Genomic DNA, 72,089 nt, shown 5'->3' on the forward strand with positions numbered 1-72,089 from the left:
AATCCTTGAAATTTGCATTCCCGAAATCTGAAAAAATTGATCAGCCAATTGGTGAATAGTTGCATTCTAACCTCTGCTTCTATTTTTTTTTTTTTTTTTTTTTTTTAACTGAAACTTCTTTCACATTAAGAAAAAAAAATACTCAGATGAAAATTTGGAACACAGTTATATTAAGGGACATCAATTAAATGAACTGTGATGTTTTGTGAACAAAGCTCATTGCTTCTAAAGAAATGTCAGTAACATCTGCTGTGTATCTGCATTTTCAATTTAAAATTTGAAGGGACATTTTTCTTACCCAATTCTATTTATGAAAATACCTAAAGCCTGTTTTGAACTCCTAAGCTATGTTAATGCTGAGGATACATGGCAAAGCTTTCTGAAAAATGCTTTTCACTGACCATCATTATTAGCTGAAAAAGACTGAGCACAAGGGTTTTTAGAGAATAAATATCTGACAGGAATAAAAATAAATATTTTATTTTAAGATGCAACTGCATAGCTCCCAGAGGAGTTTTTAGGCACTAAGTTCTCCAAAGTACCTAGCTGGAGCCCTGAATTTAGTACTTCGATACTGCAGAAAATTTGAGAAAAAGATCTCTTTTTCTGGGCGCTCCTCATTGGCCTGTTCAACATAAGTGACTTTGAGAATTGCAGGTCTGAAGCTTTGAGTGGCTGAATGCCTACTGGATGCTTTGCTGCAGCCTTAAGTACCTATAAGGCAGTTAGGTAAGATAAGTGTACTTAGATTTCCAAGTAATTGCAGAAAAAAAAAAATAAAAGCTCATTACATGGTATCTGCTAAATATTTTTCATAGTAAATTTTATTAACAACACTGTCATTTTGTCTTTATATCTCCCTAGATCTTCTTCAAGAAAGAAGTAAACAACTTTCGCATATTTTTGATTTTGACTTTCATCTATTTGCATATTTTATATTATTGCTCTCAAGTCTAAGGAGATATATTGCATAGTACGTAAAAATGACTAGAGCCTGATCTCTGATACATCTGAATAATAAATAACACATGACTGCCTTACAATGCAAGCAGCAGCACAAGCACAAGATGTAAAAATGATCGAGAACTCGAGTTTATGGGAACACACAACTAAGGGGAATAGAAGTAAAGAAAAATTAATCAAACATGTTTGTGAGAAAGCACAGAATAAATCTACATGGGTTACTTTTCTCCATCATGCATGTATAATTGCATTGTTTCAAAACTTGTTTGCTGGCTCAGTTCACAAATTTGTTCAGGGTTTGGAGGCTTGCTGTTTGCATTTGTGAGACCTCTCCAAAAACTTGCACAGTGCAGTCATTTAGAATGTTGCTTAAACACATTCTCTAAATCCAGCTCCACTTCTACTGCTTGTAATACACAGTGTAAAGCTGATAGTGTCTCAATGTCAGTTAAATAGGGAAGGGAAGGGAAGGGAAGGGAAGGGAAGGGAAGGGAAGGGAAGGGAAGGGAAGGGAAGGGAAGGGAAGGGAAGGGAAGGATCCTTAAGAATTTTACCTTTATAGCAAAAATTTTGTAATCCCAATTTCTTTTTATATCTCTGTATTATGGGTATCTGGTAAAACTGTTTATTTTTCCATACAGAGTATGAGAACTATTCTTTGTTGGTGAAGTTTTTTGAAATTCCTTTCTAAAAGAAGTCAGATGAACAGGTTGCCTTACAGGAAGAAATAGTAGTTGTCTGGGCAAGCCTTGGGAGGGTAATTGTTGTATAACACTTCTCAGTTTACCACTGGCTGCAGTTTCAGATAGAAAATGCTGAGTATACCAAGGGAGAACATATTGTAAATTCATGTCTTATCTCCATCAGCTGCTTTTGCTGATCATGGACAGTCAGCTAACATCTATAAACCCTCTTCAGTCACAGAGCTGGAAAGGGTAGATCTGAAGAATGAAAAATATGCTGGCAATGTGACAGATCTTCCTGCCGGCCAGCCCATCAAAAATGGTGCTGAATGTATCTGAAGAAGGCAGATGATGAATCAGTGAGTCAGGCTAACAGAAGGACATAAAGAAATTGGCAGTTCTGTCAACTAGCTCTTGGTGGGAAGCAATTAGGTTATGATGAATAAGAGAAATAAATCATGCAGAAATGGTAGACAATTAATTAGAAGAAACCTCCCCCCAAAGTACAGAATTGCTGTAAACTTTCAAAGAGGAAATACAGATTGCAGTGTTTCCACTGCAAAATTAAAATGAATAGACAGAACAAATAGGCACAAACATTTAGTGAAAAATAATAATTTATTTAAAATTATTTAATTCACTTTTTCTTCCTATTTGCCCCATTCTTTCCCTCTCTTACCCTCCCTCCCTCCCCATCTTAATTTGAATTTTGTTGCAGAATAGCTATCATGACCACTCACTCAGAATAGAAGTGGAGAGAAGTACTCATGTAAGAGCAGAAGTTCAGGAATATCAAGGCCCCCACAACTGGGGAGACAAAGAGAAAAAAAATAATGAAAATGTGATTGGAAATCAGTATTGGCCCAAAGACACAGGATAGTAACTGGGAGTGCAGAATGTTACCCCTGTGGCTTTTGAGAAACCTGATGAGTAGGTCATGAGAATTTTAGCATTCCTCTAAAGCACCAGACAGATTTCTCTCAGCACCATTTTTATCTCAGAAATGAAATCTCTCTTTTTCTCAGAAACAGCTTGAGTAGTTACAATGGATTACACTGGTCAGATCTCCAGTAAGACAGACTGATTTTTTTAATTGCTTTTTGTTTTCTTTCTTCAATGACTAAACAGAATCATGACTTCTATTTTTCATTCTCCTAACCACAACAAAGATGGTTAGCTGAAAATGAAACTGTCTGTAGTTTTGTATTTTCAGTATTACAATAAGGTGGACCAAAGCTGGTGTCAACAACTGATAATTTTCTACTATGCAAACCCACTTCCTTTTCTTCATTTAATTTAGAGAAACAAGATTTACAGTATCATAAAATATTAGTCATATCATAAAATATACAGGAACCATCTCTCTGACTGTTAAGAAAGAAGTGTTACAACAGAGAGGTTAAATTTCAAATGTCCCATTCTTTCCTAAGATTAGGTCATAGTGCTTTTAATTTTAACTTCTTCAGACTCCCATATGTTTTTCTTCAAAAACCTATATCGGTCAAGTCAGCATACCTAAAGTGTATGAGTTGTGTATGTAAAGGCTTGTTAATAAAGAATCTTAAAGTAATTTCTCTTTTGGAAGATGCATTTTATCAGTCATTTTCAGATTACATTATGTTTACTTAATGTTTGGCTTTTATTGCACAGAGAGCATTTTTGTAACTTATGTGTTCTTAAAAATCTTGTTTTCTTAATATTTCCTATTAAAATAATAATTTTATTTGGTATTAAGCATATTAAGATGTGTTTGGCTGCGGAATTTATTATATTTTTTGTTTGGTTTTGAAGGTCTTTTTTAATTTTTAAATCCCCTCCATTCATCATCCATCTAACACTTAAAAGCACTAATCAACTCCTGGTACCATAGACAAAAAAAGCCCAAAAAACAAAACACAAACAAAATACACAAAACAAACAACAAAAAACCCCCAAAACAAACAAACAAACAAAAAAAACCCCCTCCAAACCAAACCAAAGAACAAAACCAAACTATTGCTGTATCATACAAAGGTAAACATGTAAAACAAAGTAGATGCAGATACCTTGTCTTTAGAAAACATTGAAGCTACAACTAAACAAATCTTAAAAATTAGATTCTAAACCAGACCCAGTCAAAACTGGTCTAGACAAAAGAAGTCTGACAAAGCGCAGCGCTGTGGTTTTGCAAAATTATTGCAAAACTTTAGGAATTTTGCCAGCAGTGGCAAGAATGGGTGGCTGTGAGTTGCTTTCAGGTTTGTTCAATTTCTATATTTTGGGCTTGGGCTTTATTGGTTTGTTTTGTGGGGCTTGGCTTTTTAATTTTTTTTTTTATTTACTGTGATTGAAGGCCCTTGCAATCCTTGGAAAAAAGATAACAAAAAAACCCATACAAAAACCTACCTAAACCTTTACATCTGAAAGAATAAGTAATCTCTATATGTTTGACTTTTTAACCAGATAATGATTAAAAGATCAGATAAGGGCAGGACAGGTCATTTTTGTTCCTCATTTGTTTCTCATATTTTAATTTCTGACCCTGAGCAAGTGTCTTCCTTTTACAGTGTCTGTATTTCTTGCCTGTAGTTTTAAGGTGACTTACCTGCCTTTCTATGCATTCCTTCTCCCTTACTAACCATAATGTGATCTAGAAATCAGAATCAGAAAATTCTCCATTTAAAATTAAATCCTCGTATGCTTTTCCTGTCAGTAACTTTTGTGTGTCTGTGAGTGTCTGTGTTAACTCTGCGATACTTTCTCTAGTTCTTTCTTCCAAGTGGAATTCCCCAGGGTAACAAGAATTAGGTACCACTGAGATCTGCATCAATTGATAAAGACTGCAATTATGCACAAATATATGTCTCCCTATCAAAATCTGTCATTACTGCCTGTCTCCTCTTGGCAGTAAATTGGGCTACACTCTGGTTAAAAATCCTGTTTCCATCCTAACTATGGTGGCAATGGTTTATCTTCTTTTAGTGCCATGCAAACCTTCATCTGGGCAAATGAAGTAACAATGTACTATACTGAACAAGCATTTAACAACTTAACCTCAAATAGAAATTGGCTACTTACAATTTAATCCAAAACTAATAAACTTCGCTTATGTAAATGCAATCACTATTATAACATATGTAATTTGTACGGGACACTGGTACTGACCACATTTCAAATGGAAACTGGAAAAACTCTCTGTATCTAACAGTGAAAATCACTTGTATAATTTCTTTTACATATCCTTTTTTCTTGCCTAATATATGTAAAGTGCCATAGGCTGATTAGATCAATGTTTACTAGCAGAGAGCTTCCAACAGATAGAAGCATACGACAGAGACAGAGAGCAGCACGAGGGAAGTCTACGTCTATAAAGTGGGTTTGAAGGACCTGAACTTGGAGAATTAATGTTTCCCAGACATTTCATGTTTTCATTATCTTGCTTCTGCCATAGAATTTCTCAAGATTTTTATTTTAGATTGAAGTGTTAACTCAATAATTTTTAGAGAGCTAATACGTATATAGCTTGAGTGAGGCACGATGTATTCATGGACATTAAAGCCAGAAAAAAATGGATTTCAAGGGCATTAATCATCCTGATTTCTCATCAAGACATTAGTAGGTTGTACTCAATAGTGTACCTTTTTTTCAGGGAAGATAGTGGTAGCAGAAGCAATTGTCAGAAACTGATAATAGTTCAAATTGTGCTTTCATAAAACGAAAAGAGTCCAGTAAAAAAGTCATGTTCTTACTGTGGCAAAAATTGAACCAGCTTAACAAGCCTGCCATACTCTTACTTATATTTTTGATTTCTCATAGGTATTGATATTCTTCCCTTTCTAAAATAAACATAGCTGATACATATATCAATAGCTACATGTCTTTGGAATATACATCTGTTTTTCCCACTGGATGCCACTGTTTGATTAAATTCAGGCAAGCAAAATCCTGGAATAATCGTGAAAATTTGTAGCTGAAAAAAATGTTGAGACATAGGGTCTTTAGGAAACATTTGAAGCATGTTTTATTAAAATGCCTGGAGCACAATTACTTTGGTTTTAGTAAGGATTATACAAAATTAAAGATTCCATGAGGAAATAAAAAAGAACTTACAGGGCATGATAAAACAATAGAAAAATTTAGTGATATATATAAAACAGAACTTATTTGCCAAAAAACAGATAACTGTTTAAACATCATATTCATTTTGAATATGAGTTTTTAATTTGACATTGACCGATAAGCGACTTGCCACTAACATTAAAATATTTCACAGGTGAAAGATCAAGTATGTTTTTCTTTATTATAATAGAATTAGCTTAGTATGAGCAGTTTCTGTTATTTTCTGAGAGTCAATATTCAAATTTTATTGCCACTGGAACAAATGGCACTTCACCATTCACTTTCAGAGGACATCATCAGACCAATATGAATATTAAGAACATACTGGCTTCATCTAACTCCTTGACGAAGTGTTGTTCAAGTGACAATAACGGTATTCAAGCAAAGGTAAATGGTCTAGTACAAAATAAGAAGTGGCCTCTAAAATGTAGGTTAACAAAATGCAATGCACCCAGAAAAAAACTATTGTAAGAACATACCAGTGATAGCAGTAGGATATGAAAAAAAAATCAAAGACTGCAAGTAAAATTAATTCAGTTTCTCAAGATTAATTCAAATGACAAGGAATTATCAGAAATTTATAATGAAACATGCAAGGAAAAGATGATGATAATATTGTAAATCTTCCATTTTATCTAGATTACCAGCCAATACTAATTTTTACAACATTTGAAACTCTGCTTTTGCTTTTTTTTAATATAATTTGAGGTATTACACAAATTATGATGCCAAGACATTGGTTTAAGTATCTTATATGAACCCTTGACTTTTTTAAGTACTTTCCAAAAATGTTCTAGAGATAAGTAATTACACTTATCTTATAGCAGAGACATTGTATGGGGATTTTTTGTGATAAAGTAATCTTTCCCATTACTCTTCAGCCTCATAGACATTGTGTATTATTTTCTGAGCTCCTTACATTATAATACTCCTAGAATGCTGAAAATACATCATTCACTGCTCAAATACATTCCTAAGGCTTGCTTTACCATGGAAAGGAGCAGTTGATTCTCCTAAACTTGATGTATTTCTTGAAGACAAGAATAACAAAAGCATCCCTATTTCAAAGACATGTATATGACAAGTCCAGCCTTTATTCAGCATTGCAATTCACTGAGTCAAGACTTGTTTTTCCAGATTACTTTAAAGGAAGACTGCACTGTAAACCCTGAAATAATTGTAAATTCTGGCTAGCATAGTTTCATGGTATTTTTTGACAGTGTCTTCTAGAATTCTAAAACAGAAAAGTTTTGATATGTTTCTTGGAAGCTGATACAGCATGGCTGTCTCAAGCCTTTGATCAGCAGAGGAAATTCTGGCACAGGACAGTCAGTTTCATGGGCATGTGGAACAGCAGAAGTTAAGAATCAGTAACAGAAGGAAAATGACATGGGACAAAAAAAAGTGGAAGACAAACTCAAAAACAAGAAAAAGTGAAATGTTTGGTAGAAATTGAAAAATAAATATAAAGAGGAGCAAAGAAAGAAAAAAATGAGGAACAAAATATTAAGTGCTTTATATATCAGTGGTTTTGTGCGTTTGTTTGTTTGTTTTTAAAATAACTATTCTTCCCTGCATTTATTCTGTGGGTGGATTTTTGGAGAGGATAAATCATCTCAGGGAAAACTAGTGAGTATGCTCTGTGTTTTTATCTATATATACACTTATGTGTGTCTATCTGTGTATCTATAAGCATGTGTGTGTATCTAACTATTCTTTTTATGGAATACTCTTTCACCTTCCATAAGAAGCTGTCCCTACTCTGATTTATATTTATATTTAATTAAAATTTTGCATAACTAAATAAAGGGGGAAAAAAAGACGTAGGAAACTTTGGGCATTGTATCACAAAGAGGAAAAAACAAAAAAAAAAGGAGTCATACATCTGTTAGCATCTCCTACATGCGATTGTGAGGTTAAAATAAAAGTCTTCCAGGCATTCATCTAAAGTACATAAAAATAATTGTCACCGGTCATTTAAGGATGCCATAAATATTCAGTTTCAGTTAGAAACTTAAAATATGGTTACAGCCTGGAAGAGATAAGACAATGTAGAAATCCCATCTGCCCCAGCTATGACCCAGTCAGTTAAAAGCCAACCTTGAATGCTAAGATAAGTGCCACCTTGAGTCAAAGTGGCAAAGTTAAAAGACCCTGCAGGAAGCAGGCACAAATCTCAGGCGAGAGCTCATTTGTGTCAGGAGTGCTTAAAGCAGGCAGAGCAAGCTCCTGTGCTCCTGGAACTGGAAGTGCACACATGTCTAGACCCCGTGTCCCAGGTCTCTAGCAGTGTGTGCCAGCAGTGAGCTGTTCAAGCATTGCAGGAGGCATGTGACAAAGAGCACAGCCCGGGTGAATAAGCCGCAGCAGGGCCTGAGAATTATGCTCAGGGCAATCGGTGCTGCCTGCTGCTGCCAGAGCAGGCAATGAGGAGACAGCAGTAAGGGTACAGGAATAGGGGAAGAAAGAAAGACAATGTGGGCTTAAATCAGAAAATATTACTGTAGATTAAACAGAGTAACAGGTAAGAATGTGGTTGAAATTAAAGCATTTCATTTGAAAGCAAAGCTTCCCTTTGTTCTTAAAATCTCAAATAAATTAAAGAATAAAAAAAAAGGACCTGATTCTGAAAATGTGCTTGCGAACAATATCAGTTACATGAGTATATGACTATACACAATTATATATATGATATAAGGTTGGCAGTTCTGCAAATGGCCAAACATAGTGTGTGAATTATCAATGTAACAGTTGAAAAGCACTTCTGTATGTCTGAAATGTTTAAGGAAACTCCTTTTTTATTCCCCTTTTTTATGGTTCATAAAATATCCTTCCTAAAATGATGCCAGTTGTGAAATAGTGTTATGCAATCTGACTTACTTTGTTTATGTACAAAATAATAATAGCTCCTGTATTGTTATTATTTGACAAAATTTTCCCTTTATGTTTTCATGTTTCTTTTTCCTTTTATTAGAGATACTTAAAGCAAAGTCCTCACTGGCACATCTTTCCATTTAAACATGTTCTAGGCCCACAGTTTCTCATCTTAAACCACACTCTACTTTTTCTGCTTTTATTTCTGTGGATTGTTCTGGGTTATTTTAATCTCTTACTTAAAAGACTTACTTAGAATCTTCACCTCTAACCTCTAATGGATATTGTAAACAAAGAGCACTCCCTAGATGATGAAGTGCAATATTTCAGATTTATCTGTTCTTTAATGTTTTATGTAATTGTTAGATTGAGTGTAAATGAATATGGTGCATATGAGGATGGTAGAAAACAGAATAGTTTCCATCTTAAGCAAATATATCCTTCTGTGGTTTTTCTGACCTAACTAGAAATAAATTGCATTTCCATATCCTTCCTATGACATTCCATATGGTTTTATTGATGAATTCTAGTTCATAATTTGTGATGATGAGAAAATACAAGTGTATATCATTATTTTCTTTTTAAATAATACGTTTTCTTGAAAAGTTTGCCTTTTGACTTAAATACTATTAAAAAGTTATACTTAGGATGGATTTCTGAATTTAGTACTGATTTACTCCATCTGAGCTGCAGTTTACTTTAAGTATTCTTGTGGTGGTGCTTAAATTCAATTCCAATTGGGTTTTCACTGCTCCGGTTTGGTTTTATAATTTGTGTTTTATAATTTTGTATTTATTTCTATTGTTTAAGATGGCCTCTCCTTCCCTCTCCTTCTCTCCTTCCCTCAGACTTTCCTTCCCCCCGCCCTCAAACCTTCCCGCCAAAATCTTGGTTGTCCTGGTAACCCCATCCCATAATAGTTGTTTACCACTTTTCGGTTACCTGTCAATCTTTAAGTTATATAACTTCCCCACCCCCTCATCATGTATTCCTCCTCCCCAAGTTACTTGTTATTGGTTCAAAAGTTGTGCACTGCCTCATTATACGATGGCAAAAGGTTGTAATTGGTCCCACGCAATCCCACCCCTGTAACCCACTCAATAAAAAGCCGTGCCATTTCGAGGCCAGCGTCTCTCCTCGGAGCGCTGCTTTGGGACCACGCATCCCTTGGTTGCACACCCTGAGAGTCCCGCCTTTCTATTCTGCGCACTATCCGCACCGTGGTCGAGTTTGCCCACGCCTCTGGCAAAGTGGCCCCTGGATGTAGTGGCGGCAGGGCTGGCCGGAACTGCACCCATTGGAAAGCCGATCCACTGCATATTTTAAAAAGCAATTTTTTTCATAATACTATTGATGTCATTGGACTAACTTTGATTTTTGTCTGAGTTCATAGCAATTACTGGAAGATAGAAACTATCATTTTATGGGACAATTATAAACAAGTTACATTTTTCCTAGTATTTTTTAACACATGATGAACAAAGCTTAGGGCACAGTGAAGTTCAGGTTATTATATCAAGGCTTTAAGAAGTCTTCTTTCTTTGAAGTCTCTACAAAAATATACTTCTATCATGGTTAAAATTAAAATCTATTGCTGGTATTCAATATGAGAAAGTAGATATTTATAGAAAAGGTTAGAGAGAACATATCTTAAGAACTTTAAAATAAATTCTACTCTGTGACCTTCAAATACCAAACAAAGTAGGAGATCCGTCATTACATTGTGGTGACAAAACAGCAGCTCTCTTTCTGACCAAACACACTATAAAAACAGCAATATTTTGCAAACTTTATTTTCCTACCTTAAACTGCCTTGTCTACCCTAGGGTACTGTTGTTCAATCTGTCATTATTCTGAGATATTATACAAGCACATAAATTGGCTATAATCCCTGCCTCTGAAGAGTTTTTTTACACATAAGTGCAATCATATGAGAGAAGGTAAAACAAAAGAAAGAATTAGGAAGGAATAAGGGGAGAGAAGGAAGGAAATCAGTTATGAAAACCTCAGTTCTGATGGTGCTTTGGATAGCTTTTTATTAAATTGATTTTTATCTTTCATGAATGAATAATACAATTAAAAAAATTGAGAGTGGTGGAACAGAGGAAAAACCTACGAATGTGAGGAGGAAAAAACAGTGTGTAGCCAACAAATAGGGACAATGGAGGGAAGGATGTAAAATGAAATGTCTTTGAGTTTTGCAAAAAAACCAGTTGCAGTCATTGGTAAAGAGAGGTGAATAATACACAAAGTTGATCCTAGCTCCAGAGCAGGAGACCCTCATTTCTGTTGGGAGAGGTAGCTTGAAAAAACAGAGCAAAGAAAGCAAAACACCAGTAAGAAGAAATAAAATTAACTTGCCCTGCCTGTTTTTCTGAATCTCTTCATGTTGATAGAAGTCAGCCTGTCTGAGAGTGCTGTTCTCTTTCTTGCAACACATATCTCTCAACTCCAAGGTAATTTTGCATTAATTTACATTTCCTTTTTTGCTATTTTTGCCTCTGTGTTCACAGTCATGAGAGGATTTTACTCACATATCAAAGCTGTTGGTTCCCCCAGCAGGTATTTATATACATGAGTAAAATACCTCTTAAGCCTTTTTGTCTCCAGGCTAAACAGATCCAGTTGTTTCAGCCTCTCCTCATACTACAGGTGATCCAGTCTTTTGATAGTGATCAGCAAAGATTATTATCTTTGTGGTCCTTCATTAGACTCTCTCCAGTCCATGTCTTGAACTGGCAAAACCAGGACTGAGAACTGTACTCCAAAAGTATTTCAGAAGTCCTGAACAGAGGGAGGGTCACCTTCCTCAGCCTGTAAGAAACATTTTTCCTTATGCAGCCCAGGAGGATGTTGGCCTGCAGACATTCAAAGTCAGACATTCAACTGCCCACCAGGATCACTAGGCCTGTTTTTCCAAAGCCCTTACCAGATGCTGCTATCTCAAGATATACTTGACATTTCTTTTTGTTGAAGTTTGTGAGATTCTCCTCTGCCTGTTGAGATCCCTTTGAATGGCAGCACAATGATCTGATCTAACCAACATTCCTACTTTTGTTTCTCCTAGAAACTCATTTTGGGTACAGTATATCCCATCATTCACATCATTAATTAAGTGATAAAGTATTGGTCTAGTCTTGACCCCTAGGGCACACCATTAGTGACTGCCCTCCAGCTGAACTTCGCTCCAGTAATGGATCCACTTTTGATCCTGGCAGTTCAGGCAGCTTACAAATAATTTCAGTGTCCTTTTAATGAGTGTGGAATTCAACAGTTTGTCAAGGAAATAATGTGACATTGTGGAAAACCTTGCTGAAGTCAAGTTATACAACATCTACCACTCTGCCCTCATCCACCTTGCCAGCCATTTCATCATAGAAGGTGATTATCAGGTTGATTAGACATGTTTTCCCCTTCATAAATCCATACTGACAACACCCAAGAGCCACCGTCTTATTCATATTTTAGTGAAGGTTTCCAGGATTATTTGCTTCATCACCTTCCTGGGGAATGAGGTGAGACTCATTAGTTCAGTAGAGGATCACCAGATCCTCCTTCATACCCTAGCTGAAGATGACAACGATCATTACTTTCCTCCAAGCCTCAAGAGCCTCCTCCACTTGCCATGACCTTTAATAAATAGCTGAGAGAGGCTTTACAGTGCCAGGCCCCTCAGCAGGCATGGTTGTGTCACATTTGCTCCCACAGATTGTGCCTGTCCAATTTTAGTTTTTTACAAAGTTGCTCAGCATTTGACAGGAAGCCATGATTTTTGACAAGTCACAACCCCAAATATTTTCATACAACCTCATGCTTGTTGCACAGTGTGACTGTGACCAGCCACAATTCCCACTTTATCAAGAATGACAGAAAAGGAACCCATAAACAGCAGCTGACACCTTTGTCAGTATCGTACTCCACACATTTTCATATAATTTTTCAGTTGGTAAGTTTCCATTTGTTGAAACCTTCATGTCCATTTGCTCCCTGAGCAGTCTCTGATTGTTCGCATGTTTGCCTTCAGATCAGTAAGTGCTCACATCTGAAAATATAAAGAATTTTCCGTACACATATAAATGTAAATGAGAACAAATATTTATAAAATTTAATATTTACACATAGATAAACTTTAGATATGTTTATAAATAACTTTTCATTTGTATATACTTATATATAGATATAAAAGGTAATTATATGGATTCATGAAGGTGCATGTACAGAGCATTCTGAAGCAAATGTTAATGGGAAAAAAACTCTAAAGCTTAAACATAAATAAAAAGTAATTAAACAAAATCAAAAATTTTGGGCACTCCCATGTTACAAGGCTAATGAGGTATTCCAGATGATTCCTGTTGGATCGTACTCCTTACTGAAATCAGCTTCCTGATGAATTACTCCCAATAATCCTTGAACCCAAGTGGGTTAACTTTATAGATGTTCTAAATCTTGCATTTAGTTTCTTGTGTGCACCATTGCTATGTTTCTACCCCAGCCAGCAACTATTGTACAGCTGCTCACTTATTCACTCCCTGACCAGTAGGGAGGAGAATCAGAAAAAATCTCCAACCTCTTGGTTTGAGATAAGAGCAGTTTAATAATTGAAACAAAGTGAAGTATTATTATTATCAATAATAATAATAATAATGAAAAGAATACAGAAAGAGAGGAATAAACCCCAAGAAACAAGATGACATCTACAAGAAAATTGCTCACCATCCACTGACCTATGCCAGCCCACCTCTGAACTGTGACCAGCAGCTCTTCCTGGCCAACTCTCTGTTTATATACTGGGCCTGACATGCTATGGTATGGAGTATTCCTTTGGCCAGGTGTTTTTTTGGTCACTTTTCCTAGTAATGCTCTCTCAGCTTATTTTGCACTTGCTGACTGCCAGATGATGTGTTACTGAAAAATCCTTGACATAAGGTAAGCACTACTCAGCAACAAGCAGAACACCAGTGTGTTATCATCATTATTCTCATGCCACCTTCTAAACACAGCACTATACCAGCTGCTAAGAAGAAAATTAACTCTATTCCAGCTAAAAAGAGAGCAATCATATACCTGTATGCATGTTATATCAGCCCAGCTTCTGAGCGGCTGAAAGGAGGAATTCCCTAAACTGAAAATGTCCCAGAGTCATAAGCAGATTCAGAAGTGACTGCTGGTGTGTGTCTAGGGGCTGTGTCGAAGGCATTGTGAGCTCACCCTGCTTCAAAGCACACTCTAAACCCTGATAAGGGTGACAGGCTCTGTTGAAGGCTTCTGTCATCCCTTCTGATGGTGTAGGATGAAAAGCAGACAGTCTCTAATGAAACCTTAACAACAGGAGACCAAAAACTCTCTGTGAAAAATGATTAGTGAGTTTTATCTGAATCGAACATTTATATTAATCTCTAAAAAAATTAGATCTTTAAAATGTTCTTTAAACTGAAAAAAAAACCACTGCCACCAAAAAACCCAAACAATCAATCAAAACAAAACCTGGAACTAACAATGAATTTTCCATATAGAGAGAAATTTCAACTAAATCTCTAGTAGTTACAGAGCACCAACTGCCCAAAGCACAATTTTCAAAGGAGTTGCAAGCATGCTTTCAGTTTGACAATCATCATAATTTTTAAAGTATTTATAAGCACATTCTTATATGCTTTTTGAAAAATACAGCACAATTTGTGTTTCCCAAGGGTTTCTTCCACTGTATTTCAACAAATACTGATGTTTAGAAAGCTATTTTTTTTTTAAAGTTTATTCTATTACAAACCTCATACTGTGGTTTCAAACATGTTTTTTGCATTAGATAGATTTATCATTGCAGTTATTTAGTTTTTCTGTGAATCAGACCCACAAAATAAAACAAGATCTAAAGTAGACATTTCACATTCATATGGTAGCTATAGTGTGCGAGAAGCCCATGCTGTGTCAATGAGAGATAATACCCCTACACACTGCGCACAAAGATGAATCCCCTGAAGTCTGAGCTCTTAGGTTTACGTGGGACAGCAATATGATGTTCTGGAATATTAACAAGATAAAATGGCAATTGGACATTTGATTCCCCCAAAGTAGGAAACCTAAACAGAAGCAGTAGGAAATGAGCTAGAAGAGAAGAAGGGTATGTGTCCTTTGTTCCCATATGGCAGAGAACAGATCTCACAGCCCAGAGTAATAAGTGACTTGTAAAATACTCTCATTTGTTCTTTCGTTTGTCTGGTGCTAAAATTTCTACCCAACTGTTAAAATCATTGATGTTTTAAAAAATGTGAAAACTGAGTCAGGTCATTGGTGAACACAATTATATCACAAACAAAATTTAAATATATAAGTGCAATGCTTTCCAGAATGCAAACTAAAGGTATAAAAATTACTATTGTAAGATAATTTAATTTTTACCCATATTACTTTTAAAATTTACTCTGTGTATTTCATCTTCCTTATTTATCTAAAAGTTATCATCTAACTGTAGAGGAATAAAGACATTTATGTAAAATTATTTCTCTTGGTTCATACTGAAAGAAAAAATAAATGCGTATATATATATATATATATATATATATATATATATACATGCTGAAGAAGAAAAAAGAAAAAATATTCTATGATTAGAAGTTCAATATTGGTATGGTTCCAAAAATATTCTTCAAGATAAACAACCTATAAAAACAGATAAATATTTATAAAATTGCATATTTAAGAACTCTACACATCTGCAACATAGTAACAACTAACAATTTGGAAAAATAAATATATTGCCTTGTGTCCTCCCTGCCCTCTTTCCAAAACCTGCTATAAATACCTCTGTCTAAAAATAGAAAAAAAAAAAAAGAAAAAAAAGAAAAAAAAAGAAAAAAAAAAAAAAAAAAGTAGGATCAGTGAATCCTCATTTCTTGAGATAATTTAAAAAAATCTTTTTTCAGGTAAAGCAGATTTGGTGGCAGGGTTTTTTTGTTTGTTTTATTTTATTGGGGTGTTTTGTTTGTTTGTTTTATTAAAAACCAAACCCAAACCAAACCAAACCACAAAATACCCAAACAATAAATAAATAAGAAAGCTATTAGCTTAAGATTAGATTAACACGTTAGCACTTTTGAATAGAGAACCAGTTGCTCACTGTCTGCATGTTGGTTTCAGTATTCTTAAAAAATACTTTCCATAAAGGTAAACTGCTAGCGGAATATAAGCATGATAAAAATTAAATATTTCCAGAGCTGATTTTCTTGCTCTATAGTTTAGGTAAGTGCAGCAGCAACTATAGACGGGCTGAGATCCAGTCACCACAATAACCATGGTTTTATTGCTCCTGTGGGGTGCTGTGCATGCACAGGGCACAGGCCTGGAGACAAGGCAGTAGAAGTAGAATGAATGTTCAGTAGTCTTCAGTCCAGGGAAGGAATGCAATTATTAATACTGTTAATATTCAAGGTCTGCTCTCTGTCAGGTCTGAAGTAAGCTATAAATACCTATGTATCAATACAGTGTGGATATTGTGTAAGGTGCTGGAAGGATGAAGTGCCCTTCATCAATATATTTATCTATGCTGTGACAGAAGAATATGCATGTTAATAAATTGTTGCTTTTCATGTTTATCTTCTCCTAAATATTGATAATTCAAGCACAATGAAGCAAGCCTAACTGCAGGTGTGCCTAGTAATAAATCACATACACACTTTCCCAAAGAAATACTGAATCACTTGGAAAACACTATCCAAAGTCACTTTATTTCATCATGTTAAGGGGGTAGGCTTTCTTTATCACTTTAAATAAATGAATAAATTAAAATAAAAAAAGTTATAAAATAATAGAAGTTTCCTCAGTTGCCTTTGTCTTTCTTCTAGATTCAAGGATTTGAGGGGTTATATGTCCCAAGAGTTTGCATTTTGTTGTCTAGGCCTTGAGTCTGCCTGCTGTTATACCTGCAACATAATGCTTTTCTGAGTGCTAGCACCTTCTAATCCTTCATCTGATTTCCCCAAGATTATGTTGCTCTTTGTGGGGGAAAAAAAAAAGCCAACCCCAAACTATTTATGAATACTTTCTAGGAAAAATAAAATCAGCCTTAACGTGCAGATTTGAAGTGTTTTGAATAGTGTAAACTGTTACTCATGATTGTGTTTCTGAGTCACTGACCCATGCTGGATACTGCATGTTGGGATATGATTTTATTGTACATGCCACACAGAAAAGCATGACCTTTAAACTCCTTCCTTTATACATTATTAACTGACAAATGAGCTTCTGGACTGCTGCTACAAAGTGAGTTTTAGGACAAGAAAGGATTAGAATGGCATCATTGTCTGCTAGCATTGTCTGCTGCTGTCCTTGGAGAGAAGCTGTCACCCTGAGAGAAGAAAGCCCTACTGATACAAAGCTTACTTGTTCTCTACAGTCAACACCCTAGTAGCTAGTCACAGTAATCAACTCAGAAATACAAGTCAAACAATAAATTCCCATAGAACACAAAAGCTTATTATTTATTCCAAGAGGTTTATGTAAAAAAAAAAAAAAAGGTGAATACTAATATTCTTTTTTTTTTTTTTTTTTTAACTTTCAACAATACTCAAGACAGAAAATTATCTACACATCCTGTCCCCATTATTGTTGGTTTCAGTCCCCAACAATAATTTATAATCTGGCTGGAGGAGAAGTATTAGTCAAACACGCATCTATATTTTACATCATGAGGGTGCAGGGAGTGCTCTCCTTACCTGCCTTTACAGACTCCATGACTGATATGCTTGAGACACGTACACTTGGTAACTGGGTTTCTGAACATCTACAAGATACCTTTTAAATCTCTGACCCAAGGGCAGAAATTTGTTTTAAAATTACTCTAGTGAACAATAATTATCAAACTAGCCAAAAGCCCAGGACAAGAAAGCAACAGAAAAAAGTAATTTGAGTATTTTCTAGTAAAATTCATCATGTGACCAAGATGTTTTGTGAGGAGATGGTATCTTCTGTCAAACTGATGAAAAAGGACCAAATAATACTACAAAATCTTTAGCTGGTGAGAGTAGACCTCCTTGAAAAATGTTATTTTCAATGATTAGCAAATCAATATATAGAAAAAACCCCTACATACACCCATAATATTGCAGGTTTTCTGTTTATTTTTAACTGGAAAAGTGAAGCATGAGAAGGCTTTTATTTTAATTCTGGTATATAGGTGGTGTACTACCAAGATTTGTCTATTAGTATCACTTTCTAAGTGAAAGTAACAACACAATTTGATTGTGAAAACCTAAACTCAAGCCTTTTTTTCTAATTTTGTACAATGCATTCTTTATTCAGTGGGCGGTTTCTTAGTAAAAGCTGAAGAACAGTTAGTCTGATTTTAACAACTAGGTGTTTGGCTGGAGTAAATATTTGTCTTTGATGACTATATTGAAATGTATTGATTCACTCTGGATTTATGGATAAATAAGTTAGATCTCACTACAAACTAAAAAAAATGTATTCTAAAAAGTTTATTTACACAGTCAGGAATAAGGCGGGTGCAGACAATGTAATTAATCTTAATTAACTTTGGGTATAAGACTAATCATGCTATAGGTTCTCTAGAATGGTAAGACTAGTGTAAGCTCTGCACCAGCCTTAGAAAGCATCTGTTTTTCTTCAAAGACTATTCATAAAGTCCAAAATGAAAAGTATCATGATGTAAGCATCTTAGATGCCTAAATTTAAATGATACATATTTTTGACGTAATAAAAACTGTTGACTGAAGGAATACTTTGATGCTGTCACTCAGTCTTCCATCTGGATATTTACTGGATGTTTATAAGTACAGATACTCATCTCTGAATCTGTCACTTTATTCTTTATATATGTTAACATTGTAGTTCAAGCTCTGAAATAAAAGCTATTCACTGTAGAAATCATCCACTCAAAATAATGTAGGTTAAGCAATGAGGCAATTATTTGACAATGTAAAAAGAGCTCTGACTTTGAGAATAACCCTGTAAATGTACAAAAAAAACCCCAAAAAAACCCCCCAAAAAAACCAAAACAAACAAACAAACAAACAAAAAAAAAAAAAAAAAAAAAAAACAAACCCCAACAAAAAAAAAAAAAAAAAAAAAAAAAAAAAAAAAAAAAAAAAAAACACACAAACCAAAAAAACAGCATTTCTAATGGAATACACTTGTTATATCATTTAGATACTCTTCTAAGTTAAATAACGTTCCCAGTGAGTCGAACTGTACGCAGTTTTAAATATCTTATGCAGACATTGCAGCAATCCAAACATTTGAATGTTATTGGTATTTTGGGAAGATCATCTCTGCTAATCACATACTATCATTATCCTAGACAGAATTTACAGAACTGTAGCTGGAAAAAATAAGTTTTTTTTTTCTTTTCAGGTATTTTTTGCCACTGAGGAGCAGATATATGTTGTGCTTCCTCTGAATGTCATTAAATTACACACACATAGTCCTTAGAACCATGACCAAGGGAAAACACCTCATCTGCATTCTGAAGTCATGGAAAAATTTAATTACTTTGCTTCTCTTAATATATTTTTATTACTTTCATAAGGATCAAAGAGCATCCTCTGTTGGCTAATACAACACCTGATCCTGTTGTGCTTCTTGCTTATTATTGCCTTGTGAATAGGGTAATTGACAGCGTTATGAAAGGGTGTGGATTCAATTCCTGTAGAGGATTTGCTTTCTTTAAAATTTCTTTTATTAACATCTACCTACTTCTTACTGGGATGTGACTAAATTAATTTTTAAATTTAAATTATTTTTTCTCATATTTCTAATTGATTCTAATGCAGGAGCCTGGGAGCATGAAACAGGAAGGAAGACATTAGAATAACAAAAGAAATATCTGGGCAATTTTTTCTAGTTTTATAAAAGATATAGTCCTATTATTTTGAAAGAGAGCTGCTTAAATTCTGACTTAAACTTCTAAAGGAAGATTATAATTTGATCTGCAGTTTGAGCTGAACAAGATTTGGGTTCTGTCTTATGATTAAGGATGGTTTTATTAATGGCAAATAGAGCATCTGTAAAAGAATAACTTTCTTATTTGAGACAGAGTATGCCTTGTACTGCATAACAGAGATCAGCACTTTTCTGTGAGTTCAAGATAAAATGTAGGAAAGGATTACTTTAAGCCATTGTGAATTAGTTCTGGATGATCAAGGTCAGTCATGACTATTTGGTAGGTTTCATTATGATTATTCTTTTTCTACATAGGTCTGGCTATTATTGATTTCAATGCTTTTTCTTCTAGGCCAAGAGTTAAAATCTTGAAAAGGCCTCTCAGGTGGGTAAGAAGCAGCCCTTGCTCACTCTTACAAGAGTAAATATTTTGTATCACCTCTCACACAAGACAGAGTACCAACATTTTAAAATCAAAGTATTATTCGAACTGCTTCACCTCAAAAATGATATTATAGAATCAAAAAGATTCAGAGAAAAGGTGACAAAATTTATTGAAATACTTTCATTCACTTAAAAAACAGTCAAACTGAAAAACTTCTTACCATAAGATGGTTTAGATGTCTAAAATAAATTATATATATATATATATATATATAATATATATATATATAAATATTTAAAGAGACTTAGAATACATTAATAGAGGGTAAGGTCAAAAAAATTTACCAAACTTATGGGAACCTACAAGACCTGGGGATCCAGCTGTATGTGAGTCAAGGTTTTTGGTATTTGATATAATTTTGATACAGTCCAATTCCATAACCTTGACTCAAACATGAAAACTGCCAAGTTGTGAAAAAGGGCTGTGAAAAAGTACATAGCACACAGCTATGTTAGATGAGACAGCTAGGACTGCTGATACAGGGATAGTTAGCAGTTCAAGGGTTGGAGAGGAAAAACACTGAAAGGAAAATATATAAAATCTTAAGAAAAAAAAACCCTAACAGTGAGTGAGAAGAAAGCAGCTCAGCAACAATGTGTATTAGTCCATTCAATGGGGAAATGGAGGCCGATCTCCCTGACCTCCCCAACAGCTGAGAAGCCTGAAAAGAGCCTCTGACTACTTTATCTGGGATGTTGAACACGTTGTTCAGCTGAGTAACTCCTTTGACCTAAGTATCTATCATGTGTGTTACTCTTTGATATTGACCTTATACTTCCAACTTGTGTCTAATGAAACTTTGTGAAATCTCTATGAAGCGAAGGTGCCCAGAAAAGATGATTAAGATGGGGAAGGCTACATTATCTTTGGAAGGATGCATTCTGTAGGGAAATACATCTTATTTGATCCTTTGGATGTTAACTTTCCTCATGTGCTGATTAATTCATGGCAATTGCTGTCTTAATGCAAAAAAAAGAAAAACAAGTAAACAACACACTTCCATTAATTTTAAATTTCACTTATCTAGACTGTTATAGGACTTGTTTCATGTCCACCTCAGTTGTAATAGAAAATTTTTCCTGATTCTTAATTAACATAATTAGTCTTCTCTCAATCCTGATAAATGCCATGAGTTCAGAATTCGACATGTTCCAATACATATTAATGTTAATTTTCACCTCATTGCCTACAATAGGATGCAATTACTTTGCAATTGCAAATACAGTTTGAAAAAGCAATGACTATTGAATTTTTGAACCCTAACTCTAAAGTAATTTCATAGCCTGTCTTTTTTTAATGACAGGAACTGTTCTTATCAGTAAAATATTTTAAGATACTTTCTTTCTTTTATTTTAGCTTCTACTTTTGCTCATCACATACAGTATTACAGAATCCTTCTACAAACGTAGCAAATATCTTTTTTCTGAGAAGTCTCATTTCATGTGTAGATCAATATTCATTTGATTATGTTCTTTTTTTTTCTATTTAGACATTACAACTGGGAGATATTCTGAGAAAAGGCAGTTTGTACTGTCACATGTGTATTGTATTTTAAATATATTGGCAATTTTGATGATACTTAGAGCAATATTTTAGCATGAGATATTGATGAGTGCATATATTAGCATTTTCTCTTCATGCATAATTTCATACTAGCACAATTATTCAGAACATCTTCACTAATATGTGTTAGCTAATTATGATATTTGGCAGGTGATTATTACTCTGTTACCTATTGCTTCTTTTTTAAAAATAGAAGTACATAAAATAATTCTACGAGCAAGTATTGGCTGTTCAACTCTGTCATGTTCATCCTTAGAGTTGGTTCAAAAAGAGTTCTGAAAGGTTAGATGAGCTTATCTATCTGTGTTTTAACCTTGATGAACCATGCACCATACTATAGTTTTGCACATATCAATACAGTTATTGATTCTGATTATCACTGATGGTTTTATAATGGTTATTCAGAAAATCTCTTTGGCCTTTGGCACAGCAATGCAAATCAACTCCTACTTCACTGTTCTCAATCAAAGTTACATTGCTTCAGGACAGGATGCTCCACTGTAGCCAGCAGTAAATCATTGAGGTTTGAGAATCTGCTAGTCCCAAGATTCCCTGCCAATCAGAAAAACACTAAAGGCTCACTAATGAGTTTGGTAAGAAGACAGTACTGATCTGTGTGAGATCCTCAATTATTTCTTAGATTTCCAGATTCAGAAATGAGAGATGAATTCTCCTTTTCTTAGTTCAATTTTCTTTCTACTCACAAGATTTTATTTTTTGTATAGAATATAGAGTTTCAATTAACCACAGTTGTAGCTTTAGGCTTTATCTCTACAACAGTCTAAATAATTAAAGATTTAGTAACTCTCCTTGGAGAGTTTCAGCTGGGATAGAGTTAATTTTTTACTTAGTAGCTGCTACAGTTTTGGATTTAGTATGATAATATTTAACACACTGATGTGTTTGTTGTTCCTAAGCTGTGCTCAAGGGCTTAAGTCAAGGGCTTTTCAGTTTTCTATGCTCTGCTGGTGAGCAGCTGCACAAGAAGTTGTGAGAGAGCATTACCTGGACAAGTGACCTGAACTGGCCAAATGGATATTCTGTACCATGAATGCCCAGTATATAAACCAGAGGGAAGCTGACCAGAAAGCATCAATCATTGCTTGGGGATGGGTTAAGCATTAGTCTCAGCAGGTGAGGAGCAAATACACTGTACATCAGTTCTTTTTCCTGGGGGTTATATTCCTCCACTCTGCTCTTCATTTTAATACTATTACTACTACTACTATTACTACCAGCACCACCAATGATAATAACATTTTTATTATTATACTTATTATTACCTTTATTTCAATTATTAAGCTCTTCTTGCCTCAACACATTCCACCAGAGGCCCAGTGAGCAAGCATCTGCATGGTATTTAGTTATGTCTGGGGTTAAACCATTACACAAATTCAGAAGTATGACTGTATATTTCATGGTCTTCTGCATTCCATATCAGTTAAATTGGAAAGACTTTATCATTTTTTTCTGAGGAATGAAAAACAGTGGATCTGAAGCCAGTAGAGCCCAGTCAAGAGTTAATAAACTGAATCGTAATACACTTATTTAGAACGCAATTTACTGCTTTTCACAAGCAAGTTTGTCATAGAAATGCACTGATTTACAAGACGAGAACTAAGATATTCAATGACACCCCTTCTGTTGATTATTTTTTAATATTTTTAGTTGACCTATCTTGTGATTCTCTAACTTACATGTTTAATATGAAAGTGGACTCCTCCCATTTAAAATTTTCTGAGCTTTGACTCCTAATTTATCTTTAGGTTTACTCATCCCTTCTTTTACTTTATTTTGGCTTTGTCAGATCTTTGGTTCTTTAGTCTCCTTATGTGTTTAAACTTCTGAATATTTTAGCACAAGGGAATTTAATTTCTGAGTTCGTTAGAAGAGCTCCTAAATCATCCCTGTTTTCTTTTTTTTTTTTTTTTCTTTTCCATTTTATATTCTTAATCCTCTAGAGCTTTCTCGAAAGAATGTTCTGTGTGAACTGGATTTTCAAGGTGCTATTTTTCTTTTCCATTATCAATGAAGCTCAGAATTGCTTTGCATCCAGGGCTCTCACCTGGGGTATGGATGATCCACTTGTAATTCAACTCTACCTGATTAGAGAGTATTCAGTATTAATCACATAGCTATGTATCATCTCTCAGATTTTTAGTATCTCTTATCTTGAGACAGTTGAATTTTCTCTAAACAAGTGTTTGATGATTTCAAAAAAGTAGTTAATTTAACAGCCAGCTTGGAAGAATCATATTAAAACCTTCAACAACATTGCAATGAGTGGGCTGCTGACAATATAAAAATATCGACATAAAATCATCCTTTCAAAATATTACATACTTCATATATTTTAATATTATGCCTAGTTTAAGAATGCAGGGATTATTATTAACATTAATGTAATTAATAATATTGACATTGCTACTAATAATATCAATATTATTCAGTATTCTGAATTTTCTTAAGGAATTCTGAGATGAAACAGGTTACAAAATGGATTCTGCCATTTTAGAGCTCCAGAAATAAAAAGAAGATAAAGAAGGTCTAGAAAGCATGAAAATAAGATTGTAGGATTGCTGATAATGGACTTCTGATGAAGGTCTGAGTTTCATGGGTGAGTTATAACACAAAGTTAAAAGTTGGCAAGCTGAGAAATGAAGATATGGCTCAGACTCACATATATTCATGGATCATATACTCATATTTTGAGATGACACAGAATAGTAGAGGGATACAGTACTGAGATTTACATTAGATAATCATGATATGTCACATTAAGGATTAAATAAAAAGTAATTCTATCTTTTGATACAGCTGTAAACACAGAATAACATTTGATATATTGACATTGGAGGTGTTTTCACTACATAAATATTGGACATATTTAGGGAGAACATTTTATTTTAAGTCAGATATTACAACACAGAAGCTGAGAAAATTGCACTTTAAGAATATAATACTCTATAATATATAATTCCCCGTGGTTTTCAGTGGAAAGTACTTATCGTATCTGAAAAGTAATAAAAAGTTGAACTTCTTTTACCTACTAGTATATGATTACTTCTAAAATGTTTAAATGATCACAATGCTGATTGACATTGTCCAGAAAGAATGTTTAATGGTTAAATCATAATCTGAAATGAATAAAACAATCGGATCAAAATTGTAGAATACAAAATTTGAAATAGGATATTGTCTCCTATAACAAATCATATTTTAAAATTGCATGATAAATATTTCAATACAGTGTATTTATCTCACATTTTTTTCATTTTCAGTGATTAGAATTACTATCTGTTGTCATTTGCACTAATGAAATGATATAGAGTTACTTGAGCATTGGGAATTGCTGGAGAGTCAACTCGGCTATCTCATGAGAGGAGTAACATACCAAAAGGAAAATATGAAAATGAGCACTCACATGTCATGCTACTAAATAGCCAACCCCATTTTGTTACAGCTGCATAATAGCGTTTTGGACACAGTCCACTCATTTCCCCCTGTAACTGACTGAGAGATGCAGCTGCTGTCCAACATGTTTTCTGCTGGGACTATTTGTATATCAGGCCACACAGTAAAAAAATTAAGTAAATAACTGTTATAGGAATGGGGACATTTTTAATTTGGTTTTGCTAAAATCTTTATTTGCTTTGTTAGTGTTTCTTTATATATACTTTTACTTTGTAACTTTTGCTGTTAACATATTTTTAACAACCTCTTCTGGCCAGGACAACAGAATTCTAACCAAGCAGTAACCATATACCACTATATGTGGTATATGTCCTCCTCCCTTGCCTGTCCTTATTTCCAGTGTCCATATAGTTTCCTTTTCCACCTAAGTTGTTCAGGAGGATCCTTGCTCAGCAAAGCTGGGCTTCTGACCCTTTGCATTGACCTCTGAGACTCTGAGATTGCCTTCTCCGGCACTCCTACCAGATGTCTCTTAAAAAGTAACCACATTTATAGACATCAATAACTTCAAAGGTGGATTACCAGGGACTTTACTAACTAGTTCCTTTAGCAGCCCAAAGCCTTCTGTGTCCATCCCTAGGGCAAAAGTTTTGCTGACAGCTTTTATCCTCTCACCCATGGTTTCAAACTCAACAATTTCATGATTGTTGTGACCAAGGTATCCACCCATCTTAGCCCAGAAGTCTCTCTCTGTTTGCAATCAATAAATCTAGGACAAATCCTTTCCAGCTGGCTCTCTTAGTGACTGCACCAAAAAGGTGTTTTCAACGTATTTCAGGAATTTCCTAGACCTGCTTGTAACCCCTGTATGATATTCCTAGTTGACATCTGGGACATAAAAGTCACCCATAAGGGCAAGGATTGGGTAGATATTATTTTCTTTCCCCTTTACCATTACACCAAGTCTCTCACTGTCATCACCAGTTGCAAGCCCCACACAATCCAATCCCTTCCTTAAATACTGTACCACCTCCCTGGTTTGTTTGCCCCCCCCTTATCTCTTCTGAAGAGCCTGGAACTGTCCATCACAGCACACCAGTTGCAGAATTCATCCCACTTGGTTTTGCTTATTTCAGCAGTGTCATAGCTCTGAGAGTGGATCAAAGTTTCTAGTTCCTCCTGTACATTAATTCATAATATTTAATATAGAAGGATCTGGTATAACATATATAATGTGAGCACATAAAAATAGAATTATATTTAAGAAAATAATATATATATTTTATATAGTAAATTGTTTTATCAAGTTGCTAATTATTTTATATTAGCATAGAATAAATACAAATAAAAACCCCCAGTTGATTAATTAATAAAATATATTAAAAAACATGTAATATATCAGTATATTACTAGAATCCGCCCCCTCCCCATGACAGGGGTTTTGGAACTAGATAATTTTAAGTTCCCTTTGAACTCCACTTTATGTTACTATGATTAATAATAATTACTTAATGATTGATATAATGTATTATACATTATTTTATGTAATAGATAATGGATACTATATATTATTCTATTCTTTTATAATTTTTTTTTCTGAAGTCAAAATGTTTTAAGCTTTGTGCTTTCAGACTGCCTAAAGTATTTCTGAAACTTGAAGTTAAACACACATGTAGAGACTTTTCCATGGAGTGCAGCCAGTGCTGCTCATGAGATTAAAGTAAACTGTTCTTCTCAAATCAGACATGCCTGAAGTTTTCCAGGGAACAAGCCACTAACTGATGACTAAAAGTCACTGCAAAAACCACAAAGGTTTTGTTGCTAACTTGTGAGAGTGAAAAATGGCACCCATAAAATAAATTCCTGTGATTTTTTGCTCTTTTTAATAAAAATGCACATTTTTGAATTTTAGGTGGATGAATAAAAAATTCCCTTATGAATTTAGCCTAAATATAGTATATTATTTAGATAACTCCCAAAGTTTACCTTAACTGACATTTTTCAAGAAAGATTTTTTTAGTATGAGCATTCTCATTCCTGAAATAATTTGTACCAATTATCTAAATATTCTTACAATGCGAATCAGAGTTTTGCTTATTAAAGTAAAAGTGGCTTACAGTCTCTAGCAATAGTGGACTTATTTAGCAACAAACCCACTGGCCAAGTTATCCTTTTGTCCATTGAAAAATACTGTAATAAGTGATTCTCTCTGACAACAGAGATTAAGAAAAAATTCAAGTACATTTGCTGACACTCTGAGTAATTTCCTACTCATAACACTAAGCAGATGTTTTTGCTATGAACCCAAATGGTACCAGATAATTTTTTTACTCTCTTAATCAGGAGCAGATTTGGGATGTGTAGGAGTCCATGCTCCCACTGATGGATTCAAAAAAGCCCAAAGAGCAGCTGTACTGATGCAGCTTTGGAGTGGCATTCTCAGCTGTACTGGGAATCATAGACTGTTTTAGTGGCCCCCATTAATTTCATAGAATTTCTCTTTTTCAATCCTGTCTCATACTAGAGTCAATAACGTGGTGGGGATACTGTATTTGTATGCCAACCAACTTCAGTGAAAGTAGTGAATCCTTATCTGAATAGGCAAGTAAAAATTGAAACAGCTCTTAGGCATAATCCCTGTCTTCTCTAGTGCTTAAATAATAAAAAGACTGTAGTAAAAGAAGAACAGTGCTAGTAGCAATGAAAATATTATACAAATATAAAAGAAAAAATTGAAGATGAAATAAAATAAAATATAAGCAGAAAAGCTAACATATTTGTTAGAAAAAGTGGGAAAGAGTGTAAAGGGAGAAATTATAAGACAACTATGTAAGACAATCTCATAAATAATAATATATTTTTAGGGACAGAGGTATTTTTTACAATGAAAAAATTCAACAAGTAAAACACAATAAAATCCATAAGGTCTTCTTGAACTAATAATAAAGGTTTCCTTGCAGCACTTGCAATACTGTTTTATATATAATTTTTACATAGTAAATGCTTTAGATACTAAGTTCTTTAGTTTAATCACTTGCTCAGGAAAAACAGATTTTACAACTGAGCACTTTAGTAGTAAATTACTTTCAGCAAGCCTACGTGAATCAGAGACACTTAATGTCCTTTTTGAATATGTTACTCATTCTAGTCAGAGTCTAAAAATGGTTTATTAATCTTATATGAAACCATTTAGGACTAACATGCATAGAATAGAGCTGGAAACAAATCCTCCCTTCTTATTCCTATATCATTCTATTTTCCATATTAAAGAGTATGAGATTACACTTGTATTTGGCAAGTCTGGTACTCCCATCTGCACACTCAACCAATTCTGGAATAAAAGATGGAGTTTCTATTCCTACCTCACAGCCATTTGACTCCCACTTTTGGGAAGAAGGTGCTTGATTCTCTGAAAACAGCAGAGAGAAATCAGTTAAAACTCAAAGAACCTAAATATCTTTTCTAACAACTAAATATTATTTATGACCATTAGAAAAAGAGGCACTTGTGCTACCTCATTACTTAATTATTTATAATTAAGCATCTTAACTTTTTAATGAAGATATGATACTGTAATAAGGGTGAACACAGAAATAAATACAACTTGAAAATTTGGTTGGCTAAAAACAACATCAGAAAATAAAATCTTGGTATAAAAATTTCTTATTGAAATTGCTATGAAACTACATAAAATGAGGCAAGGAACAGATCACAGAGTGCCTGAAACAAAAAAAAAAGTCCAAAATAGCTAGGAATCAACTATTCTAGACTTCTTTCATGTCACAGTTGGTGGGAAAATATGCACCTTTTTAATGTTATGGTAAAAAAAAGAGATAAAGGTGCTACATTTATCAGGAAGAGTATTTTTCCTCCTTGGCTTCAATGGAAAATTCAAAATATCCTGACTGAAAAGAGTAAGCAGAATATTATATAAGCTCCTGTCCAGTCTCTCAACAAAGGCATCGGTCATTCGTCACTGGTCAATTTACAAAATTAAATGATTTGCAGATAGTTAAGACTCTCGAGCCAAGTGATTCACAAAGTGGCTGAACTCTCACAAAATAAATGTAAAATTTACTGAAATACTACTATATTATCTATGTGTTGCACTTATAAAATAGCCACGTTTATTCTCTTATCTGAAATAATATTAATAAAAAATGTTATTCCCTTCTTGCCATTATCAGCTATCTTTGCATTTCTAAGAACTACAAATGCTTTTCATGATAGAACTCTCCACCTTCATTTTTTTCCTCCTATTGACAAGAATCCTATACTCTTGCATTCTTAATTTTCTGTATCACAAAGCTCATCACAAAAGCACTGCATGCAATTATTGGACTGGTAACTTTTTCCCATCAATATTCAAGTAGGCAGTATCATTTATTATCAGCAAGTCCTGATTCTGGTCCTTAATTAGGAAAATCAGGAAGAAGGGACACTTTCGGTTTCTGTTCACGCTGCTCTCGGATGTGTTGGGAGGGTCCTGGCAGTCGTATGTTAAAGGCATGGGTGATCCTAGACCTGTACATGATCCAGAAGCAGCATAGCGTACCCTTCCTATGGAGCAGAAAGCCCAGGATGTCGCAGTACACCAAATACAGGCACATAACTTGCTTTGCCTTTCCTCGCTACATCAAGCACCACCTATATTCTGTGTTGTTGTCAGAGAAAAATTTTGTGAGCAGGATATCTCCAGGCAAAGGAAAGGGGAGGTTTAAGGCAGAATCTCGTGAACCACTCTTCTCAGGTATAGTTTATCATCACAAAGCAGCTTGTTGTTACCCAGCCTTAAAAGCGTGGCTGAAGATCCATGACCTGTAACAAAAGAGTGTTACTTCAGTGGGATTCACAGAGTAAAAGGTTTGCTGTTGTAGCAAAGGGCAAACCCAGGTGAAGTGAAAGATGCATTCATTATACAAGACACTGAGCAGTGCTGGAGGCAATAAAATACAATTCCTTCTAGGAAAAACTTGTCCTAAACGAAACAGACGTACATAAACTAAACATGGAAACAGCAGCAAAATTTTCCTACAGGAAATTAAAAGTCAAAAAAAAATAGGATGCATGAAATAGACCCCACTTGGTTGTTTTGGACATGGGAGTACATTTGCTTTTTTTTCACTCAGAATATGCTGTCCTTCCTCTCGGGTTTTAATGGTTCTTTCTCACCCGAGATTCCAAGGCTGGTGGTTTGTGTGGGTTCGAAGGAGCGATTTTCTCTCTTGACCTCTGAAGGATTTAGGGTCTGCTGTCTGACTCTGTGTCTCTGTGTTCTGTGGTCGGCGCGAGAGTGAAGGGAGTCTCAAGGTCTTGGTTTTCTTGGTTTCTCGTGTTGTTTATTAATTCTTATCTTACAATTCTCTGTGTTCAGCCAAGATGCTCACAGCAGCTTGGACACAAGGTGACTCCCCCCTGTGATGGGAGGATGTTACCTCTTATACAGATAACTACGTACCCATTATTTACAATTCCGTGCCAATGTCTATCACCCATACTAACAGGGTCATTTCTACTTTGACCCAATCCACTTAAACTACTTTGTGCCCACGTCACTGCAGAAGATGGATGCCAAGGGAGAAAAAGAAGAACCCAAGGCACCACCCTAAAATCTCCATCTTGTCCCTTTCCATCTACATTCAAAAAATCCAAAACTACAAAATCGTCTACACAGTGATAACTACACTACTCTCTGTTACACGTTTGTGACTTGCAATTCTCTCTGTTAGATGTTTTTCTTATGGACCAAAATCAAAGACTGTGTCTTTCTGGGCTCTGTACCAGGCAAACCCTCCTGCACAGACCCCAGACCCTCTTTTTCGGGTCCCAGGCCTCTCTACCGAGGTCTGTGACTTTCCAGGGCACCCAGAGGAATGCCCTCAACTCCAACACTTCCTACTAGGAAAAGACATACACTACCATCAAAGATTACATGTTTTTGTAATACGGCAGGGGAAAATTGAACATCAAACCAGAAGACATAACTCCTCTGTAATCTGAAGTCAGGGAAAAATATGATCAAGGATAATTTTACACCTTTAACCAAACCTTCAGAAAAAACATCTCTTAAAACATGAATGAATATTCAGTGCAAAACTGAAACTAATTAACATAAATGACCATTTTTGGGGGAATTTTGTCTGAATAATGTTCAGTTTTTATGATTTTTCAGAAGACTGATGCAAATTCACAAGAATTGGAAAGGAGCTCTTTAGAAGGCTCTATTTTGCTTTACACACAGCACAAGAACACACCATAAAACCAGTTATATTTTAAATGAAATTTAAAAGAGAAAATAAGATAGCATCCTCCAAAGAGAACATTCACAAAAAGGAAATTATTGTTAGTGTTTGTATACTTCATTCAAAGGAATAATATCAGGTTGCAGTGGTCTGGTGTGTTTCTTGGAACCCATGTCCCGTGTCCTGGCTAGCCCTGGCACTGGAGCTGCAGTGAAGGTACAGTTCTGTATCCTAGGATACGTCTTCAATCCTGTGGGTTGGTGCCCCACAGAAGCGCAAACAGTGGCGAGGAAAAAAGGAAGGACTCTTCTAGGGAACTTTGCCTGGGGTTTATTGAGCTCATGTGGGACTTCTTCACACCCAGATAGTTTGCCCACAAAAGCACGGTTCCTCTCTGTACAGCACCTTATAAACAGGAGAGGGGCAGGGGTAGGTACAGCTCAGAACCAAACCAGGGTGTGAAGGGTGTGACTCTGAACATAAATGACAAGTATTATAACAAATCAATAACGCAAGGGAGGGGACAGCCAGGACCCTGTCCAATCACTCAAGGCCCTCACTGGAACCTTCTAGGCCCAGGGTGAGGCTTCGAGGTGATGGACTGGAACCAGGTGTCACATAAATGCTGATTGATTAAAAACAATAACCGGGGTAAACCATAAAGGGTTAAACATAGAGGTACATGGAACAAACCATTATAACTCATAAAAAACAATATAAAACAAGGAATAAATACATACAGAAAACTGATAAAACCAAAATACACACTACTACACCTGGTACTTGCTTAAGTACATACTAATAGGAGTGAGGGGCACATGTCATGGAGAAAATAGCTATAATTGTCAAAATTGTGTCATACAAGCTTTATGCATTTCTGTATAATGAAAAATTTTAATCTGTTAAGAAGCTAGCTGGGAGTAACAAAAATGAAAAAAAAAAAGTGATGCAAGGTTTTACACAGAATTTAATTTAATGTCAAGGTAAACATATTTTTTCACTATTGCATTAGTTCAAATGATATCACAGCCACTAAAGATCTTTATTAGTTTTCTGTTCAGCTTAAAGTATAGACTGTTGCAGAATATTTTCATGATAATGGTAATTTTTTTAAAAATTACCCTCTATGTACAAATAACATTACATTCCTCTATGCTGCATCTAACCCCAAGATTACAACAATTTAAGAGATCTACAAACATAAGTATACCCTGCCCTGCCCTCCCCTCCCCTTTTTCTGATTTGAGACAAAGGAAAGTTAAATAGCCTTTTCTTACCCAAACTATGCCAGCTAGTCTCCAAAGACAATCAAGCTTGTCAATCAAGGGATACTTTCATTATCTGAAATATATTTCAGCCATTCAAAACATCAGGTTAATGTACACAATAATTTAACACAGGTTAGTATAAATAAACAATTTCATAAAAAATACTTAATAAATAATTTACAGACTGAAGAAACACATTATAGATCTGCTAGTGGGGGAAAAAATCATGTTAAACCTGAACCAAAGTAGTCTTTTAGAAAAAGAAGTGCTATATTGGCAAAAAAAAAGAATAATGCATTTTACAGTATAAAGGTTAGAATAAAGACAATGAAAGATTCAGAGAACTAGAGAAGGAAAGGTGGCTTAGACAATTGCCAGTGAAGGTAAACACCATATGGGCTGGGTTTACCAAAGAAATAAATGCAAATTGACATAGTTAAAAGTGGAGGAGATTGAGATAATGGGGATGTGTGACTCGTGGAGCAAGTGGAGGACCATGTACTAGACTGTACAGATTAGCTCTGCTCAGGAAAAAAGGAAGATAAAAGAAGTGTACTTTGGGGTGCCTATATTCAAGATGTCTATAGTGATGCAACCAGAAAAGCTTGAAACTGAACAAGATATCTGAGGTAACCTGAAGGAGAAAATAAATCAACCAAGGTGGTTTTGAAGTTAAAGATGGTAATTGGGTTGAAACCCCAATACTGGGGGCATTAAATGCACTCAGACACACTCATGAACTAGAAATAACTTAGAATTTTCATAAACAGTGAATGAATTTGGGAATACTAATGTAATTTTAAGCAATTTACTTTGGAGAACCTCTTTGAAATTTTAAAATATGTTTAAGAGTGTTGGTTTATTTTAAGCAAAAAATGGTAAAACTATCTATTTTACTAGTGTCACTTGAAATTTTAATACGTGCCAAGAACCAGGGAATTTCGGAGGCATGAAAGTTAAAAGTTGGTCATGTTGTAAAGAGGTGTGGCTGGTTATCAGAGCTGTGGGTATGTGCACACACATCTGCTGCACTCAGGCCATTCATTCCCCAGGTGGTGCACAAATTCATTAGTGACTCATCTGCACAGCCGAGATAGGGGGATGATGAGTGATGGTCTGCCCCATGAGGAGGCTGAAATGCTGGCTGCCTTACAAAAAAGCATTGGATTAGCTGGTGCAAGAGCTCTCCAGGTAGGAATTCTGGACTGACTTGAGGATTTCCTCAGGCAGAACCTTCAATACCTACACTGAATTATATATTTCAATGTGTTGATTAAAATTCTTTTGAAAAAAAAATGGACTTTCTGAGGACTCCTAGAAAGGTTATTGCTGCAGGACTGACCAACTCCTGCATAGATAAGACCTTTACAAACAGAAAGTGGTCGAGTAAGACAAGACTTTGCATACAATTACCATAATTAGCTCGTTTGTGTGTGGTTTAAGTCAACAGCAATGGGACAGATTGTGTCTGAGCTGGAGTGCTCATGTAGGAGCACAAACCAGCTGGTTATGGGAACTTGAGAACTGTCCTTAACAGCACCATGGGGAATCTCACTCAATCCAGCTGAACACATCACTGTAAGAACCTTTGCAAAGGAAACTTTCACCATCTAGACAGTGACTGAGAATTTAGCTCAGAGCTTAGCTCAATAAGCACTCCCCTATTGCAAGATCTCAAAAATTCAGGATTTTTGAACAAATTATCTGTGGTTGTGCAGCAAATTCTAATTAAAGGGAGGTTAAAAATCCCAGATACCTATATCTTCTTCTGAGTATAACAAACAGTATGGTTGAAAAAGACAGATTGCTCTACCCCTCCAAGCCCAAAGCAAATTGGAATTATCAGCTTTCAGATACTGGTACTTAATTGGTTTTGCTTTTTCTCCTAAAACAGACAGATTGATATTCAAGCTCTTGCATTATTTTTATTTGAAATAATAATCAATTGAAACCTTTTCACGTTTAAGTATGATTACTGCTGTTATCATTAAAGTGTAAAAAGCAGAAAGAAAGCAGTAGTTAAAAGGTATTTGTGAATGGATGTGCTATTTTCATCAGTGGGTATTTTAGACCCTAAGTTAATTCATTTAAAGATTTTCCTCTAGATGCCTGAGTCAGATGGAATATTTACAGTGTATGAAGCAATATTTTGTAGTTTATGTTTTTATAGTATAGTTCCTTAAATCACTCCACGTACTCTGGGATGATAACTATTTTCTTTGCAAAGAGCTAGGACTTTGAAGAGAAGATGATGCTAATAATTCTGGAAAAATTCCTTTAAAAATTTTGGAGCCGTAGAAGACCCTCAGGCAAATAGTCTCACTGTTACAGTATCATAGTAAATTGTTTAACAAGAAAAGATAAGATCTACATAAGACACCTGGATGTAACAAACTGTCCTCAGGGTAGGAAAAGGGTGAGAAAAATGCTTTGTGCTTCTCTGCTGTCAGAAAACAATAGGGAGATCAACACATTTGTGGAAAATTCTACTTGTCAGTAGCATATGCATATCCCAGTTCAAGTGGAAGGGGCTGGAATAGTCCTTCCTAAACACTATTTCAGCTGTGCTCTTGAGACTTTCTCCTTAGTTTGACTCTGAATTTTCATTTACATTGAAATGACAATCATTGCTTCAAATCCTAGACACCATTAATTTAAGGAGTAGACCTACAAAACTTTTCAATGTTAAAACACTCTGATTTACCAGTAGAATATGAACAGCATCTGTTTTCATCCACTTTCTCCTATTTTTTTTTTTTTTTTTTTTTTTTTTTTTTTTTTTTTGGTTCTTTATCCCTGTGGATGAATAAAATGCAGGTGAATTGAATTTTAAATAATTTGTACCATATGTAATTACTCAACTGCACATTCATATGGATATCCCGTCAACGACTTCTGCCACTAAAAAACATAAAACATGTTGATGTCTTCATTAGGTAAAACCATTTTGGAAAATAAAATATAAATATTCTATTTTTTTAATGTTGCTGTCATATTAATGCTTAAATGAGTAAATCAAGTAGAAAACATAATATATTTCATTTTATAGTAGCTGGAAAATAAATGTTAGGTGGATTTCATAGATTTGAATATATATAGGAATTCCGAACTTTTCACAAATATTTAACAATGTATTTGAAAAAAAGAATATGATGAAAGTACTGTCTTTAATCAACTTAAGCGTAAAGATAATTTGTATTATGTTCTGCAATTTGAAAATACAGTTAGCAATAATCTTATGATTCATTTCTAAAACTATCCCATCTGTGTAAAAAAAAAATAAAGTTTTCACTTTTTAAAATGTAGGTGAGTTACAAAAATACATATGAAACTGAGGTTTGATTTGCCCTTGCTTTTCATCTTGACGATACCTAGAAGGAGAGGTTTCTAAGTGCAGTTCTTCCTCACACTGTCCAAGAAACTACCAAGAACTTCACATTGTGGCCAAGGAAAATAAATTCATTTTGTCAGTACTCTTCTCCTAAATTACCTCTTTCAATCACTCCTCTTGTCACTTTATTAAATTATGAGTCTGAGGAGGAACTGTTGGATAACTTTGATGCACCTCATTTCATGATGAAAGGAATCTCAGTTAAAAACATGAGTCAACTTTTTACCTTAAAAGAAAGCTATGTAAAAAAAATAGTATATCAATGGAGGTATAGCTTAATTTTTTTTCATCGGATTTATTGAAGATTTTAAAGTCCCAACATTTTCAGGCAGAATTGAAAAATGTTTTCATTTTCAAAATGAAGTTAAAACCTGAAAATATTTTGGTTTGTATATAATTAATTCTTTTGTCTCAAAACAAGATTTTTTGTAACGTTTTCCTTTCTTGTTCTTAATTCTAGCAAAATTTGTAAATGAAGCAATACTTCAAAATAAAAAAACAGAAGTATTGAGAAAATATTGAATTAAGCATTTAAGCTGTTTTCTTCTCTAATTTTGTTTTGTCAAATAAGGTAGAACTGGCATGATTTCACTTGCTTTTATTAATCTCACCTATAAATTTAGTAAGAAAGTTCAAAATTCTTCATGGAAAATACTGCAGTTTTCAGTGCTTAATAGATAAAATGTTTTTCTTTCTAACACCATATTAGAAGTGATTTCTTAGAATCAATCAAGAGATTTAAGAAGCACATATCTAAAAATGTAGAAAAGCATTTAGGCAGCAAACTCATTTTACTGCTGGATCAGCATGGTTTGTCCTTACTCAAGCACGTAGAAATACTGATTGTTTACTGTACTTACGAAGCATTAGTCGATGAAGTAATCATAATATATAAGTAATTGGATTAAATAATTATCAATGAAATTGTTACTGATTTTACACACATGCTTAGCTATATAGCCATTTTTTTTCAAAAAACGTTGTTCCTAGTTTTAGCGCTATTATTAATTTAGTGACATATCCATCAGCTGAGATAAAATCTATTCCCTTCTATTTCTATTTTTATATCACCTTCATAACTGTAATAACGAGCAGCTTTCATTGGTGCATAAATTATTATTAGTAATATTTTTCCCATGAGTTTTGCTCTCTCTCTCTCTCTCTATCCCTCTTTCTAGATAATGATTATTGTTATATAAATTTTTTTAGACTAAAATGTAATACATCCTTGACTAACTATGCACCAAATGATGATTTAGTTGTTTAACTCCTGTAGACCTTTGGAATTTTGGCTAGTAGCAGGCATAGCTATGTCAACTCCCTTTATGAGTATTAGACTTATCACTGCAAATTTCATTGATCTTTTCAAGCAGAACAGCCATAACAGTAGTTTTACTAAAGCTCTTTTTCAGCTGGACTATTTGTAGTCTTAGTAAAAACTGCTAACCTAGGGGTTCATCCAAAGATTTTTGTTTGAGCTCAGACTAAAACTGCTTTAAACCTAGCAAGAAAATATATCACGTACACCTACCGGAAGGCTGTTGATCCATTAATATAATTATTTAGCTTTTTTTTTTTAGATCTTAATTAAAATATATACAAAAAAAAAAAAAAAGAGATAAATAATTAAAAGTCTGAGATCAAGCTTACACTCTGTTATCAAAAGTGTACAAATGAGACAGAAAAATGCACCGAAGTCTGAACGTGTCAGTGCTGTGCAATCCCCCTAAAACAGCAATAATAACTCTGAAATGCCAGCAAGACTTGTGCTGAGCTGAAACATGAAGCAGTGAGAGCTGAATTTCAGAAAGCCTTCAGTGGCATGGCAGCTTTATTAATGCCAGAAACATCAGTAGAGCAGGCAACAGGTCAGATGCCAGTTCACTAAATCCTGATGTTCGGAGGAGAAAGCAGCCCTGGGTGATGCCATTTCCTCTGGAGATGCATCTGATAGCTGCTGCAAAGGGTGAGGTTAAAGGTGAGGTGGAAGAGTCAGAGGGTTTTCTTCTACAAAGAAGAAACAGAAACAGAATCAAACCCCAAAATGAGAATATAAATATCACTTAAGTTAGTTTATTTGATATGATTAAAGGAAGTGCCTATGCCCCTCTTTAATAGAAATAGTTAAATGGTTTAGCTCAAATACCTGAAATAGCTTAAATTACTCTAGAAACTCATGCATTAAAAAGACATCAACTCACCAATTTTTACAGAGTTATATAAAGTAAATCAGGCAGAATGCAATAAATAACTGTATTGGATTTCTGACACAAAAGCAAATAGAGACAGGTTTTTGTCTGAATTGACAAGTGGCCTTTGGTTTTGTAAACACAACTTTGCTCTTTCTAATAAATGTGTCTAAAAATCTCATTATGCCTGAAAATCATATCACTCAGCCTAACCAATTCTGAAATTTGGAAAGAAAGCCCCCTTCTTCAAAATTACCAATGTCAGGCTTTTTACCTTTTGATATTATTTACATGTGCAATAAATTGAAGATGCAGCTATTTGCAGATGAGCAATTATTTAAAAGATAGGAAATTAAATTGAAGATTTTAATTGAACTGAACAGTCTATGTGGAGTTTGTATACTACCTGAAAAGGAGAAATAAGGAATAGGTTAAGGATGACTATGATAATAAGTCCTGTAAGATAAGAATATATTAACAGATATAATTTTTTGTTTTTAAGAGCAATAACATCATATTTTCCAACTCTTCCCTCAGTTTTTATGATCATGATTGTCGTTTTGTTGTTTCCAGAGTGGGTACTCCTGAAAAGCAAATACTTCATCAAACATTTGTTTTTATCTCTTTACATATTCAATGTCTGATTCCTTTAGTTCTTTCAAGATCACACTGAATTTTTTATAGAGGATTCTCATGGCAAAGTCCAAGCCTGACTGGATATATTTTTTAGGACAAATGGGTCTGGAGATTCCTGTTTTGGCTTTGAATCTGGGGAGCCAAATATGTAGATAACTGTAAAACAATGACTCTTCATTTGCTTGTTCAATTACCAAGTAATATAGTACTTTTGCCACAAACAGAATTAAGGAAAACATATTTAAAATCAATATCATACCTGCATATTTAGAAAATGTCTTCTTTTAGTGGTGGTAAAAGGTTAAATGCTTCAGAATATTGTAGAATCTTCAGATCTATGGATAACTAGCTCTTAACATTTTGCCTATGGAAGAAAAACAACCAAAACCCAGTAAAAAAATGAGAGTTGAAAATCACATTTTTTTATATTAAAATATATTTTTAAAGATAAAAAAAAAGGATCTAGGAGATTTTTTTTCCCCCACAGGAATGTATTCTAAATTTTTGCATGGAAGAGAAGTATTACAGCTTCAGAAGGTAATTGGTGTTCATATGAGTAATAATGTCATCACCAAACTGTGATGGCAAAGGTGTTTGGCAGAGAATTTTACTTGATGGGTCAGTAAGTAAAGGTAGATAGATCTTATCCTTGGTTCTTGCTTTAGATGTAGTCTTAGAGGGGCTGAATGAGGAGGCATATCTCAGTGAGCACTAGGCATGCACTTGGAACCGTGCTCATGTTATGAGTAGGATTAATTTGACTGCCAAGTGGACTAGATTGCCTTTATAGTTAATAAACTGGTATGTTTTGCACTGTAAATACCTGAAAAAAGATTAATCTCTTTTCACCAATTTTGTAGGACAGCTAAATATACAGCACAAAGGCAATATGGAGCACATCAAAGAAATTGATTCTACTAAGATTTTAGCTCATCTGGAACACAAGATGAAATTCTTTTCAGAGCTAATTCACGTATCCTTCTTATGGCAGGCTAGTGAGCAATTTAAGATACCTTCATAAGTTTTGCTTAAAAACATCAAACTATACTTAGGAAATTCACTTTTATCACATAAAATTACTGAGCTATTGCAGGCAACATATGCTTTCATTTAACTGTTAAGTGTCCAGCTGAATATGAAGTGACCTAAATATACCAAAACAGGTGCTTTATGGTGTCACAATCTATTATGATTTTAAGTACAAGAAACATCCTTGTAATTGAAATTGCTTTGGTGTTTTTTTTTAGCTGAACACTTTGAATTTTTATTCTACTGCAAGATATACATGATTTTTGTTCTCACAGTTTCTCATATTCTCAGAGTTTAAAGCCAGGCTTGAGGGGCTATGAGAAACCTGGTCTGGTGAAAGTTGTTCCTGTCCATGGCAGTGGTTTTGGAACTAAATCATTAAGGTCCCTAAGGTCCCCTCCAACCCTGGCCATTATATGGTTGCTATTAGTTTTCACTTAAAAGACTCAGTTAAGCAGACACAAAGATGCACTCAGGAATTATACTGGTAATTCTATAATTCTGAGAATATTGAATGCCAAAAGTAAAGTGTTGAATACTGCTTTTGATTCCTCATAAAGATGCCTTTGGAGAAAAAAAAATCACGTGTTGCTAGACAATGGAACAAAAACAAACCTGAAATCTAGGGCTCCATCACTATTGCCTTCTTTATGGAGTAAAGAGTATAGAGTTTGAATATGGAGATTAGAGGGTGTTCAGTGTATAAAAAGATTCAAATTATGGGTACTGCTTCATGTCTTCCATCACTTTGTCTTTACTTACTTGGACACACATTAACTTGCCTTTAAGGTAGATATATACAGACCACACAATTGTGTCTCACCATAAAAGACATCTCATCTCTACAAAATCTGTCACAGCCTCTTTTTTTACAGAGCAGATATGTGTAAACTTTGGTAAAGTCTGTGTTCGTTGTTGCATTTTCCACCAGTGAGGTGAGATGTGAACAACATTGTTGTTTAGGACAATGGTTCAGGTGCTGCTGATGAAGCGCATCAAAACCACTGACCAATCCAACCAAATAAACAAAATTAATCAATAAACAAAAAAACTCCACCAGATTTTGTCTTTCCAGGCTACAGCAACAAGTAAGAGTAGCCACTTCTTTTCATCTTGTAAATTAGATCCAACTTGAGGGTAAAAGAAGTGGCTTAGCAAATTGTGAAGCCCTTGAGCTTTTCAGCTTTGTTCTTTACAAAGGCTTCCTTTAATCTAATTTGAAGAAATTATATTTTTTACTTGAAACTTCAAAGATACAATTCATTTTTCAGACCATAAAATCAACATACTCTTTCTAGCCAAACAGATTATTTTATCCTGATCTTCTTGTATGTTCCTTTTTTATAATTTATCCATCTATTATTTTTTTTCTTTTTTTACACTTCATGCTTCTTATCATAGCCTGAAGTCTCATGCAGTTTCTTAGTGTTATATCAGACTACTCTTCTTGCGCTACTATTCATTGAGTTGCTCAAGTCAGAGCTGCAAACAAGTGTCCGGTTAATTGCTCCTTTTTTTCCATGTGGCTAGTTCACTCATATTCTATCATGTCACACATTATTCTTATGAGAAATTCCACTTAACCAGTAGCATTCCTGTCATCTTCTACCTCTTGATGCTCTTGAGTTCACTGTAAGGATTTTTTTTTTTTTTTTTTTCATTTGTTTTCCTTTTTTTGTTTTCCTTTTCTTTTTTCCTCCTAAACATGGAGCATAATATTTACTGAGGTTTTTTATATGTACCCATGTTTATTTATTAAATTAATTCCTGCATTAAACTCAGTGTGTTTTTCTGCCTTGGGTAGCATTTCATTTTTTTGTCTATTAGTCATGTATCTCTTACATGAAGAAGCCATTGACACGACATATGGCGCAGACTGGACAATGTCCTTTAGTTTGCTTTAGCAAAATTAAATGTAGAAATCAAGTTGGTGATTTATTCTAAATCCTTATCTGAACTTCCTTTAGCCTTCCTTGTCAGCCTAAAGAAAAAACTAGTAATATATCAAAACTTGGTCCAATAAAATGACAGCAAGAAAATTAGGAGAGGGGAAGATAATCTATTTAGGTTTTTAAAGGTTGCAATACAAGTGCAGAACTAATTATTTTGATAATGACCATGACCACACACATGAAAATTAAAGAAAAATAACTTTATCACATGTAAAATTTGTAAGTCATTCAAGACATAATGTTTTCACTGCATCTTTGATTCAATAATAGATGTTTTTGTTGTATTCAAAGAAATATATTGGCGCTTGTACAAATCATTGTGGTTTCTATCCCTCACAAAGATGTTTGCGTAGACTGGGGTTTCTCTTGTCTTTTATTTTGTTTATGAGGTTGTGTGAGTGTCTTGTTTTATTTTTCCTGAAATATGTGATGTTTTGCTAGCTTGTTCCTTGTGGGAAATGGAAGAAGGGAATAGAGGATAAAATGGGAAAAAAACAAACAAACAAACAGCTAAGCAATAGAGATGTTGGACAATTACTGCAACTGCTGTAGCATGTTATCCTATTACTGCTAAATACAAAAGTTACTGAGCTTTTCCTTACAAAGATCATGTCAAATAAGACCTAGATTACAGCTAATTTTTTTTAATCTTCAGAATAGAGAAATCCCACATTTTTGTAATAGAATGTGAACAGTGATAGTCTATTGTCAATGACAATGCTAGAGCTTTTCAGTTAACTCTGGGACTAGCTGTATTTTCTATCTGATATTTGGTTTAAACTTCATATTCTAGAAATTGTTATTAATAACATATTTCTATGAGATCATTTCTTAAACAGTGCTCATAATCAAGGTGGATATATTGTTAAAATGGAGATACAACGCTATTTTTAATCTGCTTTCCTATCTTATTTAATGTTCCACAGCAACTCCTTATCTAAGCTAAACATGAGCAGTACTAGAGATGAAAATCCAAGTACTGCTGGGCTTACTAGACGTTTTGTATTTTCACTGAATCATCTGCAATGTCCTCTAGTGAAAGTTTGAACACTGGAAGGCAATTCAGCCTGTCAAAGTCAACAGAAAACCAAGACATGAATGGACAAAGATCAGCAGGTCTTTGTAGTAAAAGCATTAACCCTAACACATTGGCTAAATTTGAAATTTTATATTTATGTGCTCTCTACCTACATGTTCTTCCAGGTAACAATTACACACAGTGGGACAAATGTTATAATCTGTTATTGATGACATCTCTCAAATGTTTACCAAATCAAATTAAAATTACTCTGAGAGAAAGTAAAAACAAGAAGAAAAGTATATGTTGATGATTATGATCACCACAACAAAATTAGCGAAGAAATTCTCTTATTTTCTGTCCCTCTTCCCCATCAAGAAGAGCAGCCTGGCCACATGCAGACGTATCTTCTGAGCTATCAAATAATAACAGGTAGTTATATGGGGGAAAAAAAAGTAAGGGAGAAGATTTATGAGTTTTATTGCTCAATATAAAGTAAAAATTTTCATGAGAATCTGTTAGTTGATAGATGTAGTTGATCTTTTTATCTTGAATTGTGTAAAAAACAAAATAAATGGTACCAAATAAGAGGCACTCACCTTCCTTCATCTCTTCTGGTTTTCTTTCCTCACTTTTTTTTTTTTTTTTTTTTTTTTTTTTTTCCTCGTCCGGAAAATACTATAAAAGAGAGATATTTTTAAGCTTATTAAAAGATCTTTACCATCAATAATGTTATTTGGGGAGAAGTACATTTCCAATCAAATGGATCACTACGAGGTTTGAAAACACCCTGAAGCAAGCAGAACGTGTGTATGGATCACTGAAAAACGGTAGACTATACTGCCACCCAAAGGCTCTGTTTAATACGTTGCATTTGTTACATCCTAAAGTCTCAAGATGAAAAAATTATTTCTTGGTTTGTGGTTATCAAGACTGATTTGCCAGCATAGTAGTTTACTGAAAGATTTTGTGAGCTTTACTTTTAAGTATGACGTGGCTTGTGACTATTTTGAAAAAATTATTTTTTAAATTATTAAAATCCCCTTTCATACTTATTCTTCACTTTTGTCAGCTAGTGTTTTTTATTAAGATGCTATCTGCCTTGGATTTAATAATAGTCTTTTCACATTATGTAACTTTCTCTTTTCACCAAGCAGAGAGTATAAATTGGTAGCCTCTTGAGTAGAATTGGTGGTGTCCGTTTGGAAATAGGAATGTGTCTCTTTCTTTTCTCTCATTTGTACAGAGTGATTGTTCTAGATCCCATCTGATAACTTACAAACAATTCACCAGCTTATTTTTAATGGTTGTTTTCATGTCCACAACATATGCATGTCTCATTTACCTAAGTGTGACATATGGCTTTCCAGAATGCTCATTTTGCCTGGAAACTTTTGTGTTGTAGAGAGATTTGCAAACCCTGTTCCCCTCTTTTTCTGCTGTGTCATTGAGTGATTGTGCGCTGTATAATTTGACAACCTCTTCTATCAGCTCATCAACATAACCTGCAACATGCATAATAATTACAGCTTCATTTTGAGAAATACATGAGAAGGGGTCAGAAATGTGTCAAACTGTCTAACTTCTTCTTCCACCACATCTGTTCCACTTAGTACTTGAACAGAGTGGGACTGCCCTGTAACAAAATAATGCATTTTTAAAACTGGACTAATCTTTTAGCTGTCACACTGCTCATTCAATTTTATTCTATAATGTGCCTTTCTGAGGATTTCTTTATAAAATATGATTTTAATAATAACATATGAAAATCATCATGATCACACTACCATACACACAGTTCTGTCCTCCACCAAGGCTGGAATCATACAAATAGACTATAAAATTTTTTGTCAATATTTTGTGTAGAAATTAACATTATTTTGAGGGCCACAGTTAATATTAAGATGTCAGTCATAAATGATTTCCAGGTTTTTGAAATGTGTTAAAATCACTTGATATGTTATAAATATGTCACTAAAGGCATATATAGGAGTGATCAAAGACCATAATAATTTTATTTGCTTTCTGGAATATATAAAAATTGATTTCATAAAATGTCTCTAACAAATTTAGTAACATTTTTGTGGATATGATTTTAAGTTAAATTCTCCCCTTTAATGGCTTTGAATATGTAGGGATTTTATTATTGTAATTTTATTGGTTCACTAAAACGTATTTTCAGTGTATTCCAGGAAACTATTTTTTGTGATTAGACTTAATTTTTCATTTTAAATACCATGTAGGTAAATATGCAAATACATCATATGCACTGTATAATTTGTATTATATTACATGTTTTTGTTAAAACTGATGGGAAATTTAATTGTAATTCAGTTTTCTGATAAGTGTTGTGAAATTCTGAAGTAAACATTACATATGATGGTTCTTTATTTTTCTACTTAAACCTTCAAATTCAATTTCTGGTTTTTTTAAGCAAAAGATCAAAGATGTCTTGCAGAAGCAGGAACAAGCAAATTGTAATTCATGTCCATAAACTAATATATGCAAATTCTCCGCAGAAATTTTCAGAGCCTACAGCTCTGACAGAGAGGAACTTTTTAACATATTTGAAATTAGAGCCCCTTAAAACTACAGGGGAAACTATCTTTCTCACAATAAAGCTGCAGAAAGAAAAGCTGACATTGCAACAGACTTGTCAGCTCTATTTTATAACAGGTGATCTGTTTTCCATCTGATGAGAAAGCAAACATCAAGGACACTGTCCTACTTGGCATTTTTGTCAAAGGTTTCAGAAAAAATAAAATATTTTTAAAGAATAGCAAGCTTTTTTTTTGAGATTTTGATTTAGACTGAGCCACAAAAATGTTAGATGTTTCAGGGAGTCAGATGATGAAAAACTGTCTTCCGCAGATTTGTTTTGTGTGAGTCTCCTGGTAGAAAAATAAGTACTATTGTATTTTTATTTTTCACTGAGACAAAAAGAAAAGAAATAAGTGGTAAAGGCAAGTTATTTACAAAACACCTAATAGAATAATTAAAATATATTGATACAAAAAAGAAGTGTTGAACAGTAATATGAGTCTTGTACAGATATCTGAATCACATAATTGGTGACCAAATTCTTACTTTCTTAACTTCATGTAAGCAATCCTATTAGAATCAAACTCATGTCTCTATTTTTTTTTTTTTTTCTTTTTTTTTGAATGGGGCTGGGGGCACTATTTCACTATTTTGTACCAGGGATGTGCATCAGGACAGGATGTCATATTTTGTTTTTCAAAGGTTGCTGAGTTGAAAGTATGCAAACAAGATCTCTGAATTGTAAAGTGGAAAATATGGTATCTGAGAAACTGACTGATAGTCTTCAGAACCAAAACAAAAAATTACAGGGTAATATTTGATTGAAAAAGAACTGTTTTTCTATCTCTTGTTTGAATATATAGTGTAGTTCTTCTGATGAGTGTCTGAGAAATTCAAAATACATCTATGTATGTGTGCATATATATATATATGCAGGTGTATGCTTGGATATGTATAATCGTAATTTTAAATCTGGAGACAAGCTTTATTCCTCAGTGATCACAAAGGTTCTTTGAACGTATTTTTCTTGGTATCCTTTTTTTCCCATAATCACAAATTTAGAGAATATTAAGATTTTGGTGCAATTGAGGATTAAGAGGAGGATGTCCTGGAGTAATTTGTTGCAATTTTTTACTTTTAATTATTGTACAGTGGTAGTTACGTTTTGGTAGGTTGTTGTCGTTGTTTTGGGTTTTATTTATTTTTGTTTGTTTGTTTTTGTTTTGGTCATTAATGGCAGAGTGTAATAAACCCAGTGGATACCTCTGGTCCTTTTCATTCTTTTTTGATCTTGAAGGTAAATATATTGCTTAGAGTCTCACACATTTTCTCTAAGTTGTCATTCTTAGACATATATCTAGGTCAAAAATTCATTATGCCCAGAAAACCAGCCTAAATTTTCTTTTTCCAACAAGCCCCAATATCCTTCTAGTAGATGAGTTTGTTATCAAACAGAAAGATATTTGGCCATATGACTTGAATCAGTAAAATATGTTGATCTAATCTCGTCACATTTGATATTTTGTTATATTTAAACAACATTTAATTTCTTCTTGAGTTATAGAATAAAAGTATATGCAATTTTCTTTTTTTTTTAAGAGAGAAAGGATTTTGGAGTCGGTAATAATAGTGCTGAAAATTAGACAAATGACAGTAATTGTTTTATTTTGATTCACTGAAAAAATTTTAAACAGCCCAAGAATAAACTCTTAGTTCTTATACCGAGTGTGCTTGTAACAGCATTTTTTCTGTGAAACGTGTGCCTGTCTCGTTTCCTAGGAATATCAAATCCAAAAATCAGGAATGTCATTCAGAAGCAAATTTTAAAGCTGAGATCAATATTTTTAATTCATATTTTTATTGCAGAAGAACATCAAGTTCTTCTTGAACTTGATTAACAGCTTTCAGACTTTAAAATGTGTGTTGATCAGGCATAACTCAAACCCTTCACAATTCATTGTAACGACTAACTATCATGTTTGTAGGGGGTTTAGATCAAATTCTTCTTGCTTCTCAAGTTCACATTCATTTTGAAGATAATTGTAGAAATGGATAGTTAAATATTCTTTTTTATAAGTTCTTCTTAATAATACATCTTTGTGATAAAAATGTAAAATATGTCTAAGGGCAAAAATTAAGGAAAAATTGTTAGTTGGGTCTTAGCTTTGTTTAAGCCTTTATGTATATCTTCTGTATTGTTCTGTAATAGAATTAATCAGAAATTTAACCTTCTGGTATGTTCTCATTTTCCAGAACAGGAAAAAAAAAATAAATAATTTCCTACTTTGTCCATGTGATGGTTTATGAAGAGCTCTAGTGGCACTTTCCTGTTCTGCACTTGATTGAGAGAAATATTATTTCCTTCTTCAAAATGCTAAAAACTATTGCCAACTTGGTCAATCTTAAAATCACAAAGAAATCAGGCTTTGCACTCCCACTTTCTCCTCAGATTAAAAGGACTCTTCTTGATTTAAACAGATTTAAATTGCTCTCTGCCTACTCCCTCAACATGGTTGTTAAAAAATGTTCCCCTAAATTTCAGCAAATGTGATCAAATTCATTGGAATTGGACTACCACGAATTTATGGATTAAGAGATGCACTCTCTTGTTGTTTGCACACAACTCCTTATGAAATATTTGAAAACACTTCAATTAAATTCTCTCTCTGGGATGAAGTTAACACCAAATTTTGATCCTCTGATTCAATAAGGAAATATGAGTAATATTTTTCATGGTAGTTTTAATGGTTTGATACCAGATAAGTATGTCTGATACCTCTCACCCTTCTCATTCTTTATACAGTGATATGATTCAGCAGTGTTGTTACTCAATGATATGCTTAAGGTGATTTAATTAAGCTTTTTAAAATTGTTTCTTAAATACTTAATAAGATTTTACAAGCATGTAGTCCTATGTCCTGTCTAAGCCTCTGTTTCTCCCACTGTGTTTTTTTTCTTCTAATGATAATCAATAGTGCAGAAAAGAGTAGTCTCAGTGCTTAACATGATTTTACCCAAGGAAAATCTGCACATCAAAGGGTTACAGTATAAGACAGTGTAATATTATACAGAATAATCAGGAGTTTATGTTACAGAAGAGCCCTAAATATGTCATTAAACATGTAAGAGATTTTCAAAAGCATCTAAGCAGATTATGTATCTAACTCCCGTTGACTTCAAGATAGCCAGATGTCTTTTGGAGCTGTGAAACTGAAAATATGATAAGACAGATGATGTTTGAATTACTAGACTAGAGTGACACCTCTAATATTATACCTAAAAGCTGATGCATTTGGCTAGTGGGGAATGAAAGTAGTTTGGGCAGAAGTGAAAGATCTGTGGAAAGATGGAATAATTTAAATGATAACTAATGAGATCTGTGCATGTAAGGTATGAATCAAATTCCTGATGCTATTATAAATACGCTATGAATACCATGGCAATTGTACAAAGTCAGGATACAGTGCTCCAAGACTTTCACTTTTATCCAGTGTAATTTACTTCATGAAATTTTATAAACAATGACAATAGAGATAATTAAATCAAAAGCAGAAATGAAAGCTTATCACAGGTAACACAGGATGAGTTTCCATCTTACTGCAGTGACACTAGCTTAAAACTAAGGACAAAATGCTGACACAGAAGGACTTGGTAAAATTTTGTAAACACTATTTTGTGGCCTTCCAATTTGCCTTGCTGTCGAAATACAAATAGCTTCTGATTAAAACAGGTCTAATAGACAGAATATTTTGGTGTTGTTTTCAGTGTAATTCATGAAATTGCGCTCTTATTTCCAAAATAGTGTCCAAATGGGACTTAAATATTTTCTTCTGCTTAAAAACTTTCCTCAATGCTGTTTGGGGAAAAAAAAATTTAAAATAATCCTGTCTTCAAGATCTGACTTCTTCTCTTTTCAACAGTATGTCAGACACTGGAAAATTTCCCACTCTGGGTTTTTATTTGACTGTAAACCAACCCACTGCCATTGGCATAATCAAAAGGATCTTAAAGTCACAGTACCATTTGATAAACACAAATTATAAACTAAGCCAAATCCTCGGGTTTAAAAATTCAAGATAAAAGATCGTTAGGATGGCTACCTGAGATCCCACAGTGATTGTCACCACCTTGTTCTCCATACCAGTGGAAGCAATTCCATATATTTGTTTCTGAGGAAATTTTTTTCTTGTTCTTGAGGATCATACTTATATGATATTCATAAATTAGAGATTTCTCTGTGTTTTCTCACCAAAAAAGATAAATCTAGTTGAATACTAACCATTGAATACTAATACAGTGATTTTCCTATTACTGTAATATTTTTAAAAACAGGCAGACAAAACTGTAGGAATAGGGTCAAGGTTTTCAGGGTAAAATATTCAGCCAATGAGATACATGAAACAACTCCATTTCCTGTGTACTAACAACTCAGTTTACAAATTATATCTTCTTTCTAACAGATATATCTGTTATTCTTGCAAAATTAATGAAACGAACACTTAGAACACAGAAAGAAATGAGAAATGGCATAAATTCAGATTTTCTCAAACAGAAGTCAACTTGAAACCACAGCCCCTTTTCACTATAGTAGGTCTCCCTCGTAAGAAAGCTACCAAAATATGGCCTTGAAATAAGACATAGAAAACAGAATTTCATCCCCACTTACCCCATAAATATACTCACATCCATGTTGTTAATGAACCACATCACTGATGAATTTGCCCTGACTTCCTTGTTGCTGATGTAATGTGAATACCTGGGAATGCACAGGAGATTGGAGGTATTTGTGCTCCTTTAAATTATTTTGTGACATATTGTTTGACAGAGAATCTACGTGTTCTCTATTTAAGGAAAGGCCTCTACCTTCGGACTGAAGAATAATATAATACTTTTTTATTCTTCTTTGAAAGAGTTAATTTTGAAGATAAATCAATAAGTTTTCAATAAAGTATCTTATTTAGCAGACAGGATCCCTGTTTGATGCTGTCACTGTTTTTGTGAAATATCTAGCTGTGGGGTCCAGACAGAAACTCTTTAGACGAAGATCCTCAAAGTAAAGCTTTGTACAGCTCTCATGAAAATAAGCTGTCATAGCTCCAGCTTTTCTTTCACAAGACTTCCCCATCCATAGACCCACACATCTCTAGAAACAATAGGAATCTTGTATTTCATCTGGGATTTTCTTAGATCTTATTGAGCTACAAAAATCTGGAAATCTTGCACAAATGGCCATCTGCACAGTTCAAGTTCATTACGAGTGATGTACCTCATGCTTTTGAAGCAGAATCTGTGTATTTAATGTTTGAGCGCGACAGAAAAAAATAGGGTTCTTGTCACTAATGACACAGATAATTTCCTTTGTGGAAAAAAGACAAAGTAGGCCAGCATACAGAATACAGGAGCAGAATTCTGGTATTATCTCAGTTGGTTAAAGGATTGTGCTAATAGCACCAAGATTGTGAGTTTGATCCCTGTATGAGCTGTTCATTTGAGAGCTGGACTAGATGATCCTCATGGGTCCCTCCCAACTCAGAATGCTCTGTGACTCTGTACAGACGAGTTTCACTTTCGATCTACTAAAGGTGTTCTTTGCATGATTTATATAATCTTTTTTGCCTGTTTTTCTATACTAAGGGTTCTCCCCCCTCCATTTTCAGTAATAAGAAAATTTATTTGAGGGAAAATGTTTCTCAAATTTTTTTATATTTTTCACTCTCTCAAACAGCCAAAAAGTATTGCCAAATTCTTTAAGATTAGGACATTGTCAGCTTAGAGTATTTTATAGGTTTCTATTCAGAGCATAACCAGATATGACTTTTTAACAGTTTCTTTGTGTATTTTATTTGACATTGTTTTCAAATATTATCTGTTCTATCCTTAAAATTATGTGTTGATAGATACGTGAGATACGTGATCACATTTCTCTGCTTTTGTTTGTTTGTTTATTTTATATTCTGGCTAATTACTTGTCTTGAGAAGGAAGTTATATGACAAAAAAAAATGTACTTTCATAATTAATCATACTCCTGCTGAAAGAAATACAGTTGAATAGCTCTTTAACACTTTAGAGATCAGATGCTCTTTTCCAAGCAGAGATTTTACCAGCAAATACAGGAATGAGAAAAAAAATCTATAAGTTTTTCTTTCCAGTTAATTAACCATGCACAAGGTTGGTTTTTTTTGTTTGTTTGTTTGTTTTTTATTATTATTTTCTTCATTTTGTCTCAGGAAAATCAATAGTGTTGCCTGAGTAAAAGCTTCTCACTGATATATTTTTATTTTTGCTTCTCCCTTCCACTTGTCTGTATGAATATGATCACATTTTTCATTATCCAATTTGGGTACTTCAGACTTCAGAATAGCTCTCTGATGCAACAATTAATAGTCAATTTAAATATAAATATCAGGCTATCTCCAGTTCTGGCCAGAATCATTGATTTAATTTCCTAATGACAGAAGAATTAAGTGATAGACCCTAAGTAGGAATGCAAGCAATCATGTGAAACCATGTGCCAAATTGATATTTTAGCAACTCTGATAACTTATTAGGATGACGGCCATGAGGTGTCACAGAGCTGAACGATAAATCTTCTGCTTCTTTCCTAGTTCTTATTTAAAATAATTGTTCTTTTGCAAAATTAATTGGCAATCGTGTTGACAGTAAGTCATCTTTAGTAGTGCTTAAATTAAGAAGTTCACAATGTTTCTGAATGTGAAAAAGTAAAGCAAATAACTTTGCACAACAAATAAGCAGATAAAGAAAGCTGGAATTCCTTTCACATAGGGCCAACCAAAGTCCGACACATCATTAAAGTTCATTTCATGGCAGGATACAGCTCTTAAGCACTGCAGAGTTCTATAAATGGAGAATTTCACAAGAGAGGAGTGAATTGGAAAACTGTGTATAGACTTGCAAGCCTAAAAGCATAGATGTCAATAGTAGCAGAACAAAAATATCTCAAGGCTGAAATAAACCTCTGGCTGCCATGAGGATTTTGGGGAGGAAGTCAGAAATACAGAGTAGTGATGAATCTTCATGGTCATATATGTTTTCAAGTGACTAAAAAGGGTCAACAAGGTTTTAATAAAAAACCCCAATGTGACTCATGCCTCTAGGCTGGATTTTATGCTTTCAAATGAACAGAGAAATTCTTTAAATGAATTAACGGTGATGCAGCTTAGTTATGTCCTATTATTCTCACTAGCATATTTACCCTGATTTTAGAAGAATAAAAAGATTATATCTTACCTACTTCTGAAAGAATATCTCTGATCCAATGTAATCATAACAGGATTTCTTTTCCTCTCATCCTTGTAGTATTCTAAACATTGACAAAACTGTAGAGGTTTCAGCTTGTAATATCCTTGCATGTACTTTATCAAACTGCCTTACTCTAGATTCTGTTTGGAAAGCTACTATAGAGTGGTTTTTCTTCTGTTCTTCGTGCTTAAGCAAAGGATGCAGGCTTTTAAGATTGTGTTGAATATCAAAGAAGCTGGGAATGTCTCCTGAGAGCAATGATGCAGGTATATTCCAACCTTAGGATCTTAAAACAGATAATGAATACAGAGGAAAAATCTCTGTCTAAAATACAAACATTGTAATTCCTGAACAATACTTAGAATCAGGACCAGTAGTGCTCTGAAAAGGATTTGTCAAGCAATGAATGAAAGCAATGTTTGTTGCAGAACTACGCTACAGTTGTTCTTCTCCTACATTCTACGGTCACCAGTGAATTTTGATGCTTCCTAATGAATCTGGTTTGGGACAAGCAAATGCCTTTGAAAGTTAATGCAGATTGTTGGTTTTGAAAATTACACTCCCAGGTAGAGAAACAAAGAGGATACTCCAGAAATGAGATGTGTAACTTCCCTGAAGCATTTCTGTCCCAGAACTCATTTACAAGTTTGCAACAAGCTTTGTGTCAGGGGACCACACACTGTTTTTGCTAGAAAAAGAAACCAGGGACTCGGTTGTGAGGATGTGCAACTCACTAATGTAAGGTAGCTGACTGCATATTCCAAAAATTTCACCCTCACACCCATCTCAAATCCTACAAAACTAAACAAATGAACTAAAGAAATCTTAGTTTCTCTAATGCTGTATGTCTGGGCAGTTGACATCTTAACAGTGGAGCAAAACAACCTGCTAATTAATGGTTAGAGTACTTTAAATACTAAAAGTAATAAAATATACCAGTTATGAAGATTATTCTGTCCGACACATTTTCAGAGATTAAAAAATACAAATGAGGCTGGTAAATCCTATGTGAGTTAAAAAAACACCTGTATTAGTAAAAGAGTTAGCTAATGCATCCAAAATAACTGAAGCTATTTGAGACATTAATTCTTTCTGCAGACACTGTAAGGTTGTATAAGAATTTTCTCTGAGAAGTCAAAAATTAAAATTTTCAGATAAATTATCCCTATAATTTATTATGAGTGAGGTAATTCTAAATAAACAGAATAATTCAAAATGTGAATAAAGAACCTGAGTATTAGCTTTACTAAAAGTTCAAATTCTGTCTGCAGATCCATGAACTTTTAAGGAATATTCATGGGCAGAGTTTAAGCCCTGATCTTAATGGTACGAATTTAGCATTGTGAGAGAGCTCAGGACAACACAAAGTAATTCGCTGTAGGAGGTAATGAAAGTCCTGAATGTTTCTGACTGTTTATGGTGACATTACTGAAATAGATTATTAAGATATAGCTTACCATTTTCTTTATGAAATAATTTGAGTGTGGAATTACAGAGTTTCTGGTGCTCTGATATTGTGACTAGTCAGTATTTCTTTAAATCTATAATTTTTGGTTGTATATCATATTGCCAGGCTTCAGTAGTGTGGACTGAATACACTTGGTATAAAAGTGATATTTTGTTATTATTATCATTGTTATTATTATTATAGCAAAATTTTAAGGGGGTTTTTTTGGGGTTTTTTTGTTGTTTTTTTGGTTTTTTGGTTTTTTTTTTTTTTTAATGTTTGGGTGAACAAGGCTATCCAGAGATGCTGCAGGTAGTTTTATCTAGGGAGCTGGGATTGTTTAGCCTGGAGAAAAGGGAATCAGAGGTGACCTTATCACTCTCTACAACTTCCTGAAGGGTAGTTGTAGACAGCTGGGGGTTGGTCTCTTTCTCCAGGCAGCAACTGACAGAACGAGAGGACACAATCTTAAGCTGTGTCAAGGGAAATATAGGTTGGATATTAGGAAGAAGTTTTTCACAGAAAGAGTGATTCAATAGTCTGCCCAGGGAAGTGGTGGAGTCACCATCCCTGGATGTGTTTAAAAGGAAACTGGATGTGGCACTTGATACCATGACCTAGTTGAGGTGTTGGACTTGATGATCTTGAAGGTCTCTTCCAACCTACACATTCTGTGATTCTGTGATCTGTTTGTTTTTCCACTGCTCTTCAGAAAATGTCTCCTGTGAGGAGATCTGTGTGGCATGAAAAATTCTGCAGTCCACATGGTGCCTTACTTCTCAACTTCTTAAGATTTATTTAAATAACTGGAAATTTTTATTTGGAAAAGCAAAACCACCCACAAACAAACAATGCAACACAAGCTCTCCCACAACCAGAAACCAAACTAAAAGAGCACACAGAGGTTGGACAGTTTTCTCTGTGTACTGAGAATGGTGAGTGTTCAAAGTGTTCCAACACTGATTTCTGAGATGAGTGTTCAGCTTCCTCATCCACCTGGGAGTAATTTAGAACCACATCATGGGCAAAATGCTTTAGGCAGAAACTTTTGAATAGTTTTTGCGTAGGGAGCTAGGGAGGAAGAAGAAAATATCTCCATTTGAAACTTCCCCTGGGCAGTGAAAATGAAATAATTCTCTAGTCTACATGGTAGGGCACTCAATAAATGGAAGTTTATAAATGCCAATCCCCATCTCAAAGCCTGGCTATGCATTTGGTATTTTAGTGAATAATCTTTTTCATATAAAATACACAGCCAGTGACTGAAGCCCAGACATATTTGCTAGTTTTTTCCAGTGTAGCATCAACTGCTGGTCAATCCTTACTGACACTTATTAAAAAAAAAAAAAAAAAAAAAAAAAAAAAAAAAAAAAAAAAAAAGTGGATTCCATCCAGCATAAAAGTAATTCCTATGACAGCCAGAAAACCATGAATATAAAGGAAGTACACTTACACAAAAAATAACTACAAGGAAGTTGTAACTCTCATTGTGGGGTTCTGAGGATGACGAAGGAGAGGAAAATAAACAAGACAAAACAGAATAAAACCAGAACAAAACCAGAACAAAACACAGGTTTTGTGTTCTGATTGTCCAAGGAGGTAACTAAAGACGAGGAGACAAGTAAGCAGGGTTTCAGGATTTCAGTCTTGGGTACTGAAAGGCATTATTTTGAAGGATTTAAATATTTATTTTCCTGAGATGTCCCATTTTAACTTCCTAAGTAATAGTTCCTTATTAAACAGTTAGAAATGTAAGCCTCATTGATTTCACTGGGAAAGAAGTTTCCAGATTTCTGCATGTGCTATGATGACTGTAAGTTTCTCTTTCCTCATGGAGAAGACCTACCTTTGTTTCTCCCACACTGTGGGCCTTAGTGAAGTTCCTGAAAAGAATTCCAAATCAAAGTGTAATTATAATGTCATAAGGTTCTTTTTCTCACATCTGTCTCTCATGTGAAATCATGAATTCATTGTTCATCATCATCCATTCACGGCAAATACAGTTAGACAAGATAGGTGCTCCACTTCTGGTCTCCAGTATCTCAGATCTGATTAATATAGTGATGTTACTCAGAGACTCTCAGAGTACTATTAGAATGTTCATTACCTTTCAACAGTTAGCATTAGCAGAGATTCATTGTTTGCAGAGCAGAAGACCTTTATTGACAGACAGTAATGACATTAAGACTTTATTTTAAAAGAATTCATGCAGTCAATGTGTTTTAGCAATGTAGTAGATCAATCAAAGCCATGCACAAATTAAGCTTCAGCTGAAAAAACACTACCTTTAGAACACAACTACTTTATAGTATAAAAAAATCAAAGGAAAGTTCTTTGTAGAGATCCATGCATTGATTTAAAGACAGTCTTTAAGTTGTGATGGTGTTTTACCTGCTATATATTCTTTTCAAGCTGAATTTTTTTTTTCTTGTATTGATTTTTTTTTTTTTATTTTAAGTCCCAAACAGAGAACAACGTAGATATTTCTAGTAATAGATAGTACAATTTTAACATGGTAGAATAGTGTGGCAAGAATTGTATATTATGTGATGGTTATGACCAGATATCAGACAAGAGGTTATGCTGTTAGAATAATCCTATTGCATTATGATACTATAGACTTACCTAATACTCATATATTTTTTCTTACCATGGACTCTTTCTTTGACAAATATCATAGCCTGTACTCCAGCCTGCCTTCTGCTGTAATAAACATTCATATATCACATATTTAATCAACCAGGAAAACAGAATTTGGAAATATAGTCTGTCGAGACATTTTATGAGTTAAATTTTAATTTGACTCTGTTACTTCTTTAGTTTACCATGCAGATATACGAATACATGAACATCATCTTTTTGTTAGTAACATTAAAGGCATCCTATACAACTGGCTTTATTTGTAGCCTGCTAGAAAAACACATTAGGTCTCCTGGAACAACCTTTTCTTGTGCATAATAACAAGATTAAAAAAACCCCAACAAACTATAAGTCATATAATCTTACATAATATTTGGAATAAAAATAAAAAAGAAATTTAGTAGATATCCAATGGCAACAGATTCAAGGGTTGTTGTTCTCAGGAGTTATTGTGTAATCCTATAAAGGTCTACACATCCTGAAAGGTTAATTTCTGAAAGATTCAATAATTATTCCACATGTTCATAAAACAGCATAACAATGTGTACAAATTATTTATCCTATGGCAACGAATAAAGATTAATTTATTTTACTTTGTTCATGACATGCTTTCATATCTAAGATTTGTAGCACAGGATTAATTCTAGGAACACTACTTACACTTTCATCTATCTGCTATTATATATTTACAGAAATGAGCTATAGGAATGCTAGGATTTTTTACCTGCTTCTTTTACAATTGTTGAGAAGCTTTCATAATATTTTTCTGCTCTGCAAGATTATAAATTTGAAATATTTTTGTCTTATTTGAAGATGTGGAACAAGTGTATTAATTATAAGCCCTCAGGAAATATCTCTTTCACAGTCCTTTTAACATACTCAAATATATTAAATTAATCTTAAATACCAGAGCCTATGTTTTCAATCGCTGTTGCACATTATTTTGCCTAAAACATGATGACATATTTAACAACTTCCAGGTATCCAGTTGCCCATGACCCCACTGATATGCATCCAGCAGGTAAGAGTTCCCCCTTTTTTCCCTCGGTCATTATGCAGAGCGCACCAAGCCTGGCAGGAGGGTTGATCTCCTGGAGGGTAGGAAGGCTCTGCAGGGGGATATGGACAGGCTGGATCGATGAGCCAACAACAATTATATGAAGTTTAAAAAGGTGGGGTACCAAGTGCCAGATGCTGCATTTGGGCCACAACCACCCCATGAAATTGGGGCTTGGGGCAAATTAGCTGGAAGTCTTCCTGGGGATAAAGGACCCAGGAATGATGTTTGACAGGAAGTTGAACACAAGCCAGAGGGTGTTGGTCACCTCCCAAGTAAAAAGTGACAGGACAAGAGGGAATGTCCTTAAATTGCATGAAGGGAGGTTTAGATGGGATATTAGGTAAAAAAGTCTTCACTGAAAGGGTTGTCAAGTATTGAATCAATCTGACCAGGGAAGTGGTTGAGTCACTTTAAATCCTCCAAAAGGATTTAAAATACATGTAGATGTGGCACTTAATGACATGGTTTAGTGGTGGAGGTGGCTGTGCTGGGCTAATCGTTTGACTTCCTGACCTTACAGATTTTTTCCAACCTAAAATATCACTATAAAATAAAATAAATATAAAATAAAATAAATATAAAATTCACTTTATCACTGTGAGAAGTGGCTTAAGAGAAAAATTTCTGTTTGGCTGATGTCAGAGACCTGATTAAAAAAATTAACAAACAAACAAAAAATCTAAACTATAAAATTGCATGAAAAAAACATTTTAAGATATGGTTTTATTTGTTTTTCCTGAAAGTATTTAAAATTTGAAACTTTTGAAATGTGCTGTGACACTAAAATAATGCTATTTCCTTTTAAATAGCTCAATCATTTCACAGGAAAAATAAAATGTCATGAACTGCTAGTCATTTTAGTACACAGAATCAATATTTTTCAAGCAGCTTCACAGTTCCATCTAATAATAATCTATTTCATTTTATTCTACCACCTGAAAGTCTTATCTCCATATCATCTGTGAAAAGATGAAAACGCCTCCAGCTAAGACTGCAGTCAAGGTACTGTTGAATTATGAATTTTGCTTTGAAACACACAAACTGCTAACACTGCTTATGTGAGTAATATTAATCAAAAACTATATAAAGATTCAAGTTTCACTCAGATTTGCTAATAAAGGAACAAATACTAAGAAGAAATAAAGGAAGGAGATTAATTAGGGAACCCTGAGTTGGGAAGGGATATTTCTGAGAAATTTCAAATCACATACTGGCAATTTATAAAACAGGAGAATGTATGGAAAGTCCTTGTCAGATAATTGATTGTCAGGGTAATTGGGATGTAAATGTGGGGAGCAATACTATGTCAGACTTCTAAATCAACAAAGTAGTCCAGTGAGACAGCAATTTTACCTTCATATTTTAGTTCAAATATGTGGCTGACACTGCTTAATCATCTGGATCTATTTTTGAAAAATCCATAAAAAACTATGATCTAACTTACAAAAAATAATCTGAAGAATATTTTGTGATTTTTTAAAAAATTATTTTAATGGAAACAAGCAAGTAAAATGGAATAATTACTCAATTACAGTATATTTTGTAGTTCACTGCACAGAAAAAAAAAAGTGAAATATATTTGTTTCTACATTGATGGGGATCTTTAGAGAAATTAAAACTGCAACCCATGATTGGAATTATGCTGTATGGCACTTCCTTTAGCGCTACTTCTGGGTTTTAAGCAACATCTATCTGAAGTAACCTACAAAAATAAGGAACTGAGTTCTCAGTCTTACACCTTACATGGAGGTTACCTCCTGTGAAAATTTACTGCCTATGAGACATACAAATTTTTTTCTGTGCCTTGGTTCAAGGATCTTGCTTTCAGCAGAGCAGCAGAACTTTAAAAAAAGGGAGTCTTAAACCCTTCCTCTTCTTCCATCTCCATCCTCATCTTCAACCTGATGGTTATGGGACTCTGTTCCACACAAGTGGAACAAGTAGGCATGGGTTCAAATCCTGGCAGACTGAAGTGAGAATAAAATCAAGTCTTCCACCTCCTGGAAAAGTGCACTAACCACTAGTATGAAAATAAACTGGTGGTAGTAGCAGCATTCAAAAAGAAAGCAGCAGCTCCCACAGTGTTGTGTGAAATGCCCAATCTTGTTGTTATGTGTTAAGGATTCTCTGAACACCATGAGGTTGAGCCCCTGAGGGCACTTGCACACACACATGCTGGTTTCTGAGTTGCAGCCAGGCAGAGACTCTCATATGATGACATATCTCAGCAATCTGGAGTTTGAGAGACCTATGGCCATACTCAGGAAAAAAAATTGTCAAGTACTTAGGTGCTTAAAATTAAAGTGAAAAAAAATAGATAAAAGTAAGTAAGACTATGCGATGCTACTAGCCTGAGATTGATCTTTGACTTTTTAAGATCACTGGTTTTGACACAAAATATGTATTCTATCTAGCTATCAGAATCCATATGCATAGGATGAGGGGAAAAGGGGTAGAGGGAATAAGTCTCTGCCATTGTTTTACTCTGGAAAAATTTCAAATTATTTGAAAGATTGTTTAATGTAGTTAGCTAAACTCTCAGATTTCACGACCCAGCTTGCAACTTGATAGAATAAAACATTTGCGTGTATTTTATTACTTTGATTAAAGTGGCTAACCAAGCAAGTATTCACCTAAGCAAGCATATTAGTACAATTAATTAAAGTAATTATAGACAGAACAATTTGAATTGAGGTCACAGTAAAGATGGAGCCAATAAATTACTATTTTCAAACATCTAAATCTTCAAATAAAATAGGTAATCACTGAATTATGGGTTTGACATGAGATGCAGTTATTTTATACTAAGCTTGATTTACGAAATAGAATTCAGAATCTTTAAAACTGGTGAACAAGCAATTCCAGTCACTGCAGTTATAATTTCTTACCAGAGATTTAGCAAAGAAATTTACAAGATGTATGTGTTCCTCATTTAACTGTCTGTTCTGAGCAAAGCTATTTGAGAAATGTTTTAAATTTTTAATCAAAAGAATTGTCTACTCTTTCTAGACTTGCTAGTCATTAAAAATATTATTTTCTTCTTAAAATCGTTTTAAGTATTACCATCTTTTTAGCCCTGTGTTTATTGATTTAGTTATTGGCAGATACATTTATTTTACAAAACTACAAATGGTGTTTTCCTTCTACACACCTGCATTTGTACATGGCTGTGCAAAAAAAAAACCCAAACCTGATTAATGTAAAGTTTAAGTTTCTTCTGCTTTATTTCTATAAAGAATAGAAGACATTTTTGCAAGTAAAGTAAAAGTTTGGAGCTACATTTTTGTACTCAACCGGAGTCGTAAACCTATTTCAAATAAATTCAAGAAATCCTGTTATAATGAGAAAATGAAATTATTTGGAAGTATTTAATTTAGATATCACAAATAGTACTGTGTCTCTTCCTTATCATTGTATTAGAAAATCTCTTTTATCATCTTGTTTATTAAGAAGCTACTAAGTATTTGCCAAATCAATTAATTAAAATATTTGTTAATTTAAATTAATAATGATGAATATTTTGGTGGTTTAGTATCTTTAACTGATTAAATTATCAAAGCAGTCTAGTGTATTGGTGTACTAAGCATTTTACCACCATGAAAAAAGGCCTTCATTTACATTTACTATATCTCAGTGAAAGGCTAAGCTTCTTTAAAAGTTTAAAGAAGCAAACTCTTTATCTTAGGCAAGTAAAAATACTACGTTTTAATGAAAAAGAAGAAAAATGAACAGAGAATCTGAATATGCCCATGACACATTTCTGATGTCAAGACAAAAATTATTGTGGTTTACTGGAGCCACAGAAAGTTGCAAGGAATAAAATGGGACCAAAGAGAAGAGGGTGAATATGTCTGCAGAAAGAGAAACCTGACAAAACCCCAGTGCACCTCATGCTATTTCCTCCTCTGTCTAACCTCTCCACTCAGAATTATCAATCTGCCACATGAAATAAGTTTAGGCTCATTTTGAAAAGGCAATATAATTCTTTTAAATTAAAAAATTTCACTGACAATAGTAATTTATTTAATTCTGTATAAGTAATATAATGTAATATAGTGGTTCCATTGCCATGTACAATAAATACCAAGAATAGGATCTGCATCTGAAGAACCTCAGATAAAATTCTGACCTCAGCCTGAAGTATAGAGGCTTTTTTATTTAGGTGTCCCAAAGGAACTTATATTTTCACTATTTCCTCTTGCCTACACAAAAAAATTATTTCTCCTTGTACTGAAAATTTAATTTTAGAATGAGAAACACAGCATTTAGTGTCTTGTTAGTCATGACCAACATGAAAAATGTTAACTTTGTTGTCATTACTTGGACCCTCGCCTGAAACAAAGTACCATACGCCTGATTCTTTTCCTGAAGTAAAGCTGACACTTTTAGCTCTGCCCAGTAACAGAAGAGATCCATGATGTCTTAGATACAATTTTTTGGGGATGAAGGCACTGACAGAGCTGGACTGCAAATGTTGGCAACCCGAGTGATGTGTCCAACCCAGAACACTGAATTCTTGCAGTGTACTTTAACCAACAAACCCTTGGTGAGGATGGGATGACTTTTTTTTTTTTTCACTACCTCTCACTGCAAGTGTGCCATTGTGAAATGAATACAAGACCTGAAAAAGCAGAGAATGAATAAATGATTCAGTAATCAAGCAGAGGATGCTGAGGACACTTCCTCATTCTTTTTCCATCAACATAACATGCACGTAAATACTCCCCTTACTCTCCTCTACCTGTTCCTAATTAAAAGCAAATTACTCTGACACAATGATGTTTTAAATGTCACAGTCCTGTAGAATTTCAGCAGTTCTGCAATTTTTAGCGATTTAGAAGCTCTGCACAACAATTTCTGATTTGCATTTCATCACTACCTTAATGGAGGAACAGCAGTAAGCTTATGAATTAAAGCTTCTAGATTAGGGAGTTTGTGCACAAGATTTCAGATCTCTGGTGAATGGCTTACTGCAGCACTACAAATCATTCTGTCAAACCAAATTGTGGTGTTAAAATACGCATTTAAAACAATGCTCCCCAAATAGGTAATATGGAGGTAATTGAAAAACCCAAAGTGCATAAAATACTTGGAAAAACTGAGCAGTGAGGGAGTAAAAAACCAAAGGCAAAAGAAAAAAAAATCAACAGACCACAAAACCAGAGCAAATGTAAATAAACATTACCGTACAAAAAAATATAATTTACTTTGTCACCAATTGCAAATAAACCACATATTTTGAGCCTTAATATTTCACCTATTGTGCACACAGTGCTCTCTACTGAGATGTCATGAGGGATCATGGGGAAAAATAGAGAAAACTTTATGCCTCATAAGTCTTCCACTGAAATACACTGAGAAACACGTAATCTGCAAAGGCCCATAAAATAACCAGCTAGGAGTTCTTCATTTTATTAAACAGAATAATTGATTCCCATGGGAAGGTACAATTAAAAGAGAAAATAGAGGGCAATGACAAATGCTAATTCTCTAACAGTTTTAAAATCAATGAGTTTAATATAAAACCCCAAACCTTCAGCAGTGTAGAGCTCAAACAAATGTTTGTACAAATTTTATGAACCTTTCTGTAGGCTACACTTAATGAAAAGGCTTCTTCAAGTGCTCATCAACATGAACTCCATAAGCTAGTATATGTGCATACCAGTGACACTCATCATGAATGCTAAGACAGAACAAATTTGAATTAATCTTCTCTGCTCCCCTCCCCTCAGCATCAATCTTTGTATTAACAAGCAGGGGAGATAATTAATAAAATCAGCTTAAGAGATTTTTAGGCTCATATTTTTAATATTAAAATATCTATACTGAATATCCAGTTCAACTCTATATAATTAAGAACACAAACTTTTAGGTTAGATAAAGATGCTAATTAAGAGTTCTATTGAGTTAATCTGTTTCATTAAACACCTTGGCCAACATGGATTCTTTCTTCATATGCATGAAAGGAAAAGAAAAAACCTTAATAGAAAATCCTGAACAATGTGTTAGTATGGATTCAATTGAATTTTAAAAAATCCATCAAAAACCAAAGCCACCTTTCTTCATTGAATGGAAAATCAGTTATCTATACATACCAATGAATTATTATTGAAATTCCCCTCTGTCCCACATGACTGTTTGACACGTTATTTAAAATTAAAAAAAAAAAAAAAAAATTGAACTAAATTAATCCCTTGTGACCTTTTATCCCAGAGTTCTTAATCAATTGTCTTGATTGATTAATAGCTCTTTATATGCCCCTAAATTATAGTGCTCAAATCCTATCCTTTTCTTCACTCTCTGTAAATATCAAATATTCCAGAGCAAAAAGACTCTCACCAAACATTTTCCTATGCTCTAAGACAAGCCTCATCCCTTAAATCAAGCTTAGTGAAATACAGACAACAAAAAATTATGACTTCTTCCATTGCAATCATTTCAGCAAGATTTTCAGATGATTTTTGCTAAAAGTAAAGCACAAACATTATTCTTCCTATCCTCAGTTGTGAATATTTCATATTTCACATATTGCATACCTTTGTCCTCTGGGAATTAAAACCAAAGATGAGTTCTTTTTATTTGGTTGGTTTTGTTGTTTTGTGAATATTGGCAGAGTTGCCACACTACAATTTGCTTATTAAGAAAATCAAGTGATTAAAAGAATTACAAGAATTACAAATTCTACATGTGGAAATTCTTCTACCTGGATCACTTTGCAAGTCCAGTCCCTCGCTATAATTTAAAACTGACTTTCTCTTATGCATGTAGCTTAATAATAATAGCTTAAGAATTTTGGAACCTTTTCCATCTGTTTCCTTTACACTGATGAATAAGGTGTAAAACATCAAAGAAACGTGTCTTGTTTGCTTTTTCATATCAAAAAAACCCTTCATTTTTGTTATAATCACAGAACAAAACTTGCATGAAATTAGTTTTTTGGCAGAATCTGCAGGCAAACCTGTGGATCTTGTAATGACCCAAAATTTTAGCATCTCTAATTGACCACTTCCAGATGAAGATATACACAGGAATATATTATTGATAAGTACATTATAGCCTTTCTTCTTCAGTGCAGTATCTCTATCTGCCTAACCATCTACTGAACATTGGGCAAGAAGGCAAAGTATTTGCATGACTTTTGTAAGCCCACATACCATTCAGGTATGACAGTAAACCATATTTTAGTCATGGCAATATAATTTTAATCCACAGTTCTCTCTCTCCTCCCCTTCTTTTTCCTTCTTATACAGACCATAACCATGATCATATCTGTTTACTAATAATTTCTTTATTCATGTAGATGCATATTCCCATTTAATGCAGAGGCAAAAAGCATATTAAATGTAGCATGAGGAAGAATTCAAATACGGAAAGAATTTGAGTGGAAAGTGAGGCGAAAAAGAAGCGCTTCTTTGAATAGTTAATTAATTAATTGATGCATTTCCAGATAGGAGAGGAAGCATAATGAATATTTATAACTGTGAGTTCTGAACTAAATCTATTTTTGTCTTTCCCAGAGGAGCAAAAGTATTTGAACCAAATTTCCTAATGTTTGCAAAAGGGTTTGGTTTCAGGGGGTTTTTTGGTGTTTTTAGGTTGAGGTTTTCTTTTTCCTCCTACTTTTCTGTGTAAGGTACATTTGGTTTACCTCTTTAGATATTTTTTCTTGAAATTTTGCTGAAATTAAAAGTGAAAATAAACCCTAAACAACCTTGAATTGACAAATAGAAAAACAAGGCCATAAAGACATAAAGTATTTTCTTTGAGTACAATAAATCATATCTCTTGACCATCTTACACAGTCTTGGATCTGAAGACACCAGCCTTTAAAATTATTTGTGCTTTTAAATGGTGATTTGGGGTATAGGGACATCTGAGTGTAGTCTATGACAGCAGGTAAGTGAAGAATTTAGAACATAATTGGTACTTTCATATAATGTCGTATTGACTTTGGTAAACTGTGGTATACTAACAGTACTGGGGAAAAATATCCCCATTCAGAGTACAATCATGTTTACGACTTGTTTAGAATTTGTGTTAACATAAAGATCAGTAATTAATTGTTAATAAAATTGAATATAAAGGAAATATTTGGCATAATTTTAAGTTTTTTAATATTTCCAAAAAATTATCATTATTTTGAATGCAAACCTACTTTTCAAAAATTGTACTCTTAAAATATCTATATTATTAATTTTATATGTTTAAAATCTGTATGCCTTCTGAAAGCAAAAAAGTATTAAATGAGTATATATTTGGTATATTTTTGCCAAAAGCATTACATAGACTTTCCATTGTGATTCTCAAACAGAAGCAGTATCCTTCAAAAATAAGCATAAAGGTGCCATTTCTTAAGATTAAGAAATATTTTCTTAATGTCATGGAGAATATTTAGTAAATATCTACACCAATTTGTAGGTGTTTCTGACTGATGTTTGGGCTGTCCCAAACTGAGGAGTTCTGCTGTAAACTTTGACATACTTTGAGGGAAAAACATCACCTACCTATATTAAAACACAATAAAATACAGGCAGTCTTGTATTTCAGTTTGGTCCTCAACATAAAACTTGATGTAGTTTTGCTTAATTAATTGCTATCATTGGCTGTCTCCAGGTACAAAATTGGCATCTTTCTAAAAGCCAGGTGAAATTGATTTCCAGATATGCTGACCTCTTTTCACTTGAAAACTGTGTGGAAAATCTCCATCCTCAGAATAACTGGTCACCAAGCTGGGAAATACCTAAAGTAAAGCTGTTCCCTTCTTTCCCTTTCGGAGGAAGAAGAAAAAGGAAAAGCTTTCAGAGAGCTTTTATACAGATATTTCTGTATTTATTCTTTATTCTGCCTTCAAAATGATAATTGAGGAACCTAATAGATAGTAATGATTATCTGTTGTATGGTTCATCATCCAAGTCAATAAAATAAGGACTGTTATCAGATTCAAAATCTGAAAAGCACTTTGAAGATAAAAAAGTCCTCTAGAAATGCTTAGTTTTAAAAAGATGTTGTCACATGTTTACAAAAGATTGAATAAACCATAGCACTGAGATAGACCCTTGTCATTTTATATATGTCTACTTTATCCCTGTTATACCTGTACCTGGAATTTAGAGCTATCTCTGAATGTTTACTCAGCTTTCAGTAACTTCATAAGTTTCATAGGCACCAAAAAACATCTCCCTATTCATCTGGCAGCTGAACTGGCAGTTAGGTCAACTCATATCCAAGCCTAAGTAGAACTTTAAAACCAGCCCAGTTAAAGTGTGAATGGGGGCATGCTGACAACAGTCAAGTTTTCTCCAATACACAACTGCCATTAAGACTGACATTAGAGCTAATTTCTTCCTTTTTCTTAGTCAATAACCCTGGAAAAAAATACACAGGGATGCAGAAAAAGAACTGGTCTGACTGTTCTCTCCTGACCATAATTTGCGTCATTTTTGGAATTGCCTATCTGAACACTTATATGCTAAAATTTCTGCTCTCTGTATAAAAAATCCATAAGTCTTGAAAAAGAAAGATCTTCTTTCCTTCTAAAGAGGTGCATTAACAATGGGATATTGCCAGCAGTGAGTTTAACATTTCTTTTTACAATGTCAACATTGCTAAAGCACCTAGTTTATTGTTTGACTGCAACAAATGTATTCTTAATCATGTGGCTGCAACAATCTCTCATTTCTTCATCATGAGAAAGAGGAGCCTGACCTGAGCAGCAAGTCCAGGACAAATGTCCACAAAATGTTCTGTAAGATTTTTGAGAAAAAATAGATGTCCAGCTGTTTCTGTAATAGAGTCAAAATCTTGGCCTTCCATATGGGCAATCTTAAATAGCCTGCACAGGACAAATGCTCTTTGATAAAGTTTTCAGTTGTGTAGCACCTAAGAATCAACACTTGATTTACTGTATGCTTTCTGCTCCTCAGGAGAGATGATATCTTCAGTAGCACTGAAATCCTATTGTGGGTTTAGCTCTTCGCACTTCTATAACCATTCACTTTAAAAGGACTTAACAGGATTACAAAAACTACCGACATTCTATTAACATTCTATTAAGAGATAAGGATGTCCATAATGAGACTATGCTGAAGATTGGACATTTGTTAATAATGATCTTTATGTTTTTAAACTATCTCAAAAATATGTTTAATTTGGTAGTGCTACCAATCTGTGATCAGAGTAAGTTCTTTTCTATAGCAGAAGATCAGAAATTTGAACTTCATGCTTTAAGCTGCTTCTACTAAGAAAAGCAACATATTGCATCCTTCCTTGGATAACAGTATCAAAGAAAGTGATCCTTAGAAATACTTCTGTGATTGGCATTAGTAAGGCTTTGATGCATACTATTTATACAAAAAAACCCACTCTATTGTGCAACACTTAGCTCCTTTGATGTCCTTGAAAGGTATTGCACATAATTCCTCATGTAGAAAATGTGCATAGCACCTTATAATGAACAGGAACCGTTTCCTTTACACACTGCAATGTTTCATGTGCAGTCACTAAAATTTGTGCTGGATGTTGAGGCTGCAACATGATGGCAACTTCAGAGTTAGGAAAAAAAGCAAACTGCTGCTTAGGCTATCAGACTTGGTGTCTTCTGGCTCTGCCTATGCCTCTTTATGGCAAGTGTGGTAAAAGATAATTAAAGATTGGATAAGTATGATGGTGGAGTATGGTATTTAATCTGTGCTTTTTAATGTATAGTTGTTTCTTTGTTTGCCATAACATAATTAACCAATTTGAATTTGCAATTCCAAAAATATCTCTCAAAATTTGTCTTGATCACCTAGCACAAATAAGATAGTTAACTTCACAAATCGACCAGTTTTGTTTGTTTGTTTTATCATCTTCCATCTGCATATGTTTGACCAAAGAAGAATAAGTGTCACCGAAAATTTTCTGTCTTGGCTTTACCAAATGTCAGTATCTATTCCCATATCCTTTTATTGTGTTGTCTGATTTTTACGTATTTATGACTGATTCACTAAACTGCTTTCCATACAGGATTATAGAGGTGACACATATGACTTAAAATACTGTGCTATATTGTTTCTATTTGAAAAGCTGGTGAACAGCTAGCTGTGCAGAAAACAGCCGTCTTATAAGGAATAAAATTAGTGTGTTGAATTCCAGCAAATTCCCACTTGTCTTTTCTTTTCAAAACTCTCCAGAACAGAGCATATCAATACTTAAAAACAGAGAAATAATATAAGAGAGATGGTGGATTGCTTAGGATGGTTGCCAGAAAATAAATAAATAAACAAATAAGGAAAAACTATGCTACATGAAAGTATGATGGAAGTACAGAGGGATTATGAAAAGCTGAAAAATATATATACTGAAAAACATATCACAAAGAATTTTCTCAGTAACTGTTAGAGAATTTCATCCTAATTGGAAGCAAGCCTTTGTTATGTTCCACTGTATTTGGGAAAAGCTGTACCAAGCATTTTGCTCAACTATGTTTTGGTTTTGCTTTAATAACCCAAACAGTGCTGACTTCACGAGATATATCCTCAAGAGATTTTTTGCTGTAAAGGCTTGAGATTACTATGATGGATTGTGATTTACTGTACACTATGTGGAACCTCACTAGTGTTGCTATATTCTCACAGAGGTTAAATGGTATTCAGTATGGAATACTGTCAAAAATATTTTCTTTTGTGACAAGAAAACAACACAAAAAATAAAGAGCACCCACACACTCACACTCCCTGTGTCTAGTCTACTTTCTACTAAGCATCAAATGATGGAGACAGCAGTTTGGGAGTGAATTCTCTGGTGCTGGATAACAATGACTGGTGTGACTTCAAATTTTTTAATGCTTTTCTTCATTCAGTTGAAGAAAAATTGTTGTTGGAAATATAGAAAACAAAAGATTACACTATGAATTCTATGATTTTAGTTTACTATATTTGGGGCACTCCTGATTGCCAGAGTAGTACTTGCTATTTAGCTTTAACTTAATTTCAGAAGAATCCTACACCATGTATAGAGAGACTTTTATTTGTCTATATCTATTCAATGCTTCAATAGAATATTTTAGAATATTACTTTAACTGATTTAATTTAGAAATAATTATTTATATGTTATTTTGTATTATTAAATTTTATTCTATATATTTTCTTAAATATAAATATTTATTTTATTCTTGAAAAGTAAATAAATCAATTTCAGTACAAAGCTAAAGCAGAGGGACTGAAAAACAAAAGTGTAATTCAAATTAAATTTTAGATAAAACACCAGCTGTATCTAGAGAAAAAAACTCTTGCTAGCACAGTTGTCACAATAACTTGAACCTGAATGGCTTCTGCATAACTCATGTCATCAAGTGATTCACCTGTGTATTACTTTTAAAAATTCTGTCTGACACTTTTGACATATCATATCCTTTGAGTTTTTCCCTCTTATTCAGAAATCAAGGCAAAAAGTTCACTTCATAAAATATTAAATGGTGCAAGTATTGTCTCTGACCTTACTTGATCAAAGCGATTAGTGTCAAAGTTTAATTGCATTTCATGTGTCTTCGTGACATCTCTAAATCTTTCATGGAGTCAATAAATTATTAGCATCACAAGAAAATCTCAGACAGCCATAATATAAAGTAGGAAAATTCTGTAAACTGATACTTGAGACTTAAACGAAAATTTATTTTATTTAATCTTAGTATTTTTCTTCAGGTGTTACGAAAGATCAAAGATCAAAGCCTGAATAATTCTGTGAGACATGGAATATTTGGGGCATTTATCACTAGACTTAGAAAAACAGTATGCCTTAATTTGAATAGATACTGGGACAATCTTAAGATCTCAAAGTTTGTTTTCTTCTCTGGAATTTTTTGCAAGACTGTTTTAGGCCTTGTGGTTTACAGTCAGAAATCAGTTCCTGGTCCTTGTACTGAGCAGGCATGCTAACATTCAGCACAGTTCTTTCTCTGTAGTTTGTGTCTTCAAGTAGCTGGTTTCCTTCTCTAATAATTTTACTAGCAGTATTAGTAGTATTGTACTCTCCCTTCAATACCCTGTTGGATCTGTGGTCAACCATGCCATCCATGCTCAGCCAGCACCAAGTAGTTGCCATTAGAGATCCAAAGCCTTTGTTGGGAGCAGTATAACACAATGACTAGGTTCCTTTCTCCCCAGTAAGTTTGAACATTTTTATATGTCTCTCTTGCTCTAAGTTCCTGCCTTCTGTCTGCATGGCCCATTTCACAGCCTCCCCAGACTCAAATCTTCCCCCAGGGCAATGAAACCCAGGGTTTGCTGGACTCTTCCCATGCAGGCATTGGCACATGGGCTCAGGCAGGGGAGGAAACAGGCACTTGCCCACAAAGCAGAAAGTGAAACCAGGTCAGCCCTGAGACTGGAGGCCCCAGGGCAGAACCTGCGGCTTCTTACTAGGAATGGGAAAAAAATTGTATTCCCTGCACTAAAGCACTGCAAGTGGAACTGCTTTCAAGGAAACAAAGCTTCTAAAGGCTTCAAAAAGATTGCTAGTGGTTCTAGAGTGCTCAGTCAGGAAGAATAATATTATTTCTTCACAAGAAAAATCTTTTGTCACAGTCTGCTCATGCTGAAGGATTAAAAGAAATTAGTCAGGCTAACAGTTTGTCTTTTGGCCATCTCTTCTGCCTAAACTGTGCCTCTATTGGATCACTGACAATAATTTCTGACCTGAAGAAACCAGTCAGGGAAGGATTCCACTATCAGCTTCTCAGATGGAAGAGCAGATACTTCAACATTTACCTCAGCAGAGAGATCATCATGCCAGTTTCTCTGGCTTGCAAACAGCTGTTTTCATCTCTGGTAACATCTCTGCAGTCATCAAGATGCGGCTGGCAATGTCTCCTCCTCTCTTTCTAGAATATACTTGTAATTCATGTGAATCTCCACCTTATAACTATCAACATCATTTAAGAATTTCAACAGCAAACACTTGTCTTGTTTGTAGCTTCATTCAGTTGACATCAACATTCTTGAATCATAAATGATAAGCACTTCATTCCCATCTGGTTATGCCTAGCTGAGATTTATTCCAATCCCATTGACCAGAACAACCCAGATGATAATCAACAATGCTTGTTTGTCATAGCAGATGAGTAGAATTGGATTTCAGTCACTTGATCACATTTTCAAAATGTTCTTTCAGCCAGAAAGTCCATTGCCATTGATCTGTGTTGTTAAAGAAGCAGAGAGGAGTTCTGGTGACCACTGACTTCTGTGGCAGAGATGTACCAGAAGTTCAAAAAATATTTAGAGATCTTGCTTATGTTTTGACTGAAACTATATTGCCTTCATGTTGTCCTGCAAGACATATATGTATATATTTAACATCTCCTATAACTGTAGTACTCAAAAAAGTGATTATCCCTCAATCTATCCTCTTCTTTCATTGTTGGTGGACCTCCATAGGATGAAGGGAGATAGTCTGTACCACTATGGCGTTCTCCCATAGGCTGCTCTCATGCCTGGAGCACCTGCTCCC

The sequence above is a fragment of the Zosterops lateralis genome, assembly GCF_965231275.1.
Source record: "Zosterops lateralis genome assembly, chromosome: 4".
Taxonomy (NCBI): domain Eukaryota; kingdom Metazoa; phylum Chordata; class Aves; order Passeriformes; family Zosteropidae; genus Zosterops; species Zosterops lateralis.